The sequence below is a fragment of the Azolla caroliniana genome, unplaced genomic scaffold (assembly GCF_043228905.1).
Source record: "Azolla caroliniana isolate FFs.n. ecotype wild unplaced genomic scaffold, voAzoCaro1.0.p SCAF_13, whole genome shotgun sequence".
NCBI lineage: Eukaryota > Viridiplantae > Streptophyta > Polypodiopsida > Salviniales > Salviniaceae > Azolla > Azolla caroliniana.
The window spans coordinates 15,082,396-15,149,525 of NW_028230448.1; the positions used below are offsets into that span (position 1 = coordinate 15,082,396).

At 37.9% G+C, this 67,130-nt stretch overlaps 6 protein-coding genes across 9 annotated transcripts; 2 read left to right on the forward strand and 4 right to left on the reverse strand.

Moving 5' to 3' along the window:
• Positions 1 to 17,222: 17,222 nt before the first annotated feature.
• PUM24 (pumilio 24) lies at positions 17,223 to 25,493 on the forward strand. Its single transcript, XM_087329436.1, has 19 exons — positions 17,223 to 17,715; positions 17,959 to 18,012; positions 19,578 to 19,639; positions 19,757 to 19,838; positions 20,041 to 20,164; positions 20,250 to 20,339; positions 20,475 to 20,589; positions 21,631 to 21,784; positions 22,024 to 22,137; positions 23,210 to 23,281; positions 23,399 to 23,449; positions 23,557 to 23,607; positions 23,684 to 23,788; positions 23,861 to 23,941; positions 24,033 to 24,095; positions 24,187 to 24,297; positions 24,623 to 24,697; positions 24,775 to 25,055; positions 25,141 to 25,493. Exons 1-19 carry the CDS (start codon positions 17,275 to 17,277, stop codon positions 25,268 to 25,270), a joined length of 2,256 nt encoding a protein of 751 aa, XP_087185562.1. The 5' UTR covers positions 17,223 to 17,274; the 3' UTR covers positions 25,271 to 25,493.
• A 1,383-nt stretch (positions 25,494 to 26,876) lies between these two features.
• LOC147856288 (pentatricopeptide repeat-containing protein At2g39620-like) lies at positions 26,877 to 31,022 on the reverse strand. The gene is made up of 2 exons (XM_087329589.1): positions 27,145 to 31,022; positions 26,877 to 26,900 (listed from the first exon to the last, which is right to left on the reverse strand). The coding sequence occupies exon 1, from the start codon at positions 31,020 to 31,022 to the stop codon at positions 27,645 to 27,647; it is 3,378 nt and encodes a 1,125-aa protein (XP_087185715.1). The 3' UTR covers positions 26,877 to 26,900; positions 27,145 to 27,644.
• A 190-nt stretch (positions 31,023 to 31,212) lies between these two features.
• LOC147856289 (pentatricopeptide repeat-containing protein At3g09040, mitochondrial-like) lies at positions 31,213 to 33,078 on the forward strand. Its single transcript, XM_087329590.1, has one exon. It carries the CDS (start codon positions 31,213 to 31,215, stop codon positions 32,815 to 32,817), a length of 1,605 nt encoding a protein of 534 aa, XP_087185716.1. The 3' UTR covers positions 32,818 to 33,078.
• A 2,898-nt stretch (positions 33,079 to 35,976) lies between these two features.
• Positions 35,977 to 39,058, reverse strand: LOC147856290 (uncharacterized). The gene is made up of 6 exons (XM_087329853.1): positions 38,625 to 39,058; positions 37,782 to 37,960; positions 37,527 to 37,622; positions 37,189 to 37,445; positions 36,618 to 36,838; positions 35,977 to 36,438 (listed from the first exon to the last, which is right to left on the reverse strand). Exons 1-6 carry the CDS (start codon positions 39,033 to 39,035, stop codon positions 36,049 to 36,051), a joined length of 1,554 nt encoding a protein of 517 aa, XP_087185979.1. The 5' UTR covers positions 39,036 to 39,058; the 3' UTR covers positions 35,977 to 36,048.
• A 2,251-nt stretch (positions 39,059 to 41,309) lies between these two features.
• Positions 41,310 to 46,987, reverse strand: LOC147856291 (RNA polymerase II C-terminal domain phosphatase-like 4). Of its 4 annotated transcripts, none has more exons than XM_087329607.1 (10): positions 46,904 to 46,987; positions 45,982 to 46,177; positions 45,190 to 45,320; positions 44,043 to 44,140; positions 43,830 to 43,960; positions 43,557 to 43,758; positions 43,064 to 43,380; positions 42,689 to 42,886; positions 42,117 to 42,167; positions 41,310 to 42,047 (listed from the first exon to the last, which is right to left on the reverse strand). In XM_087329607.1, exons 3-10 carry the CDS (start codon positions 45,315 to 45,317, stop codon positions 41,655 to 41,657), a joined length of 1,518 nt encoding a protein of 505 aa, XP_087185733.1. In that variant the 5' UTR covers positions 45,318 to 45,320; positions 45,982 to 46,177; positions 46,904 to 46,987; the 3' UTR covers positions 41,310 to 41,654. The 4 variants fall into 4 exon arrangements, with proteins under 4 accessions (XP_087185733.1, XP_087185731.1, XP_087185732.1 ...); XM_087329605.1 differs by having other exon boundaries at positions 45,181 to 45,320; XM_087329606.1 differs by having other exon boundaries at positions 45,181 to 45,320; positions 45,982 to 46,180; positions 46,904 to 46,958.
• A 2,998-nt stretch (positions 46,988 to 49,985) lies between these two features.
• Positions 49,986 to 60,404, reverse strand: LOC147856292 (kinesin-like protein KIN-14I). The gene is made up of 23 exons (XM_087329846.1): positions 59,882 to 60,404; positions 59,538 to 59,610; positions 59,311 to 59,442; positions 58,985 to 59,223; positions 58,539 to 58,866; positions 58,227 to 58,326; positions 57,964 to 58,145; positions 57,407 to 57,522; positions 57,184 to 57,286; positions 56,959 to 57,111; positions 56,717 to 56,863; positions 56,394 to 56,603; positions 56,138 to 56,302; positions 53,790 to 53,888; positions 53,427 to 53,564; positions 53,152 to 53,346; positions 52,847 to 52,973; positions 52,549 to 52,751; positions 52,271 to 52,453; positions 52,090 to 52,185; positions 51,808 to 52,005; positions 51,305 to 51,576; positions 49,986 to 50,743 (listed from the first exon to the last, which is right to left on the reverse strand). The coding sequence occupies exons 1-23, from the start codon at positions 60,013 to 60,015 to the stop codon at positions 50,560 to 50,562; spliced, it is 3,777 nt and encodes a 1,258-aa protein (XP_087185972.1). The 5' UTR covers positions 60,016 to 60,404; the 3' UTR covers positions 49,986 to 50,559.
• Positions 60,405 to 67,130: the final 6,726 nt, after the last annotated feature.

Sequence of the window (67,130 nt, forward strand, 5' to 3'; positions counted from 1 at the left end):
CCCTTCGAGACCGGCAGATCTGTGATAAAATCAAGACAAATAGACTGCCATGGCTTACTTGGAATTGGTAAAGGTTCCAACAAGCCATATGGATGGTGTCGTGGCATCTTTGCTTGGCAGCAAGCATCATAGGTCTGAACGTAGTCGTCGACAAAACGGCGCATGTGGGGCCACCAAAAAGATCGTTGCACTAGTTCCAACGTCTTAGTACTACCGAAATGTCCCGCCGTATGGGTGTCGTGACAATGTTGGACGATTTGAAGGCGACAGGAGCAATCGGGGACATATACACGCTTCTTAAAGAATAACAAACCATCATGATATTCGAATTGTCGGTAGTCAATACCTGGTTGTTGAGACTGAGAACAGGATGCCCGAGAAGTATCAATGTGCGCCAGGATGTCTTGAGCAAAACTATCCGTCTTCAAGGTTGCACGTATGTCATCGGTAATCCGTGAATCCATCGGAGTGTGAAAAATCCGCGTCGTGTGCAATCGTGTTGGTCCCAAGATTACTTGCTTTTGATTATCAAATGTTGCGTCACCAGGACGAGGTGCAAGATATGAACGCCGTGATAGTGCATCTGCTTTTCCTTGCTGCTTCCCCGGTCGATATGTGATTTTGAAGTCGAAACGCATGAGGAATTGCGCCCACCGAGCTTGCCGTCGATTTAGTACGCGAGCGTTCTGAAAATAAGCAAGATTTTTATGATCGCTAAAGACAATGACCTGATGTGGAGAGCCCTCTAAGAAATGCCGCCATTGTACAAATGAATCCACGATGGCTAATAACTCCTTGTCATGTATTTCATAGTTGATTTCTGCGACATCGAATTTGCGCGAATGGAAAGCCACCGGATGCAACTCTTCTTTATCGCCTTGTTGAGAAAGGATGCTACCGAGGGCGAAATCTGATGCGTCGGCCTCCATGATGAATGGTTTGCTTGTATCCACATGAGCTAGAATCGGTGCTGATGTAAAGGCTTTCTTAAGATGCCGAAAAGCCATATCTGCTTCGATGGACCAAAGAAATGCTTGGCCCTTCTTCGTAAGTTGTGTGAGAGGTAAAATAATCTTCGAGCAATCCTGTATAAACTTACGGTAGAAGTTAGCAAAACCTAGAAAACATTGTACATCTCGTACCGACCGTGGAATTTGCCACTCTAGTACAGTTTGGATTTTAGCTGGATCCATGGCGATGCCCTTTGAGGAGATGACGTAGCCTAGAAATTCCACTTGCTTGCAGTCAAAGCTACATTTTTCTAGCTTGGCATAAAGACCATTCTCGCGGAGTCGCTTTAGTACTAATAGTACATGAGAATCGTGCTCTTCTTGGGTCTTCGAATAAATCAACAAATCATCCAGATAAATGATCAAACAGATATCCAAGAGGTCTCTGAATATATCATTTGCCATGTGTTGGAAGACTGCGGGTGCATTGGTTAGGCCAAATGGCATAACAGTATACTCAAAATGCCCATACCGCGTGCGAAAAGCGGTCTTCCACTCATCTCCCGGTCGGATCCGCACGAGATTATACGCTCCTCGTAGGTCGATTTTAGTAAAAAACTTGGCACCATTAACTCGCTCTAAAAGACTTGATATAAGAGGAAGTGCATACCTATTCCGGATGGTGACTTTATTCAATCCGCGGTAATCAACGACAAGACGAAGTGAGCCATCTTTCTTCTTGACAAAGAAGATGGGTGCACCGGCCGGAGATTTCGAATGACGGATGAACCCGCTTGCCAAGTTCTCCTCTATGTAGGCTCGAAGGACTTCTAACTTGGTGGGTGACAAGTTGTAAATTGGTCCCCATGGTGGCTCGGTTCCTGGTTGTAAATCGATGGGACAGTCATAGGGACGGTGATGAGGAAGGGTACCGGCTTTTACCTTGTCAAATACATCGGCATAAGGATGATATTTTGCCGGAAGTTGTACTGAGGAGTCCTTCTTAATAGTGCTGGAAGGATGTACTGATATGGCAAATAGGAACATTGCCTCCTTGGGTCCTTCTTCGCGTAGTTGATGGAGTGAAATGGTCGAAACTCGGTGAGTTGATTCTTGGGGTGGTCGATATCAGACTTCTCTTGTTCTCCAATCTATGGCTGGATTATGTAATTCAAGCCAAGGTAATCCTAGGACAATGGGATGCTCTGGACTACTAATTATATTAAATGATATTATACACACAAAACTACCTAGGACAACTTGAATGGGTTCTGATTCTTCTACAATATTCCCGGAAGCAATGGGACGACCATCAATGACCACTACAGATGCGGGACAAGGAAGTTTTCTTAAGGATATCTGAGAAGCTTGGGCAAAATTTCGATCCATGAAACAGGAATTAGCTCTGGAATCTAAAAGTGCTAGGACGGGTACTGGGGGAGTACTTTTAGTACTAACAATGACTTGGGCTAGGAACACCTTGCTAACTTGCTTGGAAGGAATGGAACCACTAATGGGCTGTACAGATCTAGGGCTGCTGTCCAACCAAATGGCTCCTATTTTGGCTGGACTCAATCGTTTAACTCTTCATCTAATTGACTAAGGATTTCAAATTTATTTGAGATACTTGGGCTATTAGTACTATGAATACTATCTGACACTCTATTAGTACTATTAATACTATCAGACACTCCGAAGGGAAGAATTGACTCGGGTTTAGTACAGGCGACGATTTGATTTACCTGTCTTCTTGGCCTATGGGGACAATTGATGGCGATATGTCCTGGTCCACCGCAATAAAGACATAATCGATTGGCACGTCGTCATTGCTTTTCTTCTTCCGATAACGGGCCGCGTCGACGCATGGTATCGATCTCCATTGGTGTCGAAGTATTTGCTTGAGGTATGTCTCGTGCAAACGGTTTAGTCGCGACTGCGGCGTAAGTGGGCTCTGGCCTAGAGCGTGGTATCTGTAATTGATGTTCTGAACGTCGTTCGAAAAGGCGGTTGTCACATCGAACTGCTCGACTGATTGCCTCCGTAAGAGACTTGGGTTCTTCGGGGAAAGTTAGAAGTAGATCTTTGACATCGTTTCGCAAGCCATAGCGAAACTGCTCCATTAGTGCTTGATCATCCCAGGGTATATCTGAAGCAAGTAGGCGGAAATCCGCCGCGTAGGCAGAGGCTGGACGATCGCCTTGACGCAATCGTCGGATCTTGTTGATCGTCGTCGTGATGCTGTCGGTGTCTCCAAAGCAGGCTTTAAACTCACCAATAAAATCTTCAAAGTTATTAAGCAAGGGCGATTGTTTTTCTAGAAGCGGAGCGAACCATGCCAAGGCCGAGCCGCTAAGTAGCGTGCCTATTAGGCCGACTCGAGATGCATCAGTGGGATATCGGGAAGGATGCATCTGGATGACTAAGCGTACCTGATTAAGGAATCCCCGGAATTGCGAACGCGTTCCATCAAATTTCACAGGAAGTCCAATCTTGGGCTCTTTATGAAATCCTTGGGGACTGGATCCTTGTTGTTGCAACGCTGCTTCGAGTTGTTGTACCCGTAACGCTAACTCCCCATGTTGTTGTTGCGTTTGTTGTTTTTCTAGAGCGATTTGTTGCAGATCCCCTATCAGCCGTTGGTTTTCTTGTTCCAGGGCAACAAAACTTTTCTTTTAGGCACTGTAGCTCGGAGAAAACGGATTGGTATTCTTGGGCGCTAACAGTAGCCATAGTATAGGGAAAAGGGTAGGAGGATGAGGGAGAGTGACAAGTAGGCTAGAGAAAAAATTGGTTCAAACTGTCAGGAATAGTACTAAAACAGAGATGGAATTAGTACTAAGAAGAGTAGTACTATTAGTACTAAGAGGATGGGACTGCGTAAGATTCCCGAGAGAGAGGAAGTGAGAAGAGGAGAGAGAGAGAAATAGGATGATGACAACAGCCCTTATATTATATGAAAGATAAGTACAATCGACTAAGAGGCTTAAGACTGGTGTTGAACCAATTTGGTTCAAAACAATGCCTTGTGCCTCCTTTTATAGTGTTTTTAGGAATAATCCTGAAACTTCTAGAATGTTCCAAAGAGATCTGGAATATACATCAATTTTCTATGATAAAGCATAAATGAAAATAATATCCTACAAAAAACAATTCATAGTCATGATGGTAAGAGCTCGACCCATGTAGCATAAGGTCATTGGTTCGAGTCTTGCCATCATGACACTGAGTGCAAAAAATATACTAATTCCTTGCCAACAGAACAGAGGTGTTGGCATCTTCAAGGATAATACATTGGGATGGAAAAGAATGCCTAAATGCATACTTTAATCAAATGGTAAGGTTGGGCTTGGTAACAGTGGAAGATGGTATATAATTAGAGTTGTGTAGGAAAATGATGGCCTTTCTAACAATTAGAAATAAGTTTCATATACCATGTGGATGTGGGTATATTTGGGAATCAATATTGGCATTGCCTAGATTAGTTTTCCCACTTCTAGAGTTGGCGGCTGAGGACCCATGGAAAGATTGGTCGTTTGGTATTGGACAATCAATTTTTGTGGTGCACACTAATGATGTATACGATGAGTTGGTTGAAGATAGAGCTTGGTTAGCAACTAAGGTTTTGGACACATGGTACATTGCTCGACATGTAAAGTGGTGGCGTTGTCGTGAAGATCCGTCACTAGGCGCGGATCGCGAGGCGGAACCGTCGGGGTTCTGGACCGGAAGGATCAAAGTTCGCACCAAGCTTAGCGAGAAAGTATTTAGGATAGATTAAGAGAGAGAAAGAGATTAAGATTAAATGCTTGACTTAGATTGAGAAAGATTGATATGGCTAAGAGAGAGATATTGAGTCTTGTTTTTAGATTTTAAGAAACAAGTTACACGATCAATTCGATAACGAATTCTCTTCTTCTTAATTTCATAACAAAAAAAAACCTAACCCTTCTTCTTTTTCATCCCTTCTTTTATAGATGCTCTCATGCATATGATGCATGTGAGGGTACAAGACATGCATAAAATGCATGTTTGCCATTTGACGCTCATGTATTACATGTGGTGCATGATAACCATGTCACTCATTTTAGCTCTCATGTATAAGAATTTACATGTAAAAGTACAATGATAAAAATATAAATTTAACTAAATGTCATGGCTTAGTGGTAAGCCAATTGACTCCTAACTTGGAGGTGCAAGGTTTGAATCCTTACTTGCCCTCCTTGTATATGTATATATATATTTATATATTTATTTATCTAGTCGCCGGATGTCAGTTTCCGGTGGCTGCCGTCGGATCACCGATCGCCGGTTACCTTCCACTTCCGTTTTGGATGGCCAAAACCTTTACGAGTGGCTAGGCCACCTCCACTCTTAGTTCAAGTACCTTGAACTCTTTATGCTCCACACATAGACACAAAGATAATAACTTTTGTTCTACGTTATATATGGTAAGAGGCTTATTCGTCCTATCTATGTGGGATATCTCACAATTTTCTCTTTTTCTTTTGCAACTTCTTACCCACATAAGTTGACACTTAGATGTCCGTTTCTTATGTAGTAAAGTGCATCTCTTCAAGATCTTCGTCTTCCGTACTAAGATATTTAAACTTACTTAGAATTAGTATATTCACTATTATTGTTTTATATGATTGACACTTGATTTCGTACGTCTTATGTGATTTTCACACCATTGTCGAAAATCTTCACAACAGCGTAGAGTTTTAGATGTAGGATGACAATCTCATCTTCCGTTCCATGCTAACGTGTTTCTTTGGTGTGTGATTGTTGGTGGGTTGCCTTTGGCAATGGCTTTAAAATGTAGACATATTTTAAATGGGACATGTTTTTTTTGCATGGTAGTTGAGGAAGATGCCAAACATAGGTTCATTACATGTCCAGTTGTTAAAACCATTTGGCCCAAATGAAGGCACCTCGTTCAAAGAAGAATAGTGACAACAATGAAGGCATACCTAGCGCCTTCATCACCCATTTGGAACGAGCTAAATACGAGAAACGGATGACAAAAGGAAAGGAGCTCGAGGTGCTTGAGGACTCAGATAATGTAAAAAGCTTTTTGCACAAGAGGGATCATTTTCGACAATTGTATTATAGTGTATATAATGGTGATGTGGGTAATATGCTTGACATATTACCCAAGAGACATTATGCATTGCTCGTGGCGGATATACCGTATGGCTTCAAAACATCAAGCTCGACATATGACGATGTGCCATACAAATATCCACAAATAGAGAAGATGGTTAAGGACTTTGCAGAACTAACCCTGGCACCATTATGGCATATTGTTATATTTCACAGTATGGGTCAAGCGTTATCGGTCACGACTGCATTCAAGTCGAGATGCCATGCTATTAAACATATGCATTGGTAAGCATTATGTTAAGTTATATATTTAATGTATGGATTATATGTTGCTTACTACATATTTATTAACTTGTTTTGATTCAATTATACAATAGGGTTACAATGAACATAACTCGTACCCCGGGTGATCGAATGGTGAGCGTTGTGGAGCACATGTGCATGGGCTACTACAACGCAATTTCTAAGAAGAAGGCTCGGGCACATGTTAATGAGTAGAACGTTGTCAACTATATCATGTGCCTAGTTGTAACGAAGAAATTGTGCCACATGTCTAGCGCTAAGAGTTTTGTAAACCCTTATCAAAAGCCATAGCGATTGATTAATTGATTGGTCGAGTTGTTCTCGAACCCTGATGATTGGGTTCTCGACTTATTTTCTGGAACAGGTAATCTCATAAGTTTCATCAATTTTTTTAAAAATGAAATATTATTTCTTGTCCTGTTTTCTTACTTTTGTATGTGTGATTGTTTATTTAGGAACGACGACTGCATGCGCTCTTAAATTGTTTAGGAATTGCGTCGCATTAGAAAATGAGCCCAACCAAGTCAATTTTATTAAGAGAGGATCCAAGGCATCTAGGATTGTCCTGACCAGGACCAAGAGGTTGGGGCAAAGCATATCAACGAAACAAAGACGTTTCAGATGGCCTCCAGAGAGCCGATGGAACCTATAGACGAGGAAGGAGGTGACCTTGTCAACCTTGAAGATGCATCGGGTTCTGATCAAATACAAGATTCACCTGAGGAGACAGAACATGTTGATGTAGCACTATTGTCAGCTGATCTTGGAGAGCAACCTGTTCCAGACCTCCTAATGGAGTGATTGTATATTAGTTTGTATTTGTAACTATAAATTTGTAACACTAAACTTGTTTTGGAATATAAGATTATTTTGTTTGAGTACCATTTCTTTACACTATCTGATTGGTTTGCAAACTTTAATTGTCTATCATATATTTGCATTGGTTGACTCGCAAAGTATGTGGTTGTTAAGTATAATTTTTATTGAATAGATGATGATGAACTTATTGATTGTATGACAAATGTTGGTTATAATTGTTTCTTTATTAATATAATTGAATTTTGCTTTATTCTAGGATTTCTGAGCTCTTTAATCTTGGTTATTTAGTTTCGAGTGTACAGAATAATATTAAGTCAATGTTGTTGCTCACTTGATCTTACATTTTGGTTGTTCTAATATAATTGAATTTAGCTTTATTCTAGGATTTTTGAGCTCTTTAATCTTGGTTATTTAGTTTCGAGTGTACAAAATAATATTAAGTCAACGTTGTTGCTCACTTGATCTTACATTTAGGTTGTTCATATATGATTGGGATATAATGTTCATAGAAGTTTTTGGGCATGTGAGGTATATAATGTGATATTCACTTGTGAATATGTGTCTAATTATACCCAAAAATGCAATTTGCTCATTTAATATAACAAGCTTTATAGGAGTTAGAGAGAAAAAATGCAATTTGCTCATTTAATATAACAAGCTTTATAGGAGTTAGAGAGAAATATAGCATTAAAATTGTGTTTCTAAAATTGTTCAATTGGATTCAAATTCAACATTATGTAAAATGAAGCATATTGTAACAATGATAGTTGAAAGCATTCTCGTAATTGAAGCGAATGTCTGGCTAAGTATGTGTATGAATTGAGAAAATATAGGTTAAATTTGAAATCTTGATAATATTAATTGTGTTTTTTATTTATGTTTTTAAAAGTCATGTGCGCATGCGTGATACATTCTTGAAAGTTTGTTAAAAAATTGTAATTCTTGACATCTCATGTATTTATCGATAAAGGAATGCGACATATTACCTGTTCAAAATGACTCGGTGTTTTGGGTTGTTATATCACAAATTTGGGGATCGATAACAAGCAATATTCTGTCACCTTTTAACTTGGTTTTTATTAATGACGATAAAGGCATGCCCGCACCATCATATAAGGTCGTGTTTGACTACCTTGGGTATTGGGGGATGTGGTTTAATTGGACAATGAGAAATGGTTTCTTGTTAAATTGATGGACTTCGTGGGGTAACACAACAACTCCGTAGGATGAAAGGGAAGTTGATTTGGCAATTTTCACAACTATGTTGTTTGGGGACGTTGTCTTGAGAGGAGATAGATGTATGTCATCCACAACCAGCCAAGCTTTCGCTCCCTAGCAGAAGGGGAGGCAGTGGAATAAGGAGTTCATGATCACGGAGAGGACATAAGATCCAAGGCCATCGAGGTGAGTGGGCCGAATGGAGAGAAGAGCCTACACAAGGTGATGGAGGTGGACGTAGTTCGGGTGGGTTCAGAGGAGGTGGAGGCCATTGTGGGGACCGTGATAAGGGCAGAGGCTATAGTGGTGATGATGGTGGATATGGTGGTGACGCTGGTGGAAGCTATGGTGGAGAGGGTTATGGAGGAGGCTATGGCGGGGGAGGAGGGGGATATAGAAGCAAGCAAGCGCAAGAGTAGGAGGAGGTAGCTAGCTATGGAGAACCTTGTGGTGGACATGGTGGAGCTCGTAGAGGCGGTGGCAACGAGTGCTTCAAGTACGACGAAAACAATCATTTCGCTCATGACTGCAACATCCAAGCCTGATAAAGAAGAATCTCCATATTTGATACCTCCACCTCATACTCTTCTCTTCCAAATCCCTTCACCTCCTTCACCTCCTTCATCTTCATCCCTGATGTAGCCCCATGGTGGTAGAGTGAGCTTCTATGGAGTCTTCATCATGGGCGTTTCTAGAGTATCGAGATGATGGGCTGACTAAAGAACTTGTTTCTTACTGTTTCGTGGGAGCCATTACATTACTTTCACCAAGCTTATTGATTGTTGTTTCTTGCTGAGATATCCTCTCCTTTCCTGAACAACTTATCTATCCTAATAAAGTATTGGAATGGTACACTATGAAATTGTATTTCTATGACCTTTAAGCGTATTGGTTTTGGTGGTTGTCTATGTGTATAGCTGAAATAAGTAGGTCTTCTTGGCATTATGAGGAAAATATTACTACATTACGGTGTTTTAAGTGGGCCAAAATGGCCTGTACAAACAAACAAAATATTGTAGCAATTAAGTAGATTTCAAATGTTGATAATCCGGCAGTTGTTGTTCGAGAAATTATTGTTCAATACATGACCTTTTTCTATTGGGAGCAATTTCGACAGTTTTGAAATTATATGTAAATATATGTGAAATGCATGCACACCAAAATATATTCCTCGTGAAATGGAAAAGTAAATTAGTAAATTTCAGCATGGAGGTTGACTACAAGGTAAATTTTTTGTCAACTTTATTAACTTTGGAGAAATGTTATTAGGCTTAAATTCCAACTTAGATATATTAAGATTTAATTTGTGTTCATTTGCATGTAACAAGAGGTACAACATTGGCTACATTGATGAAATATGAAAAGAAGAAAACATTTTGGGGTTTAGTAACACATTGCACTAAGTGAAATATGGTTCACTCAAAGATTTCTAATTATATCTACAAAATACTATGTGATGTTATACATATACATAACTCTTTTATGATCTTCATATGTTATATTACGCTTAGGCAAATATTTCCTTTTGCATAGATTATGTCACAAATATCAATATTCTCGAGATTTTATTTTATTTAGTAAACTTCTCATCTTATAAGCAAAATTTGTTAGCCTCTTTGTTAGTGTTGCATTTTTAAGGGAATGGTATTGTGTTTTACAGCCATTTTCTTAGGAGCAAGTTGTTAGTGTGCAACCCTAAAACCTAATGTAGAATTGATTCCATTACTTTCCTCTAATATAATGAATTAATGTTTTTTTTGAAACATCATTTGAACCTTAGCTGAAATGGTGGTTTGATTTGAAACATATTTCATTATTATAGTAAGTTAGTTTTGCATTTGTATTTTTGTTGCACACTATATAATTTAACGAAAAGGTGCACGAGAAAGAAATGTTGTATTGCCAATAGTGTGATTGATATGTAGCACATATATTGATTGATAAGCTTCAAATATTGAATCAATCATATGTTAATCTCTTTCTCATTGATGGGAGGAATACATTACTATACATGCAAGAATCAATTGCTAGTTGCAAAACCAAATGTCGAAACCCTAAAAAAGAAAGAAGTTGAAGAAGAAGAAAACCTAAATGACCCCAAAATTGACCAATAAGCAAAATAAACCCTCTTCTCACTAAGAGAAGAAAAAAGATTTGAACTTTGCACCTAATATATGTAAAAAATAACTCTAATCACTAAACCATAAACTTTTAATATTGCTTTTATTAATTACTTTATTAATTATTCTAACATGGTTAGGTGGTTGGGCGACCTACAACGGTCAGGGTTGGGTGACTGAGGACTTAGAGTTGGGCGACCTCTGACAGCTTTTTTTCCGCGCGTTTTTTTTTATCCAAATTTGGCGGTGCAGATCGAACGTGCTACTAGCTGAGCGACCTACACCATCGGAGCTACCAAATCATAAATAGGGCTGGTGAGGGAATCACGACCACAGACGATGTAGATTGCTTAGTTGGTGGCGCGTGCGATTTGCACTGTCCAATTTGGATAATAGAAAAATGCTCGACCAAAAAAGTTGTTAGAGGTTGCCCAACTACCTATTGCAATCACCCAACCTACGTTGTCGTGTGGCGCGTGACACACGTGCCAAACTTCGGGATGTGCACATCACATGCGCGGACAAGCATCGAGCCTCTATCCGCTAGTGGTTATGGAGGATTGATGATGGGATTTCTGCGCCTATGGGTCGGTCGAATGGGACCACCAAGGTCTTTGATCGGGGAGAACGAATCGGGTGAGTTGTGCCTATAAGGAATTGGCCGTTTAGGTTTATCATCAAGTCGTCCTTTGTTGTCGAAGACGCGCCCGAACCCGACTCAACGGTGCGGTGGATTAACGTGTAGGCAACTAAAGTAACGCACTAATGTGGTTGAGAGTGTGTGAGAGAGAATTCCAAACACAGGTTTGAACCCTTGACTTTAATTTAGAGAAACAAGACACATTGCCAATGAGATAACTAAGATTTATTAATTATTATTGATTGCATACATTGCTTGCTTGATCCATAGATTGATTGATTCCCCTCTTATATAGATGCCCCCATGCATATGTGCATGTGAGGGTGTAAGACATGCATGATTGCCATTTGGCACTCATGCATCACATGTGATGCATGATGACCATGTACCTCATCCAAGCTTTCATGTATAAGCATTCATATGTAAAATGTACAATAAAGAAAGTAAGGAAATTACCTAGTTTAATGGTATGTCAATTGCTTCCTAACTTAGAGGTGTAAGGTTCAAAACTTTACTTGCACCTCATTGTATGCCACTAGGCCCTAAGCTTATATTTTATATTTCGTGTAATGAACACCTAAACACACATCACACGTACACATTAACCATCACCCCTTTTATACATGTGCATATTGCACCTTCTCGGTTTCCCCCGTTTCACTCGACTTTCACACTGTTGCCGAAAATCTCCACGACAACGTATTGTGGTCGCCCAACCTACCTTATTTGTGGTCGTCCAACCCATTCAGTGTGGACGTGTCGCCCAACCTTTTAATCAAGTCGTCCAACTGCATGTATCCTCAAAGTAAGTTTGTCTCTACGTATTCTGCTTTTTTTTTATGTGGTTGGCTTTTTCATGTCAAGGGATTAGGGTTCGGGAGAATGTTTTGGTTGATATTATGATATTAGTTTGATATAATGGCTTGAGATTAGAATGTTAGGGAGAAGGTTTAGGGTTTAGGGTGATGGTATGATTGTAGAAATTGTTTAGAGTTTGGCTTGATACAGTGATTAGGTTTATTCTCAAAAATTGTTTAGAAACGGTTTAGAATATGTTTAGGTTATTGATCATTAGAGATCCATTAGAGATGTGTGATGTTTTACGGTTTAATGCTTGATATTAGAATGATGGTTTCCCCTAATAGTGGTAATGATGTGTGATGCATTTATGCTGACTAATGATTTGTTAAAGGGGTTTCACTAGAAGACATTGGAGAAGTTGTGCAGTCGACAGTCTAAGGGTGGGGAGAGCATGGATAAGGAACTGGTGGTTTATCGTCCTCGGATCGAGCCCATACAGCCCATGGCATCATTCGACAAAGATGCTCCTCCAAATGTATTATGTCAATCTCTATGTAACAAATGGTCTGGCATATCTAACACATACACAAACAACAGATGTTCCTAGCCCAGACTTGTTGTATAAGGTTGGAAGAGTGACAAATGGGAACAAGGCTCGTGCATGTATCGTGGCTGAGTATTGCCGGCTCTCGCCAAGGTGGTATCGCAAAAAATGCGACATGGAAACACATTTACACAGGGCACATGGAATTGACATAGTTCTACCACAAGGGATGCAGACAGAGGAGGAGGAGGGTACTTTAGGGGCATGCTTCAATAGCTACAAGTGTTAGAGATCACTCAAAAGATTCATGAACCCCGAAATCAAGTACCATAGAAATCAACAATCATACATCCGGAAGTTGAAGGTTAGGGCTGTTTCGAGGCTCAACTCTATTCCCATTGAACTTCAACTTAAATCTTGACACAGAGGCAGAGTTTGTGGCACGATTTATGGACACCATGAGATGACGATCTACGACTCCAAAAAGGATGAGCGGTTGGAGATGTTGTAATAGAAGGATTGCATCTGGTTTGGATTCTTATGTAAGTATGTGCAAGGATTTCATTCGTGATATGTGTAACATGTGTCTTATTGTGGTGAAATAGTGTAAAAAGGCGGGGATATCCACCAAAGAGGGTGGTGTGTCCACTGATGTGGGTGAGGCTCTAAACTCATCCGATGTGTCTACGCCACCGAGATGAAGACGATCAAAAATGCCAGTTCGATGGAAGGAGGTGGAGTCAAACACTGATGATGTCCCCCTAACATCATATTCAGATGATGTTGCATCAGATGTGGCCACGATACAAATTGAGCACACCAAGGCCATCAGAACGTAGATCCAAACACCAGACAAACATTTTTCTAGGTTGTTTATTTGTGTTTGTCAATTTGTATCCTACTAACCGACATTAAGTTTGTTTTAATTCATGATACATGCATGTTTCTATGCATACTGGTACCAGCTAACCTGTGGACGACTTGATATGGCCGTTGACGTCACAGAGTCAGAACTTGACACCATGTGCAAGGATGGAAAAATGGCATCAACATGGATGATGACATTATTCACCATGGCAGCTACACAAGCAAACGACGAAGGGGCAAGACATCCTTGGGAAGGTGACCGAGCATGATTTCATCTTCATTCCGATCGTGGTTCAGGGCCATTAGGTGTTGTCGACAAAAATGCAGCACAAAGTTTCTAAGCTGACCAACAAAGCAGTCTTCTACAATCCACTAAACAATGCGGCGATTAGCAATGTGTGGAGTCTTGCAGAGATCGTGTTTCGAACCATTTCTAGTGAACCGTCAGACCACACTATTGTTCTCGAGGGTCAACATCACGTATTGCACATCCCAACTCAGCCAAATGGTTGGGATTGTGGCTTTTACGTGATGAAGACTATACAGATCTTGGTTGAGGAGTTCTTACGAGGATGGATATCTCCGGCTTTTGTAAGTGTAGTTGCAAATGGATGTATTAATATGTGGATTTTGTATACATATTTGATGACAGGGCACTGAGATGTGGCTCACCAAATACAAAGTGGATTCACTTTGGATTCATGTGGTCCAGAGTGGGCACTGAGGGTACTAGATTTCCAACTGCGACCGATGCCCCCCATATTGTAAATTTTGTCATGGCTATCATGGCCACAAATATTTTGTATATAACGGATATTGTAAATATCGTCATATAATTTGTACCGAGCGGATCTTGTAAATGTGGTATTATATTTTGTTATAGATGAATGTTGTAATTATGGTCCACTCTTTGCATAGCGAGTTGCGACTCATTGTATATCAAAAATACATATTAATGGAAAAGTTGTTTATCTCAAGTGTCTATCTATTATAAGTTGATATGCTATTTCAAACTCATAGTGTGATTGTTTCATTGATATGTTGTTTCGTTGTTTTTTATTCAAAGATATGTTGTTTTCTCACTCATATTGTGATTTATGTCTATTGTTTTTTACGTTGGTCACCCAACCTATTAATCAGGCCACCCAAATTATATTAATTAGGTCGCCCAACGTGTTAATCAAGTCACCCAACCCTCTTAAAAAACATCTCTTCTCATAAACCAGGTCGCCCAACCTATTAATCATGCTACCCTACCTATATTAATCAAGTCACCCAACCCACTTAAAAAACCTCTCTTGTCATAAACCAGGTCGCCCAATCAGTTTTAATATGGTTTCCCAACCCTCTTATCTAAAATCTCTTCTCATAAACCAGGTCGTCCAACCTATTAATCAAGCCACCCAACCTATATTAATCAGGTCGCGCAATCCTCTTAAATCTAACATCTCTTCTCATAAACCAGGTCACCCAACCTGATAAAAAAAATGGTCTGAAAAACTATCCTATTAGCGTACAAATTAATCATAGTTTAAGTCACTTTAATCAATCCCTAAACCCTCGTTTTAATCAGAGTTGATTCATCCTCCAATTAATTACAGAGGCACACCTAATTCATATTGTCACAGAGGCACATCTTATTCATACTCTAGTTAACTACATGACTGTCTTAAATTTTCAATTAATCATATTCTGTTATAGGATTAATCACTAAAAGATTTAGAAGTGATCGAGATGAATCCAAATGACCATGATTTGATAACCTCATTGTATGACTATGAGGATGGTTATGCAACTATCGACAACGAGTTGGATTCATCTTTATCCAAAAGTGTTGGCATCGTCTACATCCGACGAAGATTGTGAGTCATCTTCATCCGAACCGGACGAGGAGAAGGTTGATCCCTTCATGTACTATTCGGCCAAGTATTTTGCGTTCACAAGAGGTACGTACGATTTAATGCTTAAAGACATATCGGGTCAAGTTAAGGTAACGTTCGAAACATTAAGTGCAGTTACAAGGGGTGCACCTCTTAATCTACATGCATGGAGGCACATGAAGAGTCGTCTCATGCTTAGAAATGAGAATGTGATATACCTTAAGGCATCACCTAATCTTCAGGTTACTTACGTAGAGAATTGGAGAGAGGTACAATATTGGTGTCACATTGTGGCGCATCGCATCGGCCATTGACGAGTACTCTGGAAGAGTTAAAGAGACTTTGGTCCAATGACCTTCGTGACCATGGGATCCCTACCGCGTATGTGAAAGCACCGTTTGACTGATGTGGTTGTCAAGTTTTGTTGAGGTTAACTCCATCTGACATGGACATGGAGGGGACAAGTGTCAAGGTCTAGACCCATAGAAGTGATCGAGATAGAGGCCCATAAGGTAGATGATACACTCACAGATGTTCAAAAGAGGTATCACACACGCTTTCGTACAAGGGTCGCAAGGGGTGTGCGTGTGACTAGGTATGTTTGTCACCGAGCTGGTGTGCCCATACGACAATATCCGTGCACTCAACGTAGAAAGCCTTCATCCCGATGTGGGTATACTACTTTCCATGTGGCCGCTCGAAGGAATGATGGGGTTGACCATGGAACCGTGATGGAACCATGACCCTTTCAATATATGGACCTCATATGGGTCATGTATCGGGAAGTAGACCGGATGCGTACTAGTTGCCAACACACCCTAATGTTATAAGTTGTTGCAAATATGACCTTTTCGATGTTGGATGTGCATGAAATGTGGCATGGATGAGCATGCGTAAGGAAGGGTATCATAAGTCCAAGGCTAGTCCATTAGACCTTGTGAGTTATAGGTTCTTTATTATACCAAAGGATGTCCATAACATGGCCAACAAGTTAAAAATTGGGAATGCCATGTTAGAGGTTGATTGGTCTTTGATGATGTAAGATGCCTATGCACTTCGAGATCTTGGGAAGGTGGCTCACGTCCAACCTTACTTGCTTGGTGAATATGGAGCTCCTACAAGGAAACCGTTCATCTTGGTGCTTCAAGATGAATGGATGTTAGAGATGTGTGAGCGATGTCAATAAACAACTCTTGGGCAATCGCCTCCACGTTTAAAACAAACCAATTTGGGTTGCCATTATATGTAGTTGTGGCCCCAAACACCATGGGAATTGGTATCCCATTATGGTACATGATATGTAGTTCTAATAAGGGGTCAAACTATGAGCAAGTCCACGTTTAAACATTTACCAATTTGGGCTGTCATTATATGTAGTTGTGGCCCCAAATGCCATGGGAATTGGTATCCCATTATGATACATGATATGTAGTTCTGATAAGGGGTCAAACCATGATGAAGTAGCTTTAGAAACTTGCTTGAGAGTTATATTCACATGGATGCCCGATGTGAGGCCAAATGTGATAGTCATCGATAAAAGTTGGCCATCATATAATGCCATAAGTAATGTGGTTGTAGCAGACTGTTATCTTGGATTGTTGCAAATGGGCAAAGGTCACAAACACATTGTCGATTTTGGTCGAAATGATACATTTGGTTGGGTGACCTGCAACGGTCGAAGTTGGGCAACCTCTGACAGGGTTGGGCGACTGAGGACTCAGAGTTGGGCGTTCTCAGACATAATTTTTTTCGCGCGTTCTTTCTTATCCAAATCGGACGGTGTAGATGGCACGCGCCATCAGCTGAGCGACCTATACACTGCTAGTGTCTGCGATTCCCCTGTTAGCCCTATTTATGATTTGATGCATAATAGACACGAGCACGAGCGCCATACATACATACATGATACATACATACATACATACATACATACTACTTACTCCTCTATACTCCTCTGTTCCCAGTGATATTGTTCAGTCTCACTAAGTAAGGAAGAAAGGAAGAAGAAGAAGAAGAAGCTGCAGCCACCATGGCTGCCCCAGGGTCCCCTCGAAAGGCGGAAGCAAAGAAGCCCAAGCAGACACACCTGAAGCCCAAGCAAAAAATTGAGAAGAAGAGCAAGAAGACTACCTTGAACACGAAGAAGAAGAGGAAGATCCCCTCTTCACCCTCAACACAATCTATGGAGAAGTCTCCTTCGGGAAACAAGATGAATGGAACCCCACAGAAGAGACCCATGAATGAAAATCCTTCTACTGCAAAGAAGACATGGAACAAGAGCCCTTCATCCGCAAAACAAGCGACAGAAAAGACATCTAAATCGAAGTTTCCTTCAAGCACAAAGATGACTAGTGGTTCCAAACAGAAGAGAGCTAATCCTTCTGCTGCAAAGCAAACATGGAAAAAGCCAAAAGTCATTCCAAAGGATGCTGCACCTGACAAAAGCGCGAGCCGTCACCTGTTGCGCAAGGTACTAGTTTTCTGTACTCTGGAGTGTAGTTAATAGCTATAATGCCTTCAGTGAATATGTTAACACGTGCATTATCAGGTTTATAAGTTGTTTACTATGGTGTTTCATCTTTTTTAACTTCGCAAATGTATGTGCATGCTTATACATCACATAGGCACATTCACACATATCCACGCACACATTTTATGGTTTCCTATTTCCTCATAAAACCTTACTGAAAGTTTTGTGCTCACCCTTTGACAGAATCTGAAGGAAACCCGACAAAAGAATACAAATCCAAACTTTGAACTCGGGAAGGTACCCATTTCAAATTGTTAGCTAATGGATTATATTGGTTGAGCTGAATCCATTATTGGATTATATAGGTTCAAAGTTTATAATTGATCTCTTAAATAATAATGTATGCAGAATATCAGCTATGTTTTTAAGCTTCAATTGAATTGCCCCACATATTTTTTGGACACATGTTTCTCCACAAATGGAAAATACCTTCTCTTTTTTCTGTAACCATCAAATTATCCTTGTGACTTTTTGCAGGGAAATTTTTTTAATTAGCTAAATTGCATATTGTATCCATGCATAGTGTTATGGTCATAGCCCTAATTGAGACGTGTCTAGTTACAGCAGGTATCTACATGCAAGAGCTCTCTCACTACGTTTTAGGAATCGAGTGTGTCAGGATGTGATAGTTTCTCCTGATGCTTTGTGTGATAAAATTAATGATCTCACAATTCTGAGATTGGGAAAGATGAAGATTGCACTTTCAGATTTTTTTCTTTGATGTTTATATTCATGTCCTCACTTTATTTCCTGATTATATTTCTATTTAATGTGCCCGTTTGATTTCGTTTTTCTATTTTTTGGGAGCGGGATTTCTATTTATTTTTTATGTTTCATAAACTAAAACTATCAGGCCTGCTCCATTTGCTTATGTGATGATGCATTTTCTTGATTTTAAATCAAATTAATGATTGTATTTGTGTATGTACCTAATTTTACATTCATTCTATTTGACAAACTATCTTAATCACACTGGTGCCCTTGTACTATGTATATATTGCTAATTAATTCTGATATATTTTGCAAGAAGCTAGGTGCTGTCATCTTATTATATTTTTCTTGTAGATTAGAGGAGCATCTGTGTTTGGCCTATCTACGGTCCTGCTATCTAATATATTAAGTTTTGGAATAAAATGTTTGTATGATTAGGTAATTCCCCTAGTTTATATCTGGATATAGATTAGACAATGGCTAATCTTGTTGTGAATATTTTTTAGTTCTTTCTGCTCTGTTTAGTTTTCTCATTGGCAGACAGCACAGTGCAACTAATTTTTTTTTGTTGTCTTCTTTTCTTGCTAGCGAAGATAAATTTTTTATTTAAACAAAATGCATTGCAGATAATTACGATGCAGAGATAGCATGGTTTTTTGCTGATGATATTCTTTCTAAAAATGACTGCAGAGTGCCATTCAAATATAGTGTGCTTATCTTCGTAAATATCTTCCATAAATGTGTTGAGACTTATGTCATTAATGAGACCTTCATACTTTGAGCATCGACTTGTTCGTAATTTCCTGGGATCAGGATATAGGGTAGGATTGGCTATGCTCCTTCAAAACATAGCATATGAATCTGGTTCCTTGTGAATCTTGTACAGCTAAGTTTTTGTTCAAATGTTGATGTTTGATTGTTAAGTATCTGTTGGAGAAAATGTATATGTCTGGACTTTGTGGGTATTTGTTGGAAAAAATGGATATATCTTAACTTATAGGTATCTATTGGAAAAGTATGTATTTTCAGATTTTGAAGCATCGCTCCTTAACTTCAATGGTTGATGTGTTTCCTTCAATGCTTCTCTATAGGAAGTGAAAGAGCTATGGGAGAAATTGAGAACGCGTAACCTGGATGATGCTGAGCGTTCAAGGTCTGTGATTTATTACTCAATTGTAGGATACTTTCACATTCCACAAATTTTAGCTTGAAATGATTTTATATTGCAGCAAATTTGCGTGAGTATTAATCTCTTGACTGCAATCTGTAGAGTTGCTTCAAAAATATTAGAAAGGATGAAGGGGAAAATTCCCGAAATGGCAACTTCACATGTTGTGTCACGTGTGTTACAGGTACATCTATACTTACCTGGGGTGTTATTATGTTGGAACATTTTGGCTAAATAAATTTACAAAAAGTGCTACATTTCCTCTGGCCATTCAAAACCTGAGCACAATTTGAAAGTCTAGTGCGACCTCTTTTTCTTGTGATTTTTATGGTTGAATTAATTCTGATATTGTCTGACCACAATTCTTATTTCCTTTCTTCATTTAGACATGCCTGAAGTATTGCAGTCCAGATGAGAAAGCATCCATACATAATGAACTGCGACCACATTTTCTGAATATGGCACAGAATACTTACTCTCATCATCTTGTAACGAAAATGCTAGATGAAGGTGCATTCACTGTTCTAATTTTGCTGTATATGATGCATAGATCTCTTCCAGGATTATTGTTTCATATTCTTTTTGAAAATTTCAGCTGCAACAGACAAAAAACAGCTTCAAAAAATGATTTCTTCTCTGCATGGACATGTTGTTTCTTTCCTTCGCCACCCTGTTGCATCAGCAGGTACTCAAAAGAGTTTCTATTTATACTATAGGGATTGATATTTACTAAGTAGTATACAGTGTCCATTTTAGGCGAACACACTGTTCAAATTATTTTTATTCTTTGTTTTGATTCTGGGATGTTTTCTTTTATCAGTTGTTGAACATGCATATAGGCTAGCAAGCAATGTTCAAAAACGTGAGCTTGTAGCTGAGTTCATTTCGCCAGAGTATCGTCTGTTCAAGGGTATCATCTCAGAGAATTCATGCAGGTTTGTTTTTCTTTCTATATTTTTAGTTCTCAAGGTTAAAGATTTTAGCTTTCACAGCATGATCTGCAGCATACAATGTCTGCACTAGTTGTGGCATATCCACCTGGTAGGGTATGCCAAACACGGAATGAAGAGTGCTTTACACCGTAGTCAACTTTTTTTATTGATTTTTGATAGCCATGAAACAGGCGTATATGTCTGTATTTTATTGCCATCAGGAAGCAAGATGTTCTAATTAGAAGGCAACTGCTTTGTGTGGCATTGTGATGTAAAGTATATATGCGTATGATCAACTATATTTATGCTGTTCAAGACAGGGAGAATGGTATGAAGTTGGAGAGAGGGATCAGGAGATGTAGATGGAGAAAAGAAAGAAAGAATAGAATATTTTAACATCTTTGAGGAGGCCAAAATGGCCTATATGTCCAAACATTATCTCTGAAGTGCTGTCTCGTCTTTGTGAACAAATCAAAATAAATAAATGTTACTCAGTAAAAACAGTTAATAAGATAAAAAAGAGACTAAAGAATTTTGTTATCGGTACATGTAAGACTCTCAAGTCAGACATATTGTAATTTTTGTCTTCAAAAGATCTCTAGCATAGGTCGATCCAGAATGGAGGGGTCTCTGAAGCGAGGGAAGCACCTTTGATGGTGGGAGATAATGGCCTTTATCTGTTAATGACAAGGGTGGTGAGATCATGGTCCATGGGGCCGGGGGCCTACATGAACGACAAATTGCTATTGCCTGATCTATAATAAACCCTTTGTTATGTCCTGGTTGAGAACTGGGCAAGGTGTTGACACGGCTGGTCCCTTAAAAGTCCTCAGTTATGTACTGTCAGGTAGTATCTTCATGGGGTGGGTTCACTTTGTGGTAAGTCACGTGGAGAGGGAGAGAGACTTAGTGCTCATATGGTTTCTCTACTGACAAGCATTTTAATCTTTCTGTATAGTAATTAATCAACTCCATCTATTGGAAAGAGAGAATGAAAGAGAGGAAGGGAGGGAGACGAGATTAAACTTGATAGGAATTTAATAGGCTAAGCGAGGCACTTGCAAATGAATCATCTTCAAAAAGAAGGAGTGTTTTGGAGCACATGGCATTGTGTTTGCAGCCCATTTTGGAAAAAGGAATTGTGGACCACTCAATCATTCATCGGGCTTTAGTTGAGTACTTAACTGTTGTGAACAAGGTAAATGTCATATTTGATAGATTTCATGAGTATAATGAGCATTTTGCTTTGGAGATCCAATTCATTTTTGTCTAGTATTTGTGATCATGTTGCATCATGAACAATTGTCTTCATTCTGAATATTTTATCCATCATTGCATATTCTTTTATAGTATGAATCATTATATTAAGTCATTGGATGGTCCTTTTTGCTATTTATCTTTTGCAAAACAAATGATAGGTGGTATCCTGTGCTGTAGGCAACAGCTATTGAAGTTCTGCAGCAGCTTTCAGGCCCGCTTCTTGTACGTTTTATTCACACTAAGGATGGTGCTAAACTTGGTGTTACCTGTGTTGCTTATGGCAGTCGAAAGGTACGCGGAACTTAGTTTAGCAAGTAGGGCAATAGTTATTGTAAGAATATCACAATCATTTCACCATCTGTCCCTGAAGATGCGAGAAAGTGGCATTTGACCTCTTGACAATTTGAAGCGCACATTTCTGATGGTGCCCAAGAGAAATGATCTTCAAAAGGGATTGTGGCTTTTGCAGCCTTTGTCTCATTGTCAGGGATGCCTTCCTACCATGATCAATGGGATGATCATGGCATTCACTAGAATTCACCTAAATCTGTGGGATGATCACGAGCTTTTGTGCACACTTGCCTTGCTTTGCTCATAGATCAATCTGGGATGATCATGATCTTTTGTGTATGCATGCCTTGCTTTGCTCATAGATCAATCTGGCCTTTGATTGCTTGAAGGCTGGTGGAACACAACAAAAACTTAGAAGGAGAAACTACAAAATGCATACAGCTTCCCAGTATGTATTGTTCCTAAAGCATAAGTGTACTCACATGCATATCCTTATTTCGTCAAGAAGAGTTACACAAAATAGATTGCCCAGAAGACATGAAGATGCTGCTGTTTTCCTTTCTTTTCCCCTAAAGAGTATTGTAACCCTCGTTCTCTACCTTTTTTTGTTACTCCTTGCCTTTACCCTTGATCTTCTATCCAAGGATATATGTACATTATTTGCCCAGAAGATGTGAAGAGACATTTAATGCCATTGGATGAACAAGTTATGTAAGGGTATCAGGTTCACTATGAATGCTGATAAAAGACAAACCTATGTGGCAAAACCAAATTACTTGTAAAAATATTGGGGTGGAGAGACTTCCATCTGGGTGGTCGAGGTTCTTTAAAATTATAGAGCAATGGACGTGCTAAAATTATGCACTGTCATTTTCAACGTAGGGACATTCATTGAGCAGCAGTCCTTGTCAGCCAATCTGAGTTTGTAGACATTTCTTGCTAAACGCTTTTTGCATTCGGTTATTATGCCACATTAACCCTGTTCATTATACATCAAATTTTAGTTGATGTGTACATATTACTTGACTACTAATGCAAAAGTAAGTGATAAGTTTACTGGATGTCCTCATAGGAAAGGAAGAAGATTATCAAAGGACTTAAAGGATGTGCCAAGAAAGTAGCCTGTGATCAATATGGCTGTTCGGTATGTGGGAGATTTGCTCAATCTAAGCTGTAATTCGGCTCAACTGTTCATGTTCACGTCTTCATGTCTGTTGTTTGTCTTTTCTGCAAGAAATTTACTGTCTCCTTTTGGTTTCAGGTTCTGATGGCAATTTTGGATTTAGTTGATGATACAGAGATCGTAAACAAAGTATATCTAAATGCAGTAAACAATGCAATGCTGCATGTAAATCATAATGTTGCATTTTAAATATTATGTTGAAATGGAAGTCTCATTTTACTTACTATTGGCTGCAGTTCATCATGACTGAGCTTGCAAACAATGCTAAAGAGATAGCCTTCGATAGGGTATTTTCCAAACCTTAAATATTTTACATTATGTTCTGTTACTAGTTGTTTATCAGCATCTACGTGTTGATTCTAGCATGGGCGTCGAGTCTTCCTGCACCTCTTGTCGCCTAGTAATAGACAGTATATTTCTCCAGATTTTTTAACACCGATTCAAATTCGTACAGGTTCACCGGTGAAGGTAATACATTTCTTTGTTTATTGATGAAATGGCTTGAAAATATTGTTGTTTGAATTTGAGCAAATGGTTCAGGAGAAAACTGAAGTTCAGAGCAAGAAGGGTGATGTAAAAGAAGCTGAGGAGGAAGAGGTTGATGTAAAAGAAGCTGAGAAGGTGCAGCATTTATTCTACATTCAGTTAGAAACATTAGTGTAACTTGTGAGCTCTTATATTGAGTATTTCATTTCGGATTGGTCTAACACAGGAAATGGAAATGGAAGAGTGTGAAGGAGAAGAGGATGCAGATGGAAATGAGCTGATAAAAGAGGTGATACTTTGTGATGCTTCTATAATAATTGGATGGGAGTGCATTAAGAAAATAACTGGTGGATACTTGAATGGTTGTATAACAAATTCAGGATGGAGCTGAGAAAATAGAGGAAGATGAGAAAGCGCAATTAGAATCTGTCAGCAAAAAAGATCCTTTTCTTCGCAGAACTGAGCTGCTTAAGTTATCATTGTTGGCTGAGGTTAGTTGATTCAACTGTGATTGTACTGTGAGTAAGTTAATAAAGGAGCAGCTATATGCTCAAGCACATAGGATCATCTTGGGAATTTCACGGCAAAGATAGCCTTCCAGTCTCTATTCTGAAACCCATATTGTTACCTATAGCACATTATATTAATGTCTGAGGTTTGAGTGAAATTGTTTTTTTTCTTCTCACACTAGAAAGGTGGAACTCAAAAAGTAATCTGTACTGTTTTATAATTACATACATTATTTGAGTTTTGAAGAAATGAAAGCTATATCATCCTAAACCTTTTTTGATAATCTACTACTATTTATGATAACAGAAACTTGTGGATGTTTGTGTTCTCCATACAAGGGACCTTATATGCTCACCCTTGGGGAAGGATCTCATCTATGAGGTGATTTGTTTTTCCTTCAATCTCCTACTCTCTTTCTGCATTCTTCTTTTACTGCTGAGGTTGGGCATAATTGTCAGGTTGCAAATGGTGGCTATCAAGCTGTCATGATCCACGTCACAGCAGCTGGTGTCTCGAGAGTTCACAAGGCAATAGCAGATCTAGGGGCAGAATCACGAACTCTTTGTACAGAGGGAGGTTTTGAGCATGTGTTTGAACAGTATCATGCTAGTCGAATAATACGCAAGCTTGTGATGGAACCAATTACATCTATGGATGGAATTTCAATTCCATCATTTGCACGGGTGCTTTGGAAAACTGCATTGAAAGGAAAGTGCAGTGAATGGGCCAGTGGCCATAGGTAAGCTTGCTGAATGATACTATTCATCTACTGTAGAAGGAAATTAGGCAGGACTAACTTGAGATATGTAATCTTTTGTCTGCAGTCTGAAGGTTGTGTCTGCCTTCCAACAATGCCCAGACCTAAAGTTGAGGAAAGAGGCAATGGTGGAACTTAAGCCACTTTTAAAGGCTGGCGTGCTGCAAGAAATGAACCAGCCGAAAGTTAATGTCTGATTGTAGACAATGTTTCATTCTTGAAGAGACGAGTTTAAGAAAAAAACTTATGTTATTCTTTGAGCCTGTATTGGCCACTCAGTTTTGAAGTGTAGAAGGCTCAATGACCTTGCTTGTATCTGCTAAATATAATATAATTTAGTTGAGAGGAACATTGTGGAAGACAACTTATTAACTTCTTATTGTAGTGGAATTTTAATGAAATCAGTTCTATATTAATAAGATATTATCTGAATTGTGAATGGCAGATTGAATGATCTAGCATAGAAAGAGTTCATCTTCTCAACCCCAAGCGGGTTGTACTCTCTTAAGTCTGACCCAACACATCTTGGATGAGTATAAAATGCTGTTAAGCTACATTTGTCCTTGTTTGCGTAAGTGTTTTATGGTTATCTTAAGGTTTACTATGATATTGAATTGTGGTGCATTGAAGTATATGTTTTTGGATTAAGGTTATAAAGTCTATCAGAAAATTTGCTTTCAAGGATATTATATGATCAATATATTTTACAAACATGTTAAAGCTGACTTACTATGCTTTTATGCAAGGCAAGCTCAAAATAGGTTGCTCGGCTTGATATCATGGTAATTAGGCGCCCATACACTTTAATTAGAGCTGTACTAGGAATGATATGAGCTTTTTATCTCAACATGGGTAATGGCAGATGTTTCATGTTAGTGTTTAAGCTTGTCACGTGTGTAAATGTTGGTTTAGGACAATTCAAAATAGCGTTTAATTCCCTGTATCACAACCCTTGCATCATTTACCTCACACAATTTCTTTAGGAACAGTGCATGGATGAACATCAAAATTTGTGCTGTCGATAGGGGTAATTGTGAAAAGGTAAATTTTAAGTATACATTCGTTTCATCTTGTCATAAATTGACATATATTAGAAAGGAAGAAAGTGTAATCTCAAAACGATATTATCGATGGAATGAAACGTAATCCGTTAAGGTTTACCTTCCAACCTCATGAAATTCATGCAGGCTTGGGCTTTAATTTTGGTATTGGAACGAAGTGCACCTTTCTCTAAACTTATTGTCTAGGTGACTGTACGCACTCTAGGATATGCCAATCACTTACATTTTCTATTTGTAAAGACGTAAGAAACTTAAATGCTATGAAGGCATGTTTAAGTAAAATAGTCATCTGCGGAGGCTCATCTTGGTATGCAATTACATCATATACAGCTCTTTATTTCCGTGGTTTTGGAAGAATTATTCTTTTAAGATTAGAATAATTAGGATATGCCAATCACTTAAATTTTCTATTGTAAAGACGTAAGAAGCTTAAATGCTATGAAGGCATGTTTAAGTAAAATAGTCATCTGCAGAGGCTCATCTTGGTATGCAATTAGATCATATACAGCTCTTTATTTCCATGGTTTTGGAAGAATTATTCTTTTAGATTAGAATAAAGTAAGGTTAGTCAATGTGTTTAGTGCATTCTGAGCACAATTTCCGAAGCATCATTCTGTTTAGTTATTTGCAGAGGGTCACCTTTCTCTAAACTTGTTGGCTAAGTGGCTTTATGCACTCTAGGATATGCCAATCACATGAATTTCCTATTTATAAAGATGCAAGAAACTTAAGAATGCTACGATAGTAAAGTAGTTATTTGCAGAGACTCATTTTGGTATGCAATTTAGATCATATACGGCTCTTCATTTCCATGTTTTTGGAAGAATTATTCTTTGCAGAGGCTCAAACCAAACCAAACCATTAAGCCATGGTTTACGGTTTATTGGTACCCAAAAAATTAATGGTTTGGTTTGGTTTGGTTTGGATTTTTAATATATGGTTCGGTTTCAGTTCAGTTTGGTTCTAAAAATCAGGTTTATCAGTTTATAGGTCTAAATGGTTTGGTTAACTTTGTCTTTGCTATGAAGGTATGTTTGAGTAAAAAATAGTTATTTGCAGAGGCTCATCTTGGTATGCAATTAGATCAGATACAGCTCTTCATCTCCATGTATTTTGGAAGAACTATCCTTGTAAGATTTGATGTATTTAAGATTGGTCATGGTGTTTAGTCCAATGTGAGTCAGTTTCCGAAACATCGTATGAATCCAGCTCCACTAGTTTTTGAACTCCCATAGACTGCAGTGTACCATATGACTTTCCTTGAATGAAGCTTATTAAAGGGGAGTACTTGATGTGCTCTTTGTTAACCCTTGCCACTTACTAATGAAGCAACTACCTCAATTGTAGTTCAGAAGGTGATTGATTCCTTGGTAGAAAAGGCTTCAACAAAGATAAAAGATGTGAGTCTCTTATAGCATACAAGGAATATTTCTTTTAGTTACCAGACCCAAATTATGAAACCACCCATTCAAGAGGCAACCAATGTCTGAGCTCGCACATTGTCACATCCTCAATCCTGCTGGTTTTGTCTTTTCATCATATCCTCCAGTTTCTTTGCATCCTCTTGCATACAGGAGTCTATATAAATGTTATACATACAAGTATATGCACTTGTTTCTTTGTTATCTATCTGCATTATATGTTTAAAGGCCTGTCTTGCAAGCTCTACGTTCCTCCATTTTTGACAAGCCGCCAATATGGTGAGCCACATTTCAATATTTGGATGAGACGACGTCCTTTCCATTATTTTTACTGCTCTCTCTAATTGAGCTGCTCGTCCAAAAAGATCGATGATGCAAGTGTGGTGCTCAACCATTGCGGTGATGCCATATTCTTCACTCATTGCCTCATAATATGATTGGCCTTTATCTAGTAAGCCTGCATGGCTGCAAGCATTAAGAACAGTAAGAAATGTTACTGAATTTGGCTTGATGTCTTCCCTCCTCATTCTCTCAAAATAATGAAGAACATCACTAACGCTGCCCCACTGGGAATATCCTGCTAGGAGTGAATTCCATGATATCACATCATGCGCTGGAATTTTTTCAAACACTTCTTGTGCTTTTGCTAGCATGCCAAATTTTGCATACATGTCAATCGATGCATTGCCGATGATCTGGTTTGATTGTACCAATCCGTTTTGTTCTACCTGGGCATATATTTCATTGCCTTTCTCTGTGGAGCCACTATTACCACATGCTTTCAAGATGCACACAAATGTTTTGGCATTTGGAGAGATGCCATCAGAGACCATCTTGTTGAAACATCCAAGTGCTTCCTCACTATAACCATGTTGAGTATATCCAGCTATGAGTGCAGTCCATGACACTATGTTATGAGCTGTGATCTTGTCAAACACTTGTTGTGATTTTTCTAGCATACCACATTTGGCATACATATCAAGTAAGGCCGTCCCCACCATCACATTGCTTTCAACCAAACCTTTACTTTCGATGTCAGCATGAATTTGTTCACCCTTTTCAATGATTCCCATTCTGCCACAGGCTTTCAAGATGCAACTTATAGTGATATCATCAGGGGAGACACCTTTGACCTGCATTTCCTCAAAACATCTCAGTGCTTCCTCCCCACAATCATTTTGTACACAGCCAGAAATCAGTGCATTCCATGATATTGTAGATTTTACTCCCACCATGTCAAACACTTCCTTTGCTTTAGCAAATGAGCTACATTTGGCATATAGGTCAATCAATGCATTGTCAACAAAATCGCTGGAATTCAACACTCCCTTTCGAGCGATCTCAGCATGTATTTCTTGACCTCTTAACATATCTCCAATGTTGCAACATGCTTTCAAAGTGCAAGCAAAGGTAACATCATTGAGTGATAGCCCCTGTGATTGCATCAGCTCAGAACAGTCCAATGCTTCCTCATTATACTCATATTGCACATAACCTGAAATCAATGCATTCCATGAAGCTACATCAGGAACAGAAAGCTTGTACAACACTTGGCATGCTTTCACTAACATACCACATTTGGCATACATATCAACCAAGTTAGTACGAAGAACAAGATTATCTTCCAACAAAGCTTTCCTTTCAATGGTAGCATGTATTTCACTTCCTTTTCCAATATCTCCACTACTACCACAGGCTTGCAAGACACAAACCCACGTAATGACATCTGGAGTAACACCTTCCAGTTCCATCTGTTGGAAACAGTTCAGTGCTTCAACCCAACATTCATGCTGTACATAACCAGCAATAAGTGCGGTCCATGCTACAGCATTCCTTTCTGGAAGCATTTTAAGCACTAAATGAGCTTTCTTAAAGGAACCACATTTTGCATACATATCTATCAATGCAGCTCCAATGGACTGATTTTCTCTCAATAATGTATCCTTAACGATTTCGCAATATATTTCTTCACCCTTCTGTATGTCTCCGATAGCAGCACATGCCTTCAAGCTGGAAATGAATGTGTTAGCATCTGGAGGCACACCCTCAAATTTCATTCGTTCGTGGCATTTGAGAGCTTCATTGCTGTTCTTATGACGTGCATATCCTGCAATCATTGTACCCCATGTGACAACATCTCGAACAGAAAGGCTATCAAAAACTTCTTCAGATTTCTCCATCATGCCAATTTTCACATAAAAATCAACCAATGCGTTACCCACCAGATAATCTTGTGATAACCCATTTCTGTTAATTTCACCATGCATCTGTTCACCTTTTATGAAGTCTCCCAAGTTACTACAGGCTTTTAAGACGGAAGCAAATGTTATAGCATCAGGAAGAACCCTGTTGTCTTTCATGATGGCTAAGATATCCAATGCTTCCTTATTCATCTTATGTTGAACATACCCTGTTATGAGAGCATTCCATGAGACTATATTCTTTACTGGGAGTGAATCAAACACCTCTCGAGCTTTCGATATCCAACCACATTTGGCATACATGTCTATAACTGCATTACCAACAATTTGGTTACATTCCAATAACCCTGCATTCATAATTTTCTCATGTATTTCTATGCCCTTGTCAATATGTCTGATGCTCCCACATGCTTTCAAGCAGGAGACAAATGTAATAGCATTAGGAGAGAGAGCTTTAGAAAGCATATCTTCAAAGCATCGTAAGGCCTCTTCACCTTCACCATGCTGTGCATATCCTGAAATCAATGCATTCCATAAAGCCAAATCACGAACCTGAATCTTCTCAAAAACTTCTCTTGCTCTTCTAAGCATACCGAATTTCGCAAACATATCAACCAAAGCAGTGCCAAGAAACCGATTGCTTTCCAGCAATCCCTTTCTAGTATTGACAACATAGGCATAGACATCTTTTCCTTTCTCTACATCTTTCAACTTAGTACAGGACTTAATGAGAGCAACAAGAGTGTGCCCACTTGGATTTGATCCATGAACTTTCATTTCTGCATAAAGTGTAAGAGCTTTCTTGAGGTTTCCATACTTAATATAGCTATTGATGAGGGAACACCATGCACGCTCACCTTTATCCAAAAGGCGATCAAATACGTTGTGGGCGATCATAAGATTTCCAGTTTCAGCCAACATTGAGACAGAGAAGTTGCCCACAGATGGGTTGGATTCGAAGCCCTGTTGTGAAATGTAGGAATGAATTCGCTGAGCTTGATGGAAGGCAATGTTGTTTTGTGTGTTCATACATTTGATCATTAGCTCTATGAGGTATCCAACGGTGGGATGAGGAAGAAGCCCTCTTTCCAGAGAAACTATGGCTTCCTCTAAGCTCGAAGCTTTCGACGGGGTCTTCAATCCCCTGTTTGAGAATGTATAGTTCAAGCCGGTCCTCATAGCTCTAACAGCTTGTAGAGATGGAAAACGAAAGTTGTAATTAAAGCATAAACCTCTGCTTAACATGAAAAGTTTAGCAGTAAACATGGAAGTCTAGTTTTGTAATAAATATAAATGGGCTATTTCTGTCGATGTGTATAAATCCAGGAACAAATCATTTGAATGCTTCATAGATGATGATCAACTTCAAGGATAGTTTTGTCGATGAAACTAAATCTGCAGATAGTTATGTTTTCTAGATAACTAACAACTTCAGGACTACTTTTCTGGATTCAATATGAGGGAGGATCCTCTGCATCCAAATGACCATACATTTGTGACATTATTGAAGGCTTGTGGCAAACTTAAAGACCTTCAGACTGCATATCACCTTCATGCTCAAATACTAAAGAAGGGAATTTTAACTAGAAATGCTTATGTTGGGACTGCTCTAGTTGACATGTATGCAAAGTGCGGTTCGCTTTTGAAAGCACGGGAAGCTTTCGATAGCCTTCCAGTTCAGAACGTTGTGTCATGGAATGCCCTAATTGCTGGATATACCCACGGAGAGAGGGGGATTGATGCTTTGAACTGTTATCATCAAATGAAGATCCAGGGAATCTCTCCCAGCGCCATCACATATGCTTGCATCTTGAAAGCATGTGCTAGCTGTGGTGAGGCTGAGCAAGGGAAAGTAATACATAGTGAGATCTTAAGAAAAGGATTGCTTGACAGCAACCAGTACATTGGTAATGCCCTTGTGGATATGTATGCCAAATGTGGATTGCTATCAAAGGCACATCAAATTTTCATCGAACTCCCCGACCGTGATCTGGTTGCATGGAATGCGCTTATCTCGGGATATGCAGGGTTGGACTATGCTGAAGAAGCATTCAAATGCCTCAAACAGATGAGACTTGATGGCATCTCGCCAAATGCTGTTACTTTTGTTTGCATCTTGAATGCTTGTAGCATCATTACAGATTTTGAGAAAGGCATTGAGATTCACTCAGAAATTGAACAAAAGGAACTGCTTAAAATGAGCCAAAACTTAGGTAATGCATTGGTTAATATGTATGCTAAATATGGGATGATGGAAGAAGCACAAAATGTATTTGATAGACTGCTGATATATGATTTAAGCTCATGGAATTCGTTGGTTTCAGGATATGCAAGGTCCGGATGTGAAGAGAAGGCTCTCAGGTGTCTCAATGACATTCAAATTCAGGGCTTCTTTCCAGATGCAGTCACCGTGGTCTCTATCTTGAAAGCCTGTGGCAATATAGGAGCCCTTGAGAGAGGTAAAAAGATACATCTTCATGCCAAAGAAAAAGGGCTCTTGAAAACAAATCAACTTGTGGGCAATGCATTGGTGGATATGTATACCAAATGTGGCATGCTAGAGAGTGCAAACCAAACATTTGAAACTCTTCCAGATCCAACTATTGTCACATGGACCACACTCATTACAGGGTATGCCCAACTGGGGCAAATAGAAAATGCTCTTTGGGTCTTAGATTCAATGATAGGCGAAGGCATCGAGCCAAATGCGGTCACATTTGTTAGTGTCCTTAATGCATGTAGTCATGCCGGCTTTGTAGAGATGGGACAAGCCATTTTTGAGGTTATGATGAAGTACCATGGCATTAAACCAACCTTTGAACATCACACTTGCATGATCGATTTATTTGGTCGTGCGGGACAATTAGATAATGCAATGAAATTTACAATAGACAAACCATTCCATCCTAATATTGCCATGTGGATGGATATGTTAGGTGCTTGCAGGAAGTCAGGTAATGTGGAGTTTGGAGAGAAAGCATTTATGCATGCGTTGCTATTCGATGAAAACAAGTCGGCAGCTTATGTTTGCTTGTCCAACATGTATGCAGAGGCAGGCTGAGATGGATGAGGCAGCAATAGGTTCTCGTTGCATAAAATTCTTTCCCAAAAGAATAATTACCTCTATATTGGAACATGAATCCTCAGGCATATTAATAATATGTCTGATTCATTCCTTCTGGAACTTCTCATTGAAGCTTTGGAAGGGCAAGGATTATTTCATTCTGAATGAATAGGTTGTTATACCATAATGCCATTCCAGTATAGGATGCAAGTTGCAACTATGGCATGTTTGGTCATCACCTTTTCAAGTTTGATTACATCCAGAATCAGATTTTGGGATAACAAAGTATACTAATGTTTGGGTAAGGTCTTTAGCATAGGTTGATTAAGAATGGAGTCATTTCCAAAGTGAGGGATGCACCAGGGATGACAAGAGATAATGGGCTTTATATGTGTCAATGGCTAGCATGGTGAGATCATAATCCACAAGGCCAAGGCCTATGTGCATGATAAATTGCTATTACCCAATCTATAAATAATAGCTTTTGAAAATGGTATGGTTAGGGGCCCACTTATGTAACCCTTGATTGACTTGGTACCATGAGTATGAATGATGGGGCATAACAAAGTTGTAATTGTTCTTTGTTGATGTTCTCCTTTATAACCTCTCTTGAGTTCTAGCAGGAACAATCCCAAGCGCTGTTGGTCCCCAACCTACTCTTATTCTTATTATATACATCCTTTGTGCATTCATCCTTCACCCAAAAAACGTAGATACGCACAATGCCTTGCCAAGCCAATAGCGAATTCTCTTACTTTAGGTAAAAGTGATGGAGAGCCATAAGGGTAATAAAATATTCTTGCACCATCATTGGGTTTCAACATGTCGAAGCATTTGATGTGGCCGATTTAAGACAAACCATGATTTATCACAAATCCATGTGCACTTCTAAGGGCAAAAAGTGCTTGCCATAATTGGTTAATTCATTCATATCTTGTAGTTGTCTCTTTTGACCAACTTCTTCATACATGGCCTCACTTAGGTCATCTTTGGTTCATCCTTAGTTCATGTATAAAAGTATCTTAATAGTATTGTATCCCACATTGTAGCAAATCTTATGATATCATCACATAATGGTAGATATGGTCTCTTTGGAAGGTGCAAATAGGTAAGGCTCTCTAGAACCCCCTCATTTGATTCGTATCCACACATAAATTTCATCAACATTTTTATGCACTCTATCATGGAGCTCCTTTTTTGTACAATACAACCACCTGTATGTAGCCTCTAGTGCTGGATATCCATGGTTGGGGATAAGATGTTGACCATCTATATCTTTGTACATTGAGTAGTATACTAGCAATGCCTTGATGGATCTCTAGGTACATAATCATATATATGCTCTTGTACGTAGCCTCTAGTGCTTGATATCCATGGTTGGGGATAAGATGTTGACCATCTATATCTTTGTACATTGAATATTATACTAGCAATGCATTGATGGATCTCTAGGTACATAATCATATATGTACTCTTGAAGGCATCTTCAAAATACTTTATCTCTTATCCTTATAGAGCCATTGCAATTCTGATCATCTTGTACAAATGTAACAACTTGCATGGATTGCTTCTACAATATCATTAGACCTCTACCGCCAAACTTGTATGCAGTAGTTGATGCTTGATAGTTTTGCTCCATCTAGGGGCTGGTCCATGTTGAATCAAATGAATATTTGATGCCCCAATCTTTGTTTTGGATTCTTGACATCTTCTTGTGGGCTTTTCTTTAAAACCCATCGAACAACTCGTACATGTAATGCACAAGCTTTCCTTTTGGTGGTTTGCTATAATGTAACTTTCCCTTTTATCTACCTGTGTTTCCATTTTCCTTTTCACTAGCTCTATCCAGGTTGATTGATTTAATTTCTTTTGAGCAATGCTTGGTTTAAGATTTGGCTTCTTTGACCATCATTGTCCATGTTTGCATTTACTAATTTCCATTATCTTTAATTGTGTAGATGCATTTTTCCATTGATGCTTGTTCTTGTTGTAATTCAATTATATTAAGTACTACTTCAACCTTATTTGAGGGCGTTTCATCTGTTATTTAGTTCTTGTGCGATCCTTGAGTTCTAAGGTTGATTTTTTTACAAACTCGAGGTGCCTTCAAAAATGCATTCAACTCCCTTTCCCGCTTCTTTAACTCCTTTTGTGTTTTCTCTTCCAAGGTTCTTACAATATCGTTCTCATACAATTGACCTCTTGTATAATCAAATGGCATAGCAAATTGGGCTTTCCCCTCTTTGACATCGAATGGAAATTGCAATTTGGGTGGTTTGTCTACCCTTTGAGAACTACTTGTGCTCTCATCTCATCCTTTTATTGGGGTCCTCCATTGGTTTGACTCATCTTCATAGGTGTCAATAGCGAAATTTTCATTCCTTGTCCAAGGTGTTTCATACTTGGGACAATCAGTACAAATTATGCAAGAAAGATTAGGTTAAGTAAACCTTATAGAAAACATAAAGGGCAAGGATAGAGAAAGGACAGAGAAGGTAGGAACACAAAGATTAAGTTAACATTACAAAAATGTAGAGCTTAGGTTATATACATTCCCTCAAAAAATTATTAATAAATAGAAAGTACAACATTGCCATGATGTGACATGAGACACATGCTTAAGATTATGGATGGGTGAGAACTTAGAAGGCATACATTGTTTCCAGAAATTGTAATCATTGTATGTTATGAAGATTGTGTTTATATTTGCTTCATTGAAATTATTCATGACTTATCAGAAAACTTTCCTTTGATAACTGGTGGCTTGCATATTATCAGAAAACTTTCCTTTGACATCTTATAATGATTATCAATTCCCTCCAATCCTGCAAATATTCCTATTGAGTCGCAGACATTGAACCATTGCAGTTCGTATAAAAAGAATATGAAACAAATGAAGGAAAACACAATTACCTTTCTTTCCATCTACCTTTCCTTTTATCTGCTCTTCTATTTTTTCATGAGTCAAACATGTGTACAAACAAAAGAAAACAGTAATCGAAAGATAAATGATCTCATATCCAGATTTGTTGGCACATGTGCGATGAATCAAACATCTTGAGGATAGGACATCGTAGATCTTGGGTATTAATTAATTTAATGTCTCTAAAGACCTTATTTCCAATCTGCTCTTAACATTATAGAAACTCAAATATCTCTGAGCAATAATCTCACTTTCTTCAATAAATTCACGCACATATGTACAGAAATTAAAACAAAACTGAAGCTTCAAGTTGGAATAAAATCCTCGTCAGGATCAAAAAACCCAGCTAATAAACTGACCACAACCCAAAGCATAAGGAAACCTATGATAATAGCACGGAGCATCACATTAAATTTATTATATGACATTAGATCATCTCTTGAAACTAGATCCTCTTCTCTGGAAGCATCCACATCAATGCCATTGTTGGAATTGAAGCTATGCTGATTTTCTCCGCTGATGAGCTGCAAATGTGCAACCCTAGGAATTGACATAGCTTGGTTACATTTGGAACAAGAACAATTCCCACCTAAAAATTTGGGCAATGAGTTGTGACCTCCATAATGTTCAGCTAGAGCATTGGAATAGTTCTCCCCTTCAATATGTATCTTCCTTTTTGTTGTCGGTTTTAATACCTGCAAAAGTTGATCGACATAGCGTTTTTGTGAAACATACTTAGTCTTATGTGAAATAAACATAGTTAAATAGGAATCATAGAGCACTTCACACTACAAGAGCTTCTTTTAAAGCTACCTTTATGGTCATTTTTATGCAAATGGAGCTTTTTTACTAAGTACAGCAACCTGTCCAATACCTGAATAATGGCTAGAGCAATCATTCGAACAACTGGAGGGAGATTAAAAACAAAGAGTGCAGCAAGTCGAGTCGGGTAGTTCTCTTGTACTCGAGTACAGCACGACTTCAACATGTTGACTGGGAAACCTAGTGCAGGTGCCCCTTCACAGTCTATTATCACTGTAACTCTTGGATCATCTTCGCAAAGCAGATGTATCATTCCGTATTCAACCTGAGACACTGATATGGAACCTTTTAAGAACGCTTAGTGTTATAAAAATATAAAGTTCTTAGAAGATAGAAAAAATGGGTGACGAAAAATAAAAGCAAAGAGAAAGGAAATTGAAAAGAGCCTCAAAAGGTTCAGGCCTAAAGAGAAATTGTTGTTTTGCTCCCCGACCACTGTCTGGTTGCAGGAATGTAGCACATCCACAAAGATGATAATAAAAATAGGTCATGTTTGAAATTGAACAATAATCAAGCTAACAGAAGGGTGTTGGTTTATTTAAACTCGAAAGCATAGCTATGCAACCGTTAATATTTGGGAATATGGCTTGCACATGAAATTGTGAAAAAAGTAAAACTCTTACAAATAGCTTGAACAAATCTCGGGCGTTGATCGGCCGCTAGGATTGAATATGCCCAGCCAATGCGCACCACAAGTGATGGTCTCATCTGCATATCATACCCATGCCAAAATACAAGGCATGACCAGTTTTCCAGTTCATATGGTGAAAGAAAATAGAATGTTTCACGCCATTTAATATTTCTCTTGATTAATGCTGCACATCTCTTTACATTATTCTTTGCTGCTATGAGAAACCTTTCTAAGTCATTATCCCCTATCCTGCAGTATAATTAACATCTGAGCACATTTTCCATTCCAGTAATCTATATCAGAAAAAAATTAAACTAACTATTTCTTTACCTTTCAGGGAGGATAATCCCGGATTTGTACAAGTATTCCTTTAACAAGATAAGACTATTAGGACTACATTCCAATGCCTCCAGAGTTGTTTCATCACTGAAAATGGAAAGCAGAATTCACTTTTAGTACTTTATAAAGTTAGCAGACCCTGTAAGTTCCAGGAAAACAGTATTCACTTTTAGTACTTTGTAAGTTCAAGGAAAACTTGTTTTGCTCTTAGTAAATACAATAATGCATTGTTGGCTTACAGCAAACCTTTCTATGTTATCTCTAAATGTGACTGCAGGTACTATTGCTCCATACTCTGAATCTGGTGGATCCTCATGAAAAGTCTGGATTTGTGTGACTGGGGATTCCTCGGTACATCTCATCTCATCAAGTTTTTCTGTGATTCTAGTGGCAATTGAGAGAAACATGATTGGCTTCGAGAACATCTGAGAATCCACTTAAATTTTCAAAAATCAATACTTTTAAAAGAGGCATAAAATGATTTGCAATACAGTTTTGCACATCATGGATAGCTCCAATTTTCTACTACAAGCACCTCAAAATTGAAATGTACAATTTATTTTGAGCGTTCTCTTCCACAAAAGTGCAATTTGAAAGAAAATTACTTAGAACATGCCTGAACCAGTTCATTTAGATCTATCTAGAATAATGTGTTTCAACTTTATATCCATAAAAAGAAACCACATTACATTGTAAGTATCTAGCTAGAATGAAATGTTTCCATCCATGCAAAGCAATATAAGATACATTTCCTGTTTCTATCTAAAATTACATCTTTCATTCATCAAAAGAAATGCAAATTCCATTTTAAGACTCGTAATTTAAGCCCATCTTTATGAAAAAGAATGCAGTAAGGGCAATAAGGAAAGGATATATTTGCACGAGATCCAAAAAAACAATAAAAGGGAATGTAACATATATTTATCGTCTACATCAATCTATTTTTACATATAAGACTCTAGAATGATGTTTTTTCATTTACGGAAATGAGATAAACTGCATTACAGATCTCCAAAGTGATATATGGGCTTTTGTCCATGAAAAAGAATTTGAAAAAGGAACAATAGAGATAGGAGAGGATGGATGCACCTGAGATCCCATAAGAATATAGCTGAAAGGAATCCATTGATGCAGCCATGAAAAGGGAGGGAGCTGGAGCAGAGGAAGGCTTTGAATAACAGACCAAAGTGAAGGACAACTAGTTTGGGTATGTCTTCTGATGATCTCAAGAGCACCCACTTTAATAGCAAAACTCAGGAGCTGTCTTCCACTATCACTGTTTATCTTCGTTCTCCTGAGAGATAGAATGGGCTGAAAGGCACTATTTACAAGAGCATTCCCAATCGACCTAAACCCTAACTCTGACTTATTATCCTCCTCCTCCACCTCCTTCACCTTCTTCTTCTTCATCACCATCATCATCGGGGTCCTCTGTTCTGCAGGAATATCGTTGGGTCTCTGCTGCTCTTCCCCCATGGATAGCTCCGGAGACTCATTCATTGCATTAGTAAGTCTTCTTCTTGCTTACTCTTCTTCTTTTTTCTTTTCTTTGTGTTTTTTTTTTGTAAATCTATATGTTCGTTATTAAAACAAGATGACAAAATACAACCCCTTTGGCTATGTCCAATTTTTTTTTGTGTGATATGGCCACCCAAATGGCTTTAGCAACTACACATCTAATGAACCTATATTCTTAATGAACCTATATTCTGTTATGTATGTCCGAAAGGCCATCATTTTCCTACGTGACTCTAAGATAAGCCATCTTCCACAGTTACCTAAGCCCAGCCTCGCCATTCGATTGAACTGCGAATTCGAATTTTCTTTTCCATCCCCATTGTAATATCCTTGACGTTGCCAAAGAATTACTATCTTTTTCTGCACTTCAGGGGGTGTCTCCAATCAAACAGTTTCAAACATCGCGGCCGAGACAACACTAATATTTGGACCATAATAGACTCCGAGCATTTAAATGAACGAGTACTATTAACAGCATGCCACCATGACGCTGTAATTCTCGTTTTCCCATCATTGGTAGATACCAACTTTTCCTACAAAATAACCAATTATTTCTGCCCAAGGTTGGGGCCTATGCACATACATTTTAAAAGATTGAATCTTCAAGCCACCATATGATCTTCTAAACTTAGTAATGCAGCTCCCACTAACCGTTTTGGGGTACATATATTGTTCCATGATACCCAACTCATACCAATTTTTTACTCTTTCTTCCACAATGTATATTTAACTGAACGTGTTAATTGATCAAGTGATTTCTTTGTCTGAGGTAATAATGGCAAAAAGTAACAACAACAAGAAGGAGAGTAAACCTTCTTCTTCTTCATTTGTTAGTTATTGAGAAGACATAGGTCTTCAATTACTAATGAAGAATGAGGTGAGTAGAGCACGCCATGAATTTATGCATCTCAATCTATGTCTAAACATTCAATCATGGATGATCCTAAGCAAACTACTTGGGTTTCATTGGTTATGGAAGTTCTTAAGTTGGATGTATGAACATAGGTATATGGGAATGATCTAGGTTTTACCTTCCAATCTGCTCAACATAGATAGACATGCAGTCGGTTACATAGAATGTATGCGATGCATGATGATTTGGCTAGTCCACGTCACTTTAGAGCTCATACCATACGCCATTGTCACACCCATTGTAAGTAGTGTTTTTCACACACATATATTAATATAATTGTGTGTTTTCACTAAGAGAGAGAGAGAGAGAGAGAGAGAGACTAAGAACTTGTATCATTACAAGATTCCAAATAGCATGTAGCCAACATTATATGCAATAGAGGATCTTGGTTTACAAAGACATTGTATGGAAGTACACAGAAGTTAAGATCAATCTAGTAATGATAGGAAAGTGAGAGGGATATGTACAACATCTACTTCATCAACTACAGCACATGTATACACAATGGTAAACTTAACACACATACACAATATATGTGGTTGAGCTTGTTATTTCAACACACTATTTCAAGCTATGAACTTGGATTTCCACCTCTCACCCCTAGTGTTCTTTCACTCCCCCTTCAAGCTGAGGAGATTACATGAACGTAGGCCAACTATTGTTGAGAAATTACTACTCTTCTCTACAATGACATACTCACCTTAAGGGTTGGAGAAAGGTCCTACATTCCAATATCATAGGGCATTGCATCTCCTCATGCATGGTCTCATCCCATTAGTTTGAAGATGGTCATTGTTGCATATGTCGGTTTGTGAATCGTCTTAGCCAACCTAGATCACTAGATTCTTCTCCCAAGTTGAGTGATATATTTGTTTCTAAGCCTTTTTACGACCTTCTACACTCGGGATGTGTAGATCATGCGAGCTACAAAATAACTCACAAGGACCATACCAACACCAAATCATTGCTTGGTATGTTCAATTTGCAAGGACACAAAATACACTCGATGAACTTCGCAATACCCTTGCTCCATTGCACCAACCAACTTCAATTACAATGTCCAATCACCACTAAACCCATACATACCATCTATCAATTTCATGTTAAACCATGTTCAAAATCATTTCAGCACATCATCATAATGGAGCTTTAGGAAACTTTTTGTTTAAATATGTACCATATAAATTCACCCATATTTGTAATCATGATTTGTTTTATAGGCCAATCGTGGCATTTAGTTATACTAGAGTAGTTTCAATTCAGATAACACAAACTCACTCATATACTTGTATTATAATTTGTCTCATATACCTAGTGGAGATTTTAAGTCAATCGCGTATGTGGAAGGGGTAAAACCTTGATTATCTCTATTCAATCTCAATTCCGTTAGTGCATAAGAGAGGAAAGAATATGAAGGCATTTGCAGGAAAATGCCATTCACGATATTGCCCACAAACAATCTTCCATTCAAATCAAGATTAGTAGAGTGCAGAAACAGCTCAATTTACAGAAGAAGAGTGACATCTCTGTTACCCTTACAAGTGAGAAATGTCGCAAGCGAAAGCTTTAAAGGAGCCACTGATCCTTTACATCCTCAACTGAATTTGTTGGGAACTATTCCCCGGTTCTTCCTCAACATATCCAAGATACATACCAAAACTTTAATCTTCTTTGTGAAAGACAGAGCATCAAGAAGTCTCTGACGGAGCTTCAGATGGGGCAAGTACTTGGTGTGGTCGTTCCTTACTAATAGTCTCAGAGTATGTAGTACGCATTGGTGCATCCACAACGGAATAATCCTCCTCTGATGGCTTTTTCCAGGTATAAAGAGCAGCATCAATCCATCTAGGATGCACCAAGTGGCACTTATTTTCAAGTGCCCATTTGGATTTCTCTGTTCCTTTGTCTAGAGCCACTACATGAGTTACTGACGAATCCAATGAAGTTGTACATATTGCTCCAAGGTTCTCAGCAAGGCGCCAACATTGATGTGTTTCAGGAGAAGCCAAACTTGTGGGGAATATCCTACTGAATATAAGTTTACATCCAGCTAGCACTCTTGATCTTATACTCTGGATTATCTGGAACATAAACCAGCATCCACATGGTTACATTACAACAATAAGAAATCAGACAAATAAACAAACTACCTCTCTAACATCTGTTCTCGCTTTATAATAGTGAGTTTCTCCTGTTTCATCCTGTACAAATAATCAACTTTCCAGAATAAGCATAATGATCCCAAATGCCTAAATCAATAGTCAGGAATGTAGTTATCCCCTCCACATATTTAAGTATACGAGGAGTATGGTGTCTATTTCAGGTGAAATTCCCATATAATTAAAAACCTTATTCAAAAACATAACTTTTAAAGAAGCTGTGAGCCACTCACTATCCTAGTGACCCCAAATGACATGCACAGATTTGTATTCACAGCTATCATCCATCGAAGCATGTTTGTGCTAATGAAATGTTTGGTTTGGCCATTTATCCCAAGGGTGGTGTTTTGTCTTGCAGAACTTCTAAGTGACATAATTGAACTTAAGGGTTCCATTCAAATGCATGAATCAAATTGTGAAGGAGATGTAATAGAAAAAGTATAGGCAAATAGTAGACAAATATACATAAATATTGTTTTTTCAAGTGAGCACAATGGTAGTTCATAAAAGAATGTTGCTATTAGTCTTATATTTTTGCAAGCTTGGAGGTGGGATAACAGTACCTCATATTTTCCCTCAAAGTAGGCAGTGTGCACCCGACGTAGAAGGTCTAATGTGTTTGCTAGTGTGCCATTATCTTCACTCTCGTCCTTCTCTGCCTCGAGCAAAGATGCACTAGCAATCCCAAACTGTTTACAACTTGACCCAAAGAAATGGTATCTCTCCATCAGCACCAAGTTTGATCTATGCTTTGGCCAGACCTGAAGATGAAGTTATTATATGAGTCAGGTATGCACATAAAAAAACCAGGTAACCATTCTATACAGAAAATAACGGAGAAACTATGCATATGCACATATAATGCCATAATGCCAAATAGTTAATCAATTGCATGAAAAAAATGCAACAAAAATTGAACAGTGGCTTGGCAACCTCACCCCTTCAGTGTCATCAAGAATGACTACTGCGGATTCTGATCCAAGCATTATATCAAGATCCTTGGTCGTTCGGCATGTACTATCACTTTGCGATATTACTCGGCTTCCGAAAAACCGTCCACTTGGATCCAAGAGGTGGGCCATAGCCTGTGCATAAATCCGTTCACCCATTGTATAAACATACATCTCATACATTCCACCTGCTGCCTCGAGAAACTGATGAACAAACGGGCGAAGCTTAGTCCACATATGCAGGTTCTGCAGATTATGAAGACTAGAGCCCTTACTTTGAGGTTTCTCCTCACTTTCACATGTTGCTGTTGGAAAAGTGAAGTTAAAACATTATATCCAACATTTCAAGAAAAACACGCACACATACTCTTTATTCCATATCAGTCTAGAAATGAGTTGATAGACTTATGATACACAGCAGACTGAGCCCCATATGGTCAGTTATAGCTTATGACACCATGTAGCTTTTCTGGAGTCTTACCATCAGGAGCATTTCTATCTTGATTAGAGCAGTAGACAGAACAGAGATAGGCATATTCATCAGGTGTAACTTCAGCAAATCTAGCCGAGTTGAGTAAAGTGTGATCCAGATCAAGTACTAGATAAAGCTTCTTATTTGATAGAACTCTTTCAAGTTCATTGCCTCTTATTCGATCTGCCTCTAAACGAGATACCTCCAAACCCTACAAAAAGTTGGTCAAATACTCAGTTTAGAATATAATTGTTGACAGTAAAGAAAAAATCGTAGTCTAACCTGATGAATATAGCGAAGTGCTACACCATCTTCACCATTGGAGTCATCAGCAGGTTTGTGCATTCCACATCGTATACAAACATCCCATATAAACCCAGGATGAGGTGGGCAGATCTTCTTCATATGCATACCTGACAAAAGAACACCAAATAAATGGGTGAGAATTGAAAAAATACAGTTTGTTAACTAGTTTAAATAGACAAAGAAATATACCATTCTGTTCATTAAATATTTGATCATCACTGGAAGAATCAACTGTGGGTATGAGCTTGGATGTTTCATTCTCTGGTTGCTTCCTTTTTTTTCCTATTCTGTAAATCGAGATTAAAACAGCCAAATTTTAAATACAAAAAGGTAGCCATAAGCAACTTGAAACTCTCTTCATTTCCAAATTTTACAAGTGAAACTGTAAAAAAAGCAAATGACCACTAGAACCAACAGAATATGTATAATTAGATTAATTAGGATAAATTACTATAAAGGTTGTAAGCATAAAAATTACTGCTTTAGAGACACTGCTCAGTTCAAATATTTTCAATGTAATGTATAGATGTGTAAGTCTCTGTATATATAATATATACACATATACGCACATAGATACATGTATTATCATCATTGCCGGTATCAAAACAAAGGAAATGGGTTTTATCATATCCAACATTAGGGAACCATAAGAAAAGTTGAAGTCCATATATGTATTTGCATCTATATAGAGAGAGATTACATAAGATAAATCACGCTAAGATCTAATTAATTCACAAAAAAAAATCGATTTTAACTTAAATACAAGATAGAAATATAAAACTTGATGATCAGTTAGAAAATGAAGAAGTTAAGACAAACAAGGACATGTCTACAAGGTAGAATAGTTCCAAACAGATACAATGAGTGCAATGTGCATTGTGTCCTTAGGAGAATCTGCCAAAGAGAGGGATTAGATGAAACTAGGTTGCCAAATCATACATTATAGAGGTGATGGAAGGAACCAAGTCAAGTCGATATTGAAAAACATTTCAGTTCAGTTTTTACAGTCTTTGTTTCAAAAGTACATCAAAACCCCTTCTTAAACTGAAACCATGTTAGAAAAAAAAAACTAGCTGGAAACTGTAGGGAACAACTTATTATATCCCACATTCGAGACAATTGTTTTCTACAAGTATCATATACATGTGTGTGTCATTCTATCTATATACATATATCTGCATATGCATGAGTGCATGTACATACACATAGCTCCCTCTCTCTTTTCAGTTCTAAACGCCAAAAATAAGAGAGGATTTAGGTGTATCACATTTTAGATTTAGAGTTTCAAACAAAAGTATTTAAACAATACAAGAAAGGAGATGAATACATTTCATACATAGTCTGTTCTTGGTCACTCTCCTGTGATGTGGTATGTCCTTCTGAATCTGAATTTGTTTCGGACTGCAGCTCTGCATCTAGAAATGCAGCAAAATCTTCACTTCCAGGTGATGATGGCAAGCTCATATTCTGTACACAAAGAAAGCAATCACTGTCAAAAACATGTTGAAATCTATTAATTTGCTATAACCACTTGGTTCTTCAGACATAAGTAGAATTTTATGCATTGTAAACAACCGTTGAAACTAGGATTGCAGACAATCACCAGCAGCAATTACCACTCTGGCAAATATTATACATGCATAAGTGTTCTGCTCCAGGACGTGCATGTGTCATTATACAAAAATATGTATATACATACAAACATACACATATACACACACAAATATGTCTGTTGTGTATGTACATACGTACATATGTATGTCAGCATGCATGCATGTAGGTACTATGTACACACATATGGATGTCATGCATGTAAATACATATGTACATATATGCATAATTACTTCATAATAGTTTCCATTTAACTTGAATATAAACGTTGAATCATAGACACTCAATGACCAACTATAAGCGAAGTGTGGGGTCTTCAAAATCCTGTTTTCTGTGACCATAAAAAAGACTGGATAATAACATAAACCAATTAAAGATGTTCATTTTTTTTTTGTAACAGATTTTGATACAGATCTCAGTCCTTTCTTCTCAGGATCTTTGTTTCCAAAAGAATCTAGAAATGGAATCACTGAGAAGGTTATAACTTAAGTCCAAAAAATGGGAGAAAGAAACCTGCCTTTATCTAGAAGTGGTATCTTCTTTGTGTTCTTGTGGACGAGGACCCAACAGCTTCCTCTGTCATAACTGCAACTCAAGCTTCTCTACCAAGCCAAGTTCGAATGTTTTACAGGTGTAGGCATGGTAGCAAAAAATTTGACTTCTATACATTGGATCAACAATAAACCATATTGGAGTATTTCAAAGCTCAACGGCTGCTAATAGACAAAAAAATCAAGAATTAAGTAATAATTAGAAGCTGATTAAGGAAAAAATTCTGATTGTTCTTTCATTTTCTTAGCAATCAACTATTTTGCAGAATGAGTATTTAACGTTCCATAAATTGTGGAATTTCAAGCAATTGATGAATACTTTTTTCTCACAGGGAGGTAAAGGCAAGACACAGAAAAGAAGTGTGGCCAAAGGCATGGATAATTAGAAGTAAATACTAAGGGATCTTGAGATAGAGGATTAGTTTTGAAGTTTGTGGCATGATGTTGGAAGAGAAACACCCCATTGTAATAAGAGAAGTGATTTCTACTGCATAAGATGATACAGTATAGTTTGATGTTTAGTGACATATGAACTACGAATATGTGTGATTAGATAGTACAAAAACATTCATGCCAGTATCCCTCTCTTGGGAGCTCCACCCCCTGCGAACAATTTGCATTTGCGAGAATCTGGAAACATTCGTATATGTGATCTTCATGATCCAATAGGGTAGCAAGGACAAGCGCCATACTTAATTCAAGAAAAGTTCCCCTAATGGCCCCTCAATTATTCAAAATTTGGGCTATTGACATCATTAATCAGCTACAGAATATGCCAAAAAAACTCCAAAGAGAAAGGAAAAAATAGCACGTACAGTCCTTAGTCATTGAAACCAAGGAATCTAGGAAAATACAAAATGTAATCTCAGGAAATGCTCAGAAACTTACGAGTACTTTGGAATTTTTCCAAAGCGTGCTTTTATCTTCGACATTACCATCTCCATGGTCCTTATCTATGAACAGAAAAAAAAAATGTCTTCTCTATCTATGGACAGGAAAATGGTTTCCTTATCTACGAACAGAGAAAAATGAAATAGTTGTTACTCACCAGAAAAAAATGTATTTTCTTTTTTTTGTTGTTTCTTTCCTTAAACCTACAACGAGCAGAACAAAATTTGAAGAAAAGACAAGGATGAAGATCGCACCTCAAAATTAAAAGCAGGAAGGTATGCAGTGAAGACGAATGGGTAGGGGAACAATTCTTTTGCTGAAAATTTGCTAATAACAGGGGACACTGAAATGAAGCTTTCTCTGAACAGGCCAGGCCAGGCTCTTTGAACTGGCACGTCCCTCTCGCTCACGCTCAGACATCGATCGAGGGAGGCAAGACGACCGAGATTACTCTGTTTCATATTTCAAACCTATTTATACTCATTCTTTCTATCTGTCTCTGTTTCTCTGTTTCTTCCTTTTACCCCTTCCCACATTTTGGGAAATCACCCACATACCCCTCTGCTTTTATGTTTTTTACCGTAATACCCCTCTCTCAAGCTAGGTGATAAGATACTCTTCTTTTATGGGGGGGGGGGGGGGGGGGGGGGCCTTTGCCGATCGAGAACCTAATCCGATAGATCAGATTACTTAGCTCTCTTTTCCCGATCAAAATATTGCGGCCATCCCATTGTCTCGAATCTCACTACTTCAGTTCCACGACTATTACAAAATGCAGGGGCTTCTTATCGCATGACCTTTTGTCCCCTCGTATTACAACCTTTGCCGAATGAAGCCGATGGTTTTACAAACGAAGAACCGTGGTTCAACTCTTCTTAATTGCTGCTCGATTACTCAATGGCAACTCTAAATGATCAAGTGTAGTGGGGGTTGGGATGCTTGACAAGTAGGTCTTTCGGAATGGCTCCTGTTGCTAGTAATCTTGGATAAAGAAAATGTTTGATCTGAATTGCATTCTTTCTCTATTAGTCTTTTTTGTAATTAGCTTACCCCAATTATAAGTTGTTAGACTACGCCTTGGGTTCGAGACCCAATTTTCTCACCTCTCTATTACTCCATACATATCCTCTTAATTTACTAGATGCCATTGTAGAATATACGGGTTTGAACCCATGACCTTTTGGTCTCCATTGGACAACTGAGCTACATCAATCTAGACTATCTCTCTCTCCCTCTCTTTCAAAATCACACTTAGAAAAGGAGACACGCAAAAAGAAATTGTGTTTAGATCCCGTGGGTCCATATAAATATCTTTGTGAATGTTACCAATTCTAAATCTATTTTGGTAACACTATGACCTTAAGGACCCATTCTTAAGCCACATTTCAATAGTTTAAGGGTAGTATAGGTGGGAAAAGTGAGGACTTGGAGACAAACCCTTTAGAACATGGGACATGTGAAAACATGTGGCAAACTACGAGACCGAGTTAAGTTGCATAAGGTGAACTAGCTACCTCCTCCTATTATGGTCCAAAAGTGCATTCTGCTTCATATAATTCACATAGAAGTCATACCAAAGTCAAAATTTAGCCAACACTTCCACGTGGACCACTAGATCTCATGCCTACTTGACTCTTAGACCTTGTAATCAACCTCCCTTTGATGTAACTAAAAACCACTAGGTACTCTATCTTGTTTGATGTCATTCAGACTATTAAAGACGCATCGAATGGAGGTGGAAATTTTCTGCAATTAGAGGGACAATTATGCACATAACTCGCTAAGTTCCTTTATATCTATGTATCAAGATATCATTTACTTGGAAGAAAGGCAAACTAATTGCTATGAATGCCAACCACCTTAAGCAAACATGGAAACTTGGATGACAAGAATGAATGGATTTTTTTCAACTCCCTAAAGCAATTCATCATTTGCCACGTGCTCCTTCGAACCTTTTCTAGGATAAAGTACACTCAGCTTTTCATTTTAGAATAATGGAAGTGCCTAACCTACCAAAGTTCCCCAAGTTTGGGAGATTCAATAATCTATATTCAATCGCATGCCAAAATTCTTTGTTTGGGATATGGCCTCTACACTAGCACATTCATAGTTCTATGAACATTAACATGAATGAGGGAGTTAGAGTTGAAACAAGAAGTAAAAGATACTTGGATAATGCAAGGACAATAATATTGGAAGAACGGAGTACAATAAGCTTATTGGAAAATGGAGATGCTAACCACCTTGAATGCAACATTAGGAAATTCGGAATCCAATTTGAAGAAATGTTTATGAATTCGCTCCAAATTGCCACTATATAACATGTAGCCAAACGTACATCCATCCTACCTATATGCTAGGAATCCATGGATTACAAAATTATGGTAGGGACATAGCAATTTATAATTTGGTCTATGCCACATACCTACTAATTTGTACGTTTGAAAGATAGAGAATGTTTCGACATATAATCAATACTTAATTGCATGATATGATGTGAATATAATAATTTGCATTAGTACATATTCTCTATAAATCTTGAAAATGATGTATCTTGAAGATAGTGATTCCAATATGCTAGCAAACATGCGTCTGGTTGTTGATACTTTGACTCTCATTCAAGGGAATCATCATACTCAACAATACATACAATGACAAGTGAAAAACACATTACAAGACTATTAAATGTAGGGCCTGTTACACAAGCAACTTCTACTTGCAAACTGTATACTACAATTTGAATTAAAGTATCTTCGAATCTATAACATGGTTAAAATAAGAAAACCTCTACTTAATGCCAATTCTCATCTATATGCCAGTGCTGCCTTAGATGTATACTAAATAAGTTGAATACCCTAGTAGCAATTTATGGTATGGCTTGCTCGATCTGTTAAATACAATATAAAATCCACATCTAGGTTTTAACTCTTATCAAGAAATCTTGATCAACTACATAAAACCCAATATTGCTTTCTTAGTAACTTGGATGTCTGAAAATTAACTTCAACGGATGAAATACAACACATTACAAGCAAAACTTGAAAGAGTAAAAACCTGACAATGTGAAAAGAAGTGTATACATACATAACATGGTTTTCCTTTCATTAATATAATGGCATACAAGAAAGACGCTATGTTGAGAAACCCCAGGGATTATCCTGTCACTAGAACTTCAAAACCAAGTCCGGTTGCAAGCCACCAGATGTTTCTCTTGAAGAACATATACATTCACACAAGCCGGAATCTGGCTCTCTCCGAATACAAATGTTTGTATATATAAACAAAGATGGTTTTCCATTTATCATTGGTGCTACAGGCTACTTTACTCTGTTTGAGAGAACCCCCAACCAATATGATTTATCATTTTTTTTCGTTTTACTAATAAAAATTAACTTTTCTATTTCTACCCCTCTTTTGCTGCTCCTGCTCCCAGTCAAACCTTGGCATGAAGTTTACAATGATACAAAGATTTAAGGTTATAGCTGGAGCCTGGTAACACTGGGAAAGAAGGCAGCAGCATGAAATATGCAATAGCTGATTTACATATCTATCAGCAGCATAGGTTTCCTGAAATTCGCGGACTTCTCTCTCCTACCTCTTATCTCGTCTTTGGTGGCATCTAATTGCATTGGATATTGTAAGGAGATGGTTTCTTATCTTACAGATGCATTCTCTTTTATGGGCCTTTGATCACTGATTTCCTCCAGCTCTTCTTCATCTGGTTTTCTTCCAGCCTGTGCTTTCCAATAGCCAACCAACTTCTTTAACCGTATGACCTCCTTTGAAGCCGTGTTTTTACTTGCATCATTAATAATCGAGCGCACCCTCGTTGCATAGCTGGAGGGAAAACAAGGAAAAAATAACAGCTGTCATCACATACCTTACAGACACTCAAAGATTTTGATTTAACGAGCAACGCTGAGAACATACAACTTCAGAGTAGCCCCATACTTAAACGTCATTAATATTAAAAAATAACCATGATGTCTACCAAATTGCTTATTAAGCTCTACACTCACAGATTATTCTCTACCATAGTTCATTCTTGAGAATTGTCTTACACAATTTGATTTTGCCTTTTTCAAGTAACAAGGTTCAGATACAAAATTGAGATCACATAACATGAATAACCAGAATGTGATTACAGTAATTTTAACGAAAACCTAGCAAATTGAAAATGTATTTATTTACTTTTATGTAGTTAAAACTTTTCCAGACAAGGAATTTCAGATATACAATACATGAGGATCAATTGTATTGGCAGAATAACAAAAATGGATGATAAATCAAAGAATAAGATCTAGCTGGTAAGGACTAATGGTTCAGTGGTCACTATAATTGAAATGCAATGCCAAACAGAGTTTAATAAATGTTCTCTTAATTCCACAATAGGCATACCTGAGAGAATTATGTGTTTCATCTAGATTTGAATCTGCTGGAGATATATTAACAAACATGAGCGTTTTTGCATTTCCACCAAGAGAGTCACTCATTAACATCGTCAACTTATGGTTCCGATATGGTATATGCTGTGTATCTGTTGATAATGCACTTATGACATCACCAAGGGCTGACAAAGACTTATTAATGCTTTGAGCTTCTTTCAATTGTTCTCCGGCTGAACCAGATTTCTTTATCCTCTCAGATCCAGCCAAGTCAACAAAGCTGAGCTGTGAAAGGAAAGAAGCCAATAAAGGAAAAGACAAAAATGCAAATTGCTAAAAACTAACCCATCTTAGATTCACCAGGAAACTAACAGAAATGCCAAGTTAACCAAGTTTAGCTGTCAAATGAATGAGAAGATAAATGTGCAATTTAGATTTTCATATCTCAGACTGAAAGTGAAAGTTGAGAAGGTAAAAGGGCAAAAGTTCTTCCATGGTAGCAGTTCATGTAAATACCTTCCCCTTCACTTGTATTTGTGTTTGAAGATTTGTGCTCTCAATAATCACAGAGAGAATGAGATGAGAACGAGAACTTTCGGCATTCATTTGAGTTCCAGAAGTATGCCGTTGCTCCAAACCTTTGGCAACTATTGCTTGTAGCTCGTCTCTTGAAGTAATTGTTAGAAGCGTTGCATTTTCAACTACCACCAATCCCTTACACAGTGATGGACAAAATGTCTTAGACCAATTTATTAGATTGACCTCATAACACAATTATTGTCACTATTAGAGATGTACCTTGGAATCCTTTTTAACTTCAAGCTTTTGCTTCTTTGCATTCTTTGGTCGCAGCAAATCAACAAGGGTATCTTGATAAAGTTCAATCATGTATGCCTGTTTAGGCATATACATGTAAATATTAGAGCTCATTTCATTTAGGAATGATAATCATCTGACATTTTCTCTAAATTTTTCGCACCTTAAGAGAGAAGCAAAATTTATTGCCGTCTCTTTGTAAAATCCTGAAAAGTTCTTCTGTGGCTCTGGGTGTAAGTCCTGGGTTCCCATCAGAACCATAGATCGTGAAGGTTTTCCCAGATCCAGTCTGTCCGTAAGCAAATATGCAAACGTTGAAGCCATCGACTGCAGATTGCACTAAAAACTGCATGAAAACATATATGTTTCAGATACCCTCATCTGCATGAAACTACCAAAACAACGTATTTCGTCAGATTAAAATCTTAAGAATCAATATACCTTTGTACTCTCAAAAACCTCCTCTTGAGAAGCATTGCCATCAAAAACGTGGTCAAATTGATGCTGTTTTGATTTGTCATCTTTCCAAGGGTGCTCCAATGTGAACTCATCTGGAGAAATGAGGACTGTCTTCTGGCCTTCTGACAGTTCTTTTTCGCTTATAGGCCTCCAACGAGCATAAACTCTGATTTTTCCCTTCATATCTGAAAATAAAAGGAGCTTCTCTTGAGAAATTTGATCTAAACTGATACACTTAAAACAGTCAATCAGTTATGCTTATCAGCATAACATAACCCACCTTCCATCATATTGAAATATCGTTTTCTAAGAATCTGCTCTTCTTTGTAAAGAGATTCAAGTTCTGCAAGCTGTTCTGCCTGTTTCTTCAAAATAGAAGCTGTTTGGGCATTTTTCCTGTCAATGTCCTGTCATACAAACCATATTTCATATCAAAAGGGATCTTAGAGAGTGAAGGTGGATTCAAAGTGTTGGTACACAAACAACTGGAAGTCATGTATCTCATATTAAGGGTGTGAAACTAATGAAGTCCGTTTTGGCCTCTTAAAAGACGTTAATATTTCTTTCTGTCTTTCTTTCTTTTACCTCTTTCATTTCCCTAAGTTCTTCTAGTTCTTTCAAGCTTCCTTGCAAAGCTTCAAGTTCAGATGTACGAAGAGCCAACATTGACTCTACCATACTGAATTCCTGGGTCTGCTCCATCAACTTCTTTTCCAGCTCGCCTATCCTTTTCCTCATGTTGTTACGCTCTTGTGAAAACTGTTTCTCTAAATTATGGGCCTACACCAAAAATGAACAGTTAAAAAACTGTATAAGATGATTAATAATATCAAGTCCCATGACAGTTCCACCAATATTACCTCATTTAGCTTCTTTTTCTCAGCCCTGCTAAGTTTCTGCTCAAGCAGCTCTTTTTCATTAGCCAACTTCTTTGCAGCTTCCTGAGCTGCCCGCAGTTCATCTATCCGCATCTTCAACTCATTTTGAAGGTCAACGGTCTGACAAACAAGACATCTCATTCCTGTTAATAAAGATACTATTGAAATATTGTACAACTATTAATGAACATTTGAAGTGCTATACTATTCTTAGAGATTGAAGTTCCATCACTTTATTAGCTCAATAAAGTGATGCACATACCATAATGGAAGTATGTTAACCATAAACTTTACCTGAGTATATGGTAAATGATCTATAGATGACATGTAAACTATAAAATTTACCTGGGTATCACATACTGCAGCTGCAACTTTGTCAACACCTTGTTTTAAGTTCATTGTTTGTAGAAGACCCTCTAAAGCCATGTTTTCAGCTCTGGCAGCCTACAAACACATTTCTCTCTTTCACACTTTTTTTCTCTTTCTTTTCTTTTTCTGCACTCTCTTAACCCCCTCTCTCCAGCCTGTAGGTATTAGGTTGTCACCCTCTTAAAGCACATGCAGATGTTACACTCTCACTATTTATCCTTACTGTATCGTTCACTTTATTTTTGTTTTTGTTCTGGACACCCATTCACATACACATGTTTTGTGTCACATAAACATAGAATAATACCTCTTTCTGCTTACTTTCTGTATTGTAACTTTTAAATTTGAGCTTGATACCCAGGTTTTGATTTCTCAAACACATAAAAGAATACTTCTTTCTGCCTTTTCAATCTTCACATCTTACTCCTCTATTAGCCCATATGCGAGCCAGCACTCTCGACCTTCACACTATTTCTTCTCTCTCCAGATAGTATGCTGCCACAATCTCATCTTTGCTCTTTTTATTTACCACAAATTATTTCTCAGCTCACATGCACAATGTACTCGATGATAAATTAGCCAATAGACTATTCATGTACTAGGGATCATTAGAAGTTATCATTTTGAATGGTTGATCATTTCTAGCAAGCTCCAACGTTTGATGCGTTCTGGATGTTTAAAACTATCATATATTCTTTTTAAATTTTGTTAGCATTGGATGATGAAAACGTTCAGATGTTTAGGATTTTGAAGTTCTCATCTCTTGCATGATACATGTAGAAGATAAAAAATCTCTTACATCTCTGTACATACGTAGATATTCTCATATATTCAGTTTCAGAGTGACATTTCCCCATTTTCTTAAAGAGCCGACACTCTGGTTCTGCTTTTACAGTTTCTTTTACTGCTATGCATGTAAGGACCTGACCATAATCGCATGGAGGGAATTGCAACATGCCAAATGATTAACCAATCCATGATTGGAATTTGAACAGGGCCTCTATCTACCACCTTCAGTCACCAACCTACAAACCTTAAATCTTAACAAGTAAGTGTATAAATGTGTGGAAGAGGAATTAATGATTCTGGTATAAAAATTTAGGCATTCAAAGTTCATCAATGACCTTGAAACTTTAATCAAAACACTAGAATGCAAGCTAATGTTGAAACAGCTCAATCTAGGAATCTTCTGGAATGAAATGACCATCATTTACGTAGGAAAAGAGGTAGACAGGTAGAAATCTTGACTTTCAGATCAGAAACTCGAAGGCCTGATGTTGTGACATGCATTCAAGATAGAACCAGGCAAGGAAATTGTTATTGATCCCTCAGCATATGACATGGAAACCCATTAGATGAGGTCAGAACTCCAACCCAAGAAGGTTGTTTTCTTGTTTCCAGCATGCCAAATTTACAGCCATTAGTCCAAATTTATCCTCCAAAGACTAGCTCTGTGGCTAACATACCAAGTTCCTAGCTTCCTATAAAATTCTTCCTTTTGCAATTTCGCTGCCTGATGGTCACATTTCTCTGTATACACACTTTAATGTAAGACAGCTTCTAAATTCTGATCCTTCTAATGGCGCTCAGAAAGTTAGCTTGAATAAATTTTAATGCTTCACCACAGCATATTTCTATTTCCCTCATGCTGCATTTGATTCAAGTAATAAGATACTTTTAAATGCAGTTCCCTCGCATAACCTATGCCAATAATAAGTCTTCTTGAAATAATCTAGTGTGTCTCACATATTCTCTTAATCAATCAAAGTTCAAATTCCAGCGGCATCAAATATTAGTTGAAAAAGACAATCAGTGGGTTAAACAAGGGTACAAACATCAAAACAACACAGATGATGGGTCTTTAGCTCGCTCTTTCAGGAAAAGTCAGATCTATGAACATACAGACAGACTTACTATCCCAACATCACTATGTTATCACATCTTTCAACACAAAATGCTGGCATCAATGCTTACACTAGCATGGACTCTAAGGCATGTATCTTAACAATTAAATGTAGGCCTAAAATGTAGCATGACACCTTATATACCTAAAAAAAGTATAGCGAGGGGACAACTTGTGTGTCATTGTGACAACATGAAATATCTTTGAGCCAGTCTATACATGTGGAAAAGAAAATCAACAAGTTAGAACACCTCTCCACAACAACAGAAGCAAATATTCCAAAGACCCCAAGCTATCATTTCCCCTTGAAAAGGACTGCAAATTTTACCCCAATCAAGAACATTATATAAATTGAACTGCAGAAACAAATCACATTTATGGCTGCAATATTCATATATTCCATAGTTCTCATATAGCATACTTGGATGGAGGATTCTTTTTCTTCCAGAAGCTTGCTTAAGGTGTTTTTTTCTTCAGTTAACTCAGATAAACTCCGCTGAGCTGCATGAAAAGAGTCTTTTTGGCCTTCAATTTCCTCATATAACTCTGTTTCTCTTTTCTCTCTGTGTCTGATCTCTTCAGTAAGCTGTGGAAGACAAATATCATGAGCCTGATTGTAATTTGTACTTATACCTAGACAATTAAATATATATCGCCACTTATTAAACATCACTTACTTGATCCATCTTTTTCTGTGATTCTTCAAGGAGTTTAGACATTTCTTGGATTCGTTTCTCATATAACTCAATACCAGGAGTTTTGACGTTTGTTGTTGTTGATTCACCATTATTTTGTACTGCACCATTGGTAATTGATCTTGTCTTTGAATAGCGCTTCAGCATTACATCATTGATATGTGTTTGGAGTGCAACACATATCTCCTCTCCCTATATGAAACAGAAGGCTAATTATTTTGCTGGCAAAATGTCATAAGAGGTGCAAAAAGTTTTATTTTCAGACTACACTCAAAAGAAGGTTTCCAACATCCTCGGGCATGTACCTGTTTAGTCTCAAACTGAAAGATGTGAAGAACACCTGCAACACGCATTTTAAAGAAAACTGCTGTGTTGCTGCTGCCAAATTGCATAATGTCACGAAGCTCTGCAGAGTGCAAATATTCCTTGGGAATGGGCCGAAAAAAATGAACCTTCCACCCAAAAAATAAAACAGCACTTGTCAATTGCCACTACATAAGGCATTATGGACAGAACGCATGTATGGAACCTAATGGTACAAACTTACTCCACGTTTATTTATTCCAAGTATAATACGTCCAGGAAGAAGACCAATTGGATCTTCAATTTTTCGGGCACTGAAGAAAACTGAATTGCCATAAGGCAGCAATCGTAATACACGAAGAAATTGCTGCCGTGCATCATCCCTTGACAAGTGTTCCTGGATAGAGACTTATGTGAATACAAACTCAAACTAGGGAAACCAAACTTGTCCTGCTTCATTAAGAATTACCAAAGACTGATAGCGTGAGATAATATCACTATCCCAGTCCTGCCTAGTGCGAGTTACTGCAACTTGTTTCGGCAAGGAATGGTCAAGCAATGTAGGCCACTCTCTGTAACATCATAAGAATGACTCATGATAAGATATTTTTTATGGCTAGTTAAGATTTCTTCAGAGCTTGGTTCACTGAATTGTGAAAGATAGGTTGGAATTATTGTTCTTCCACACTTACAAGTTATTCTCAGGACTATGGACAAAACCCATCTCAGCAAACATTTGCAATGCTGCTAGTTGTGCAGCATCATCCCTTCCCACAGGATAATTACCCAGCAAATAATCATGTCGCAGCTGCAATTAATAGAATGAAGTGAACATCATTTCACTAAAAACTTCTCTTTAATATTCTTTTCCAGCTCCATTTAAGATACCCCAGTGATTGCATATACTGAATCCCTTGTTTCTTCAACAAAAATATGTGCAAGCTTTGAACCACATCGGTTGTCAAGATTAAGACACACCAACCACGTAAAAAAATAATATTTTGCACTTGTATGTGTCATATGTATATAATTATATGTCTATATGCATTTATATGTAGAGAGATAGATAGATTGATAGATATGCTAGCATCCGGTGAAATCAGTATATTATACCCCCAAATCCCATTGTAAGACAGCTCAAACTCCACCACCACTTCTCAGTTTACAATGGAAAGCAAAGATTATGTTGATAAAGGTGAATGAATCACGGGTCTCCTAACACACAGCCATTCAAGTACATAATCCCTACCTGCACATAGGAAAGTTGTACAAACATAGGTTCTGTAATGGTTTCGTCTGATTCTCGGAAAAGCCGCTTTTTAAATACAAGTTTGCACTGAAGTATTTCCCCTTTACTGCGCTCTTTTGCAACTTTGAAGTCAATCAGCAGATCTCCAATAAATCTATGATCATCCAAACCTATATATTCTTCTGCAAGGAATCCAAAATATATGTCACGTGAAAAACCCAAAGTCTCATAGTTCATTAGCATAAACAGCTTCTAAGTCTTACCGTTTCCCGTATCTGATGTTTTAGAGCCTGGTAGCATCTTCCGACATTCAAATAGACTGAAGGTATTAAAATATGAGAGCTTGATTATGCCAGCAAGTTCCTGATATATAGAAAACAAAAATGAAAACAATTGGATATAATATTAGACCTCAGCTGCTAATGAGCACTTCTCAAATCCCAAATTCATTTATAGAGTACCAACTAAATTTCTTATTCTAACATCACGTATCGACTTAAACAACAATCATGCGAGCTACGAAATATGAAGAGATCAAAAGTCATGCTCTTCCTCATCCCATTTCAAGTTATTACCTCCACAGCCTCTGCTACTGTAGTCGAGATGTCATATGTCACTTCTTCAAAAGTGTTGTCCAAAAAGAATGCTATCGTAGTAAGTTTGCGACCTGCAAGAAGGGCTTCTATTTCATCATATGAAGGCACAATGCGCCTTGGTCCGGCTTTAATAGTTCGCCTTAAGGCATTCCAACTCTTCAATGCAAGAGCCTGTATTTCCGGATCCACATCTTGAGCATGTGCAATGTCATGTACATATTCAGACAAATATGCAGCAACATCTTTTCCCGGAGGCATTGCTGATGCACATAGATATAAGATCTCCCATGCTTTCACTAAGGAAAACCTTCAAACATGTAAAGCCTTAATTAAGCAACAGTGTACAGTGAATAGCATCAACTCCATAACTATGAAAAAGTTAAACTAATCTCAATAGACACTAATGAGAGAGGCTGTTTGTAGACCTGTCTGGATTATTGCGGGTCTGTTTGGAAACTTGTACAAATAGTTCATCCCTAAGCTCAGCTCTCGTAAGTGTGTGCTTGTAAAGCTTACTTATTATCTCCACTTGGTCTTGTGCCGACAATGGTGTTGCTGCCGGAGATCCATCAACCCCCATATATTTCAGGACCAACTGAAACAGTTTTACTGCCCGACCAATAAGGTCATTGTTGATCCGAAGAAGTGAGGTTGGAATAGGATCCTAACAAAACAAAAGGGAAGATAAATCTAAAGTTTACAAGACAAAGTCTTCATAATTTACATCTCAACTTGTAGGTGAACGGCGCACCTTTTGGAAACACAGCATTTCTTCTACTGTATATTTTTCTCTGCCTTGGGGTGCCACTGATCTTTTCGAAAAGAAACCTCGCTTGCCACCTGTCTGTAGCTGCTTTTGCATCAGTTTCATGAACCCATCAACCTAATCAATTGTATCAAAAGAGAATAAGGCAATTCATTCTTAAGTTAGCCAATAAAAGGCAGAAAAGCATATTCCAACAGGTCTATTGTTAATACCTGGAATCTTTCAAGAAGGGGGATTGACCCAGCCAACTCTGGAAGTGAAGGCATTGGTGAGGTCCTCGGAGTCCTGTTTTTGTTTATTTGATAAAAAAAGGATTAAGCTTATAGGCAATCACTCAATGCAGTAATGCTAAAAATCTACTCATAATAACTAAGGATTGAAAGAGAAGTCAATCAAATCTACTGTTTAAATTACAGATCAACCAACCCCTGTATCTTCCAAACAGCAAGGTCTAAACAGCCCATAACCTGGTCTCTCTAATTCCCACTCTGATTTTTCAGGCCTCTCTGTGAGAATTTCACGTAAAAAAAACAATTGCAAGAGAAAAAGGAATTACTGTGAGCAGTCTGTGCCATCGCTGTCATATTCCTCCCCTGCAAGAGAGGAAGGAGCTTTAGGCTGTGCTGGAGTATCACCATTGCTTAATGAGGAGCGCTTGCTGGAAAGAGAGGGAATGCTGAAAGTAGACATATTCACAAAAGGGGGGGAGGAAACTAGTTTTGCGAAATTTATTCTCTTCTGTTTCTAGAACCGCTAATGTCGGTGATGGTACTCTGTATGTCTTGTAGCTCCAGCAAACGAACTCAAACCCCAGCGATGGAGCTACATTATGAGGCAGAATTACTTCTATTACTACTAGCACTACTATTTCTTCTTGATCTCTGATCTTTCTCCTTCCTAGGAGACTGACAGACAGAAAAACACAAAAACGAGGTTCTTCTTCTTCTTCTTCTTCTTCTTCTTCTTCTTCTTCTTCTTCTTCTTCTTCTTCTTCTTCTTCTTCTTCTTCTTCTTCTTCTTCTTCTTCTTCTTCTTCTTCTTCTTCTTCTTCTTCTTTTTCACCCGTGTAAGCTCCTCCTGCGTAAGAGACAGACGACAGAAAAACCGGCTACCTCTGCTACTGCTACTGATTTCTACTTCTGCGCTTGCTTCTGATTCGAATTCTGGCTTCTTCCTTTGAGCCTCCTTCTCGATCTCTTGAGAGAGAGAGAGAGAGAGAGAGAGAGAGAGAGAGTGTGTGTGTGTGTGTGTGTGTGTGTGTGTGTGTGTGAGAGAGAGAGAGAGAGACCCAAACAAAAAAATGAGCTCCCTTCTTCTTCCTCCTCCTTCCTCTGCTTCTTCTATGCTCCTCCTCCTCCTCAGCCTTCCTTCTTCTTCTTCTTCTTCTTCTTCTTCTTCTTCGTTCTTCTTCTTTGTTCTTCTTCGTTCTTCTGTTTTCTATGTGATTATTGAAAGGAGCTCCGTGGAATATGGTGGATCTCTCTCTGAGTGACTGAGACAGAGAGAGAGAGAGAGAGAGAAAGAGAGAGAATAGAAAACAGAGGCAGAGTAGGGGAGAGAGAGAAGCCCCCTAGGGATTCTTCATCGGTGGTTGTTTGTTGTTGTTGGGTGTGTGTGTGTGTGTGTCTCTCTCTCTCTGTCTTTGTGTGTGTGTGTGTGTGTGTGTCTCTCTCTCTCTAGTGTGTGTTTGTGTGTGTGTGTGTGTCTCTCTCTCTCTAGTGTGTGTTTGTGTGTGTGTGTCTCTGTCTCTCTCTCTCTAGTGTGTGTGTGTGTCTTTCTCTCTCTAGTGTGTGTTTGTGTGTCTCTGTCTCTCTATCTCTAGTGTGTGTGTGTCTGTGTCTCTCTCTCTCTCTAGTGTGTGTCTGTGTGTCTGTGTCTCTCTCTCTCTAGTGTGTGTGTGTGTGTCTCTGTCTCTCTCTCTAATATGTGTGTGTGTGACATGTGTGTGTGTGTGTGTCTCTCTCTCTCTCTCTCGTGTATAATACATATATGTATATATCGATCGAGGTCTCCCCATGATACCCATCCCCTCGACCGATTTCTCGTACACCTACTACCACCAGAAGACCCATTCGGACACTCTTCGTTTTCACCCCCCCCCCCCCCCATCTCCCTCCCTCGAGATGAAGCTTGTGTTTATGCTTCAATGGGTTGTCATTGACGCCCTCTACCCTTCTCATACCACTTAAGTTTCAATTGTGACTCTCGGTTGTTTCAATTGCGACTCTCGGCTAGCTCACTCTCACTCATTGTAAATCTATATGCTTTCATAATTCTACAGTTTTTGTATTCAAACAATATGGCAATACCCAAAAGACCTTGCTATCTTCACTACTTCATTAGTACCTTTTATGGCGAGGTTAAACCCCCTCTCGTTTGTTGATAATACTAGATGGCATAAATCTAACTCTTCTGAGACAACACGGTTCCCGTACTAATACAGCACATTTGGGAAAGCTCTCGTATCAACCTTCCTTTCCGCCTTTGTATTTATTATGGTGCCCCATGAAATCTTCAAAAGCGATTGATGGCCTCGTTGCATTGTGCACGATGTGGTGGATGACCAGAAATGGTCCCACACTTATTATGGACTTGCTCATTCACTACAACATTTGTACAAAGACTAAGTGCATGTCTTTCTCACATATTTCCTTGATGAAGGTTTGGGAAGCACTTTTGGCTATTTGAACAAATTATGTATGCCCTACCCAACAATGCCTATTTTCTCTAATGGACATGATTTTGGGCACTCTAGACCATCTAGACATCCCGCAATAGTAAGGTCTTTGATCGAAACCAACAACATGAAGTTTGCTTCTTTAACCAATCCATCAGGCAAACTCTATTTCATTGTCTGCAACTTAGAGACATCACACTACAAATTGGCACTCTTTACTTCGAGTGTTTCTAACCTCTTTAGTGTCTAATCAACACTTGTATACTTCTCTTTATTCTTTGTGGGTTTTTACCTCGTTTTGAGGTTTCCCAATAGTAATAAATTTGTTACTAAAAAAAAGTGTTGCCCCATGAAACCCATCAAATGAGAACCCATTTCCCATGCTCCAACTATATCACGTCCCCTAATGCCTACGATAGTCAAATACCACATGGTATGATGAGGTGGGTAGAGCTCCAACATCCAAAAACCCATTCAAGAGGTGACAAAGTATTGCCAATTAATGTTACCCAATTTTACAATATAAACACCTTGAATAACTTTAGCAACTACGCTTGCAATGAACTGTTTCTATCATCTTCCTAGATAATTGTAAGAAAATACATGTACCATTTGAAATATGTCTTTGTTTTTAAGCCCTCGCCAACGGCAACCCACTAAACATCGCACATCAAACAAACACCTTTACACAAAATGGAGGATGAGAATGTCATCCTACATCTAAAGCTCGACACCACCATTTTACACATCAACTAATGTGATATGTATCCAATACCTTCTTCTCTAACCTAGCTTTAATTCTCTATCTATGACTCAATTATATACGATTCTATGACCATCAATGTTGCATGGGGCAGTTCTAGAGTGGCAATGCAATTATTGAGGCCACAATTGTAAGCATACACGGTGTTGTCATTCTTAAGGTGTCTATCTACTCGATGAGAGAATATCCATTATAATAGTTTGGATATCCAAATGCATGTGAGAACCTCAACATGGTTACATCTCTCACTTGAATTAGATTGATAGGTGTCACTCCATGCAACCATGTTCGAACCTCGTTTGCATTGCTTTACTATATGCCACTCTAGAAATGTACGGGTTTTAGCAAACGACTTTAGGGTCTACCTTGAACAACCATACCAATGAAACACAATGTTTCTAAAAACCCTCTAAATTTGGCATAATTATAATTGAGATTGATGGAAGATAATGTACGTCTCTCTCTCTGTGGCAACTCTTCTTGATCATGTGTATTAACTAGGTCATCAATCATTGTAAAAGTGAGGCAAATGGCTAATTTGTTGTTTGATATGAATGCAATCTTTGCATGAACTTCTTAGAGTTGTTGGGTTTAGGTTTTAAAGAACAAAGGTTTAGGACTAACCCTTATGTAGACCTTTGTCATTCATAAGCAAGGCATATCGTGTGTTTTAAGAGTTATGTTACGATATTGATTTCTCGATGTCTCAAGTATCCTCAATGCGAGCATGTAAACGAGCTCTTGCATAACCTTGTCATAGGAAAGTGAGACAAGTCATAAATAAAAGTCCAACTAGTATAAATTACAATTTATATTGTGCTAACTTCGTAAATGTAAAGTGTCCATCGTTACAAACTACAATATTCAACGTTGTAACTTGTAACTATGTGAATATAGGAGTCCATTGTTTCCAGTTATGATTTAGCGCCAAGAGCAAGTTGTTCAACTTGAAAAGTTTATGTCATTGTTAATCTCTACAATACAATAATATGTTACCAACATTAACAGAGAACGATTTATACTCATAACTTACAAGATATTTCAATGAAATAGAGTTGGACCTTACAACAAAACACGATAGTAGAAGTTAATCCTCATGTTGTGGTTTAAAAATGTTCACACAATTGAATGCATTGTCACCATTGTAGCGAATTATAAATTTTTGTGGGTATTCTCATTTCTTTTGAGTCTTGACCTTAGTAACCAATGCATGCATGCTTTCTCCTTGTATTTTTGTTCTCTTGACCTACATTATTTGTATTCTCGTTTTGAACTTTTGTCAATTGATGAATCATCGGGATTTGGAATAGTAGCTCTTTTGTTTAAAAATAGGTTATACAAACTAAAGTAAATGTGCGATTTTTGATGATGCAAATAGAGAACACGATACATTTACTCCATGATCTGGAATGAGCTTATGTCATACGTGAAGACTAATGTTTATACTTCGTATACCACAAAAGCATTAATAAAACAAGGCACTTGATGTTGAATCTTAAAAGGGTTGTTTTCCCGTCTTGAATAAGAATGTCATTCAAAGCAAGTCGTTGTTTGTAGGATATAAAATTTGCATATCACTAAATGATATCAGGTTCAAATTTCACATGAATGCATACAAATGATATCATGATTGGTTTAAATGTTTTACTTCATCTTTGTAATTGTAAAAGTGGCAAGAACAAAAAAGAGACAAACATTTTCAAAATAGTAAGCTTTGATGTTAAACGATGGCTTATTCTCTCTCGCTCTCTAACTTTTGCAATATATGGTTTAGTTTGCATTCTCTTCTATGCTCTGAAATGTGAAAGCAAGGTGCAATATGGCCAACCTACACATTCATATGCATGTATCATCAAAATTTATTGTTTTGTTGCTTAATATAGTTCTATAACAATAAATTTTAACACCTTTGGTAGAATTCATGTAAAGCCCGCTCCCCAATTTACCATGACCTAAAGAAAATGGGAGAGCCAAATTTTGGTAGAACCTTCACCAGAAATTTCCATGAACCAAGCATCTTACTAGGGAACAACACACTTATCAAAAACAATATCACAAGAGAATTGTTAATATGCTAAACAAGAGGATTAATTTTATATCACTAGTACTTTTATCCTAACCTAGGCTTTTATAATCGAATATACATGGAAGGACATACTCCACCTCATCTTGATTAATCTCCTCTCTGAAGGTCAACATAACTCAATGTCTACCGCCCCACCTACTCCTTAATTAGTGGTAAGAATATTGACAATTCTTGTCTCATCCCAATCATCAAGCAAGCATTTTCAAACCTAAAAGAGCTATGAAATGTTGAATGTAACTATAAATAATTTAGGGATCAATGCTCAAATTCCCATCGATCTTTAGATGTCCACAAATTGTCCAGTATATAAGGCATATAACTCATGGAAGAATTGACCGGGTTTGGAAATTATGATCATGTAATTCCTACATCATGATTCATGCCTATGAACCAACATTATTGGTAATTATGCAACTCAAAGTATTGTAGAGAAATGGTGTGATCTACATATAGCCAATGACATGTCGTATATGGGATGAACACCAACAATGCATTACATTCGACTACTAGTTGTTGGATGAGTCTAGCTTCAAGTTTGCACATCGATCTATTAGAAATTGAATATCAGAGAGACAAATATCCCATACAATAACATTGTGACCTATACATTTGTCTTGTAAACTCACCCATTGATTCTTTTTTGGGTGAAAACATACAATTATATTAATCAATTTGTGTGCACACTACAATGTTACCACAATTGTGTTCTCCCACCAACTCTCTTTGTTTCTGCTCCCCCTATTGTAATGATAACCCATGTTTTTATTAACTCTATGGACTTTAAAGTTTAATCCCTACCATGTATTGTTCATTAGAACACATTGCATGACATTGTGGTCTAAGTTGATATCAACTCAGATGCATATCTCTCTCTTCATCATGAATCAATGACTTGATCTCGATCATATTATGCAATTGGCTATTATGTCCAATAAAATGACACAAGATGCATCTATGAGTGCATATGCATAAGTATGTGTGAGCTCATACATGAAATATGAAATGTTAATGTTGTCATTACAAATGTAATACGTGCATATGCATACACATATGTCTAGATGACAATAAGTTGATTGTCACATCTCATGTGGTAATCCAATATAATTTAGAAATGTATTATATTCATAAATTTGCATGATGAGAATGGGGAAAAACATGTAACTATCTAATCTCACTTGGACGACACAACCTCCAATACACCACTATAGGTGTTGAATTTTACCTTAAAGCCATCAAAACTTTTAAATTTACTATAACACCTACCATTCATTTTCTAACAAATTCGCATGATTAAGTAGCAAACCAATAACAAACAAATGTATTTTAACATCCATTAATTCGATTTTTTTTGTCAAAACATAATTTTAACCAACAATAACATAATTACCATGTTATATTGACATATTCTCATGCTAATACTACTCTTACTTATGTTGGTAAGAACTAAAAATAGGCATGAATCAAAAACATAATTTAAAATAATAATAACAGAATTAACATGTTATCTTGGCATATTCTCAGACTAATACTACTCTTGGTTTTACATATGTTGGTAAGAACCAGAAATAGGTGTGGATAAATGGGTACTCAATTAAGCTATTTTGGTTATTACCTAATCATTTGCAATAATTTGGCACGTCATGAGGTAATTCATGTAAAAAGGGAAGGTAAATCCAACCATCACATTATTTTCCCTAAACCTAACCAAGCTTTCAATATTTATTTGATAAATGTATGTCCAAGTGTTGATAAATTATATGACATGATTGGTGGCAAAGTGTTACGTGTACCAGAACAAATGTGAGAATGATGCCCAACCTATCGAATACATAGAATCTAGCTTATATCGTTCCATCACTAGGTGGCAATCATTTTGTCAAGTTTAACACGTGTATGCATTGAATATTTAGTTAGTGAAAACCAAAACCTTCAAACTAAAGACAACTCCCCAATGTATGTACAACTTTTTACTAAGAAAGAAAAGGGTACGAATATACAATGGAGTGTAAATGGCTGAAAGACAAGGTGCTTCCACTAGATATTGTGTGTTCTTTTCGGTTCATCACTATTATATATGGAAATTGTGGTATGTCTCTATTCACCTTTTGTTTTTGTGTACTCTACTAATTAAGTAATTAGCATGCATAGAATCATTCCGTCAAATTGCTTGCAAATATAAGGGGATATCTATCGAGAGTTACCAAGTAGTTGGTATATTAGTTGTCGGCATGTGCAACGTTACATGTGAGATTAATAAGTACACTTTAACAATCATGACA

Excerpts from the sequence above, each read along its gene's own strand:
- LOC147856288 (XM_087329589.1), bottom strand. The coding sequence starts at position 31,022 with ATGTTTACTGCTAAACTTTTCATGTTAAGCAGAGGTTTATGCTTTAAT.
- LOC147856292 (XM_087329846.1), bottom strand. The coding sequence starts at position 60,015 with ATGTCTACTTTCAGCATTCCCTCTCTTTCCAGCAAGCGCTCCTCATTA. Across the intron at positions 56,303-56,393 it reads CACAGAAAAAGATGGATCAA|CTTACTGAAGAGATCAGACA; the intron begins GTAAGTGATGTT and ends TGTCTTCCACAG. Across the intron at positions 52,006-52,089 it reads AAGTTAAAAAGGATTCCAAG|GGATTGGTGGTAGTTGAAAA; the intron begins GTACATCTCTAA and ends TCACTGTGTAAG.
- LOC147856290 (XM_087329853.1), bottom strand. The coding sequence starts at position 39,035 with ATGAATGAGTCTCCGGAGCTATCCATGGGGGAAGAGCAGCAGAGACCC. Across the intron at positions 37,961-38,624 it reads ATATTCTTATGGGATCTCAG|ATGTTCTCGAAGCCAATCAT; the intron begins GTGCATCCATCC and ends GTGGATTCTCAG. Across the intron at positions 36,439-36,617 it reads TTGCTCTAGCCATTATTCAG|GTATTAAAACCGACAACAAA; the intron begins GTATTGGACAGG and ends CAACTTTTGCAG.
- LOC147856291 (XM_087329605.1), bottom strand. The coding sequence starts at position 45,317 with ATGAGCTTGCCATCATCACCTGGAAGTGAAGATTTTGCTGCATTTCTA. Across the intron at positions 43,961-44,042 it reads AATATTTAATGAACAGAATG|GTATGCATATGAAGAAGATC; the intron begins GTATATTTCTTT and ends TTCTTTTGTCAG. Across the intron at positions 42,048-42,116 it reads CGAGAACAGATGTTAGAGAG|ATAATCCAGAGTATAAGATC; the intron begins GTAGTTTGTTTA and ends TTTATGTTCCAG.
- PUM24 (XM_087329436.1), top strand. The coding sequence starts at position 17,275 with ATGGCTGCCCCAGGGTCCCCTCGAAAGGCGGAAGCAAAGAAGCCCAAG. Across the intron at positions 21,785-22,023 it reads ACTTAACTGTTGTGAACAAG|GCAACAGCTATTGAAGTTCT; the intron begins GTAAATGTCATA and ends CCTGTGCTGTAG. Across the intron at positions 25,056-25,140 it reads GAATGGGCCAGTGGCCATAG|TCTGAAGGTTGTGTCTGCCT; the intron begins GTAAGCTTGCTG and ends TTTTGTCTGCAG.
- LOC147856289 (XM_087329590.1), top strand. The coding sequence starts at position 31,213 with ATGAGGGAGGATCCTCTGCATCCAAATGACCATACATTTGTGACATTA.